General features: G+C 44.4%; 3 protein-coding genes across 3 annotated transcripts; all 3 read left to right on the top strand.

Annotated features, from left to right (window-relative positions):
• The first annotated feature begins 5399 nt into the window (after nt 1-5399).
• On the top strand, nt 5400-13937 carry RDH16 (retinol dehydrogenase 16). Its single transcript, XM_042992564.1, has 5 exons — nt 5400-5877; nt 10789-11047; nt 12344-12507; nt 13057-13293; nt 13667-13937. The coding sequence occupies exons 1-4, from the start codon at nt 5565-5567 to the stop codon at nt 13272-13274; spliced, it is 954 nt and encodes a 317-aa protein (XP_042848498.1). The 5' UTR covers nt 5400-5564; the 3' UTR covers nt 13275-13293; nt 13667-13937.
• LOC122240373 (retinol dehydrogenase 16-like) lies at nt 6351-7068 on the top strand. The gene is made up of 2 exons (XM_042992565.1): nt 6351-6525; nt 6656-7068. Exons 1-2 carry the CDS (start codon nt 6455-6457, stop codon nt 6825-6827), a joined length of 243 nt encoding a protein of 80 aa, XP_042848499.1. The 5' UTR covers nt 6351-6454; the 3' UTR covers nt 6828-7068.
• Nucleotides 13938-17246: 3309 nt separating the features above from the next.
• SDR9C7 (short chain dehydrogenase/reductase family 9C member 7) lies at nt 17247-24210 on the top strand. Its single transcript, XM_007081522.3, has 4 exons — nt 17247-17547; nt 20779-21037; nt 21709-21872; nt 23401-24210. The coding sequence occupies exons 1-4, from the start codon at nt 17247-17249 to the stop codon at nt 23616-23618; spliced, it is 942 nt and encodes a 313-aa protein (XP_007081584.2). The 3' UTR covers nt 23619-24210.
• Nucleotides 24211-60948: the final 36738 nt, after the last annotated feature.

Below are 60948 nucleotides of genomic sequence, written 5' to 3'. Positions count from 1 at the left end.
GCCCCACATTGGGTGTAATTAATTATTTAAAGTAATTAATACTTTCATTCATTGGTTAATTAATACTTCAATTAATTAATTAAGGATATTCCCATTGTTGTGCAACTATCTCCACAAGAGATATTTTTAATATCTTTAAGAGATATTTTTTAATTTTGCAATTTTCTTTTTTTTTTAATTTTTTTTATGTTTATTTATTTCTGAGACAGAGAGAGACAGAGCATGAGAGGGGAGGGGCAGAGAGAGAGGGAGACCCAGAATCAGAAGCAGGCTCCAGGCTCCAAGCTGTCAGCACAGAGCCTGACGCGGGGCTCGAACTCACAAACTGTGAGATCATGACCTGAGCCGAAGTCGGTCACTCAACCGACTGAGCCACCCAGGCGCCCCTAATTTTGCAATTTTCTTAAAGCCTTCTATAGAAAAACTCTTTCTCTATTCATAACACTTCTGACACCAAATATGTAGGGGTTTTTCTCCAATACCAATTAGTTTTCCAACTCCCGGACACCCTATAACCGTGGGTGTCCTAAAATTTATCAATTCTGGCACCAACCTGAAGTTTGTGTCAGACTCCACACGTTTAAGGGCTCAGTCCCACAGGATTGTTCTCACTTTAGATGCCAGTCACAAACATGACTCTGTCCAACATGGTTACAAAGTCCCCATAATCCCCCCACCTCTGTGTCAATAATTTGCTGGCATGGCTCACAAAACTCAGGGAAACATTTACTTTGTTTACTGGTTTATTATAAAGGATACAAATGCACAGCCAGATAAGGAGTATATAGTGTGAGGTCGGGAAGGGTCCTGAGCTTTGTTCCCATGGAGTTGGGTATACTGGCCTCCTGGCATGTGGATATGTTCACCGACCCAGAAGCTCTCTGAACCTCACAGTTTCGGAATTTTTATGCCTGCTTCAACATAAAGGCATGATCTATTATAAATTGTAACTCTAGTCTCTGACTTCTTCCCAGAGGACAGGAGGTGAGGTTGGGCGTTCCAAGCATCTAGGCAAGGCTTGGTCTTTCTGGGAGTCAGTCCCCATCCTGAAACTGGGAAATTCCAAGGGATTTAAGAGCTCAGGAATTAGGGGCAGAAACCAAATATACATTTCTTATCATATCACACTTCTACTCACACATCAGACCGTCCCTAGACCAAGAAATCTGTCATGATGAGCTATGACAATGTAAAATGTGGTTTACTTTGCTTTTTCAGACAGTTCTATTTTCTCTCTCTTTTGGATCTCAGTTTCTATCCTATGGATATCATTTTTGAATAGAGAGCCTTCTGAAAATTCTCACTTCCTTCTCCATACCTTTGACCCCTGCAGGTGGAGGCTCTACTAGAGCAAGCACCCTCCAGGAAGACCTAGTTCTCATCTCTGTTCTTTCTCTCTACACATTCTGACTCATGGCCATTTCCATTCCTCTCAAGACTGCAATCGAGTGGCTCATGTCTCCTGGGTCTCCGAATCTTTGACCCCAGGATCTTTTCCCTCCCGTATGGAGACATCACCCTCCACCTGCTCCCCGGCCCCCCTTCCCCCACATCACTGAATGTGTATGTGCAACAGGAGGAAATGATGGGGTGCCTTCTGGCAGAGGCACAGAGGGAAAGCTGCTCCCTCAGGAAGAAATAAGTGACAGCTCTGCAGTTTTCATGTGGCTGTTTTTCTTTGGAGGGAGGAGGTGTGCAGCTGGAGAGAGAGAGATTGGAAGGAAGGGAAAGACAGAGGGGGCAGGACCCAGGCTTCTTGCCAACCTGAGCAGGAGGGGAGCAGCACACAGCTTTGCTCCAAGTAACAGGAACAGCAGCAGCAAAACAATTCCTGGAAATTTGCTCTTTCTCCTTCCTACCACCTCCCCAACTTTTTTTTCCAAAAAATGTAGACAAGATATTGTAATCAACAATCAGAAAGGAAGGAAGGTACCAGGGAGGAGTTATTGGAGGCACAGATAAAAGCAGGCAGCTTCCCAGGGTCAGGTGGGGGCCAAGGGCTTGTGCCTGGACCCTGGAAGGAGGGCTGGGCAGGCCGTCTGGCCTGTGTGGCCGAGGACCCTACTTTGTGTGTTGAGGTCGGATGGATTGCGGACTGGTTTAGGCTGAGGAGTTTGGCAACGACTGTACTTCCGCTCCCAGCCTAGCTGCCAGCAGGTCACTGAGTACAGAAGCCAAGCCCAGCCACAGAGGTCATTTGGCCCTCCTGCCGCAGCTTCCCCCTGCCAGGGAGGCAGCCTTATCTGCCCAATAGCACCAGCCTGGTCCCCGGGCGTCCCAAAGAAGGATGTGGTCCAGCGACCCTGTCCTTGGCTCTGCTCAGCTCTTTCCTGCTTACTCGCTCTTCGCTGAGGCACAGTGGAGCTAACGCTACTTCGGGGACCAGACCTGACTTTGACACCATGTTCTGTTACTTAGTAGCTGTGTGACTTTGCACAAGTCACTTTACCCTTCTGAGTCTTAGTTTCCTTATATGTAAAGTGAGGTGACTGATGCTTCCTTCAGGGGTTATTGTATGGGACATACGAGATACGTAAAGTGCTTGGCATAAGCATGTTCCTTTCCCACTATTTGGGGATGAGGAAGGAGAGATCCCTTCTTGGGGAATTGGGTTGAGATACCACTGCCCAGTCCCACCACTATGAGCCGTTTTTCTCTCAGTTGGATCGACACCAGCTTCCTCTTTCATTTAGTTGTCTCATGTTCTGTTTCTCACGTGAAAGGTCAAGAATATTCCCAATGCCACTATGAATTACCACAAAAGCGATATAGCAATAAGTTAGCATTTGTGATTGACAGGTACTGTTTGATCCTCATTAAGTTGTTACACTGTCATAAGCAAGGCTTCTATCATGTCGTGAGGCACGGAGAGGTTAAACAACTGGCCTGTGTCACACTGTAAATCCTTATTATAGGGATTCTTGACCTAGATTCCTGGCACCTAATGGCTTTAGGTGGTCTGTGAACTGCCTGAAAAGCATATTCAAAATCCTGTCTGTTGTGTTAAGTCATTTTTATGGGGCTTAGAGTCTTCCTTAGATTCTCAAAAGGATCCACAATGTCCAAAAGGTTAAAACTGACCGCCCTCGAAGCGCCTCTTGTGGATAAAAAAGTTTTAGAAGCACAGCATACACTTGGGTGGAGGTGACCCAGCCTTTGGAATTCTGGGAAATTTCTTGAGTGAGAGCAAAGTCCCCTTTGTGGAGGTGGAGAGAAGCATGGGATGACCTGGGAGGGGTTGAGAAATGGGAGGTGAAATGTCTTTGCTGTCACAAGATGAAGGACAACTGTTTCCTCCCTATGATTTCCCAAGAGAATGTATGTGGAGGTGTGCAAGGTTAGTGCCAGGAAGAGGAGGCTCTGAGGGATCGACAGACACTGGAAGGTCCCCAGGGAAACTGGCACCACCCAGCAGCCTCCCAGCATGCCTTCACTCTTCCCCACCCTGTAATTTCCTATCCATCTCCTGGCTTTTGTCCCTCCCTCGGAACTCTCCCCCCCCCCCCCCCCCCCCCGCCCCACTTCCTGACCCCTAGCACCTCCCCCAGGTTCTCTGTAGATGTGCTGACACTCCTTGTTAATCCCAGATTTAGTCAGTTTCTCCTAACTTTTGTTGAGCGCGTAACCTGGGCTGGACGGCAATGCCCCTTGACTTCTCCAGCGTTTCCGGAGGCCTTGACTTCCTAAGGTTCCCTCTTGACCACGACATAGATTCTTAGACTCCCCGAGAGTTGAAATGGAAAGGACTCACAAGATCATCCTGAACCTCCTCCCTCATTAAGAGGGGAGGAAGGGAGGCTTTGGGGAATCTCACGGCAGGACAGTGTGAGAAATGCAGGTGAAAATGGAGAGGGAAGTGGGATGCTGGAGGGTCATCTACTTTCGCATGTGTTCATCTTGTAAGACGCCACGTGCTGCCGGGTACTAGAAGACTGGTGAGACTCAGTCCCTGCCCCCCAGGGGCTGCAGCCTTCAATGCTCTAGTGTTCAGCACACGGGCGACCCATACTGCTTCAATCAGATGAAATCATTGCTTCAGGCTTTACCTGGAGTTTCTGGATTTCTACCATTTCTCTACCCCTCCCCCCCAAACAATGCTTATCCAGCCATTCTGTGGCCTCTTGGGGAGAGATGTTCAAGAGGAATGGTGTTTGGGACCACATCCAGATTGTCTTTCCAGAGTGTCCGGGAGCTGTGCACCGGTTAGGTCTCTGATTTCTGCCAGTGCTTCCTGAAGGACACAACCACAGAAACTTATTGAAGGGCTCTGCCTAGGGCCACAACTCAATGGTCCTGCCACAATGGCAGGAGAGCCTCAAGGGCGAAGAGGTCCAGTGTAAGCCGGCCTCAATATCCCTTGAACTATTGCATGACCCCCTCCCTCCCAGGCTTCTTTTCTGGGGAAGGAGCTTGGTACATTTCAGTGGATGTAAGCAGGGACTAGAGCCCAATCCTGTCAGAGGCCACCGGGGTTCCCTGAGAAAGCCGCCCCATCGCCAGCTGTGTCCACTCTTCTTTTATGATGTGATGTCATCTGCCTCATCCTGAAGCCCCTCCATGGACAGCTATTCCGTCCAGTCTCCTGTCCTATCTTGAGTCTGCTGAGGGGGCAGCTCCCGCCTCCTCCCCACCATCATTGGGATACAACTGAATGGATACTTTTGTAGTTATGGGGCTTACAGCCCTCCCTGCTTGTGTGAGGTTTTAGGTCCCTGTGCAAGCCAGTCTTTTCTGCCTTCTGAGTCTGTGTCTGAAATTCTGGATGTGGGAGGGGCAGAGGGCAATGCAGGCAGGCACCCGGGGCCTGCTGAAAGGGTAGGAGCTGTGAGCCCCGCTTTGCTGAAGTGCTTCCTTTCAACGCTCCCAGCGACTGGGAACAGTCTCTCTCCTGCATGTGCCCACCTTCATTCCCTTCTCCCCCATCTTTGCCTCCGATATCAGACACCCCTTTAGTCTTCTGAACACCTTTCTGCCCCTTCCCTACTAAAGGGAGGGGACCTTATACTCTCTGCCTTCTCCTTCTAACCCCTCGAGAGGCTGACAGTGACTTAGATTCCTGAGGAATGAATTCTGTGTCCTGAGCCAGATGATGAAACCCAGGCCCAGAGAGCATGTTGAATGCAAATGTGTCTTGAATCAAAGTGTAGCTTCCCATTAAGAACCCTCCTGAGCTTGGGAATGTCAAGGCCCAGCATGCTGGCAGAACAATGAAACAGCTCTAAACCTGGGACCCAGTGCAGAGTAGCCCATGTCACCCCATGTGTAGTCACATGGACACAGAGAGCAGAGGGCAGGGAAAGGGTGAGGGAGCCCTGCTGACAGCAAGCTATCTTTCTGGGCAGGATTTGGGATTTTCAAGGACATATGTCAGCACTTACAAAAGTAGCCCAAAGAGCAGACAGGTTGAGGATAGGAAAAAATGTTCCGGAAAGACAATGATCAGGAGGGAAATTAAAGACTTCATGCCAGAGAGCCTGGAGGCCAGACTGCCTATACAGCCATCCTGACTGAGGAGGCCAGACCCTTTTCTGATCATAGCCTGCCTGCCTGTTCCCTGCAAAGCCATGTGGCTGTACCTGGCGGCCCTTGTGGGCCTGTACTACCTCCTGCGCTGGTACCGGGAGAGGCAGGTGGTGAGCGACCTCCGAGACAAGTACGTCTTCATCACGGGCTGTGACTCGGGCTTCGGGAACCTGCTGGCCAGGCAGCTGGACCTGCGAGGCTTGAGGGTGCTGGCCGCGTGTCTGACGGAGAAGGGGGCAGAGCAGCTGAGAGACCAGACGTCAGACAGGCTGGAGACGGTGATCCTGGACGTCACCAAGACAGAGAGCATCTCTGCGGCCACCGAGTGGGTGAAGGAGCGTGTGGGAGACAGAGGTACTGCCCAGATTCCTGTTTGTGCCTTTGTTGCTTCTCTCTGTGCAAGGGAGACCTCTCTTCTGCCAACTGGGAAGATTCCCAGGATGTTTTCCAGAACTTGAAGTCATACTAGCTTTCTTCGCCTCACCCAGCTTATCAAAAGAGGGTCTTCCTTCTCCACTGCCCCCCACCTTGAGACCTTGGAGCTCTGGAGTTTTGGGGAGAGTGTGCCCTGATGAAGATGTGCCCTCCCCGAATTCCTCCTCTCTCAGCAGAGGTTCTGGATTTCTTTTCTTTTTTTTTTTTTTTAAGAATTTTTTAAATGTTTATTCATTCTTTGAGAGACAGAGCGTGAGTGGGGGAGGGGCAGAGAGACAGGGAGACACAGAATTCGAAGCAGGCTCCAGGCTCTGAACTGACAGCGTAGAGCCCGACGCGGTCTCAAACTCACAAACCGTGAGATCATGACCTGAGCCGAAGTCGGACGCCCGACCAACTGAGTCACCCAGGCGCCCCGGTTCTGGATTTCTTGATGCTGAGTGACTAGGAAGACTCACTTTCTGGAGGAGGAGTTGAGACAGGGGACCCAGCCTGAATGCTTGCTTTGGTGACTGGGGGCATTGCTGGAGCCGGGTCCTGTTCTCAGCACTTTAACAACACCTCATGGTATTCTATGAAATTGTTTCCTGCATTTTATTCATCATATTCAATATAAACGATGTCTTGGCAAACTTTTTTGTTGTGTTTTGTCCCAGAGATTGTGACGTCCTTGCCCCTCTGCCTGTCTGTCTTGCAGGAGGGAGCTCTCCTACTTTGGGGTGAAGGTGGCTGTGATTGAGCCTGGTTTCTTCAACACTGGAGTAACCAACTCTGAGAAGATTTCTAGGGCCATCCAGGAAGCATGGGATCAGGCCAGCCCAGAGGTCAAGGAGATCTATGGGGAGAAGTTCCTGGCATCTGGTGAGTGAGCTGCGGACTGGGGGGAAGGGAGACAAACCCTTGTGGGGCAGCCTGAGCCCATCCCAGCTCCTCCTACACACTGGGTCAGGCCTCCAGGCCCTGACTCAGCCCACACAGTGGGGACATTTAACTCCATCCCCATGGTCCCGTGTGGCCACCTGCCGACCTCAGGAAGAGCCAGGCTTGTTAGACCTAGGGGCCACGCTTTCCTCTAACGCCCTCATTATTTGGGGAGGAAACTGAAGCCAGAGAGGGAAGAATGTATGGATTCCTGACAGGCTGGCATTAGCCAGCTGGTTTTCAGGTGCTTACATTTCTAGTGTTTGTAGAGACCTCAGTTTCTGCGGAGCACATATTCCCAGGAATAGAGCCAGAGGGGGCGTAGTGTGGAGAGTGTTCCTGTGGGAAGGAGTGGGGACACACTCCGATGACATCCCTGCGCCAGATCCTCACAGTGAAGGCACGGATGTGTCTCTGCATTTTTGCGTTCCCACCCCAGATAGTGGAAGCTGCCTACCTGTAGGCCTGGAAACAAGTTGCACAATTAGTACCTACTCCTTGTCCTTTCCAGCTCCCTTTTCCATCACCTATGGCTCCCCTCTTCAGAAGATACACACCCGGTGGCGAAGAGGGAATGGGTGGGAGGGACGCGCCCACGGGAAGGCGGTCTCGCTGAGTTTCGGCAGGGCACCACCAGGGGGCGCGCGCCGCCGCTCCAGCGCGCGCTCGGTTACAGGTGCTGTCTGGGGAATCTGGCAGAGTTGCCCTTCTTGGGGGCGTGCGTGGGGATCTCAGCGTCTGGACGTCCTGTGCAGGATCTCAGCGCAGAGATCCGCAGCAGCGAGTCTTCATTCCCCTGGCGCCTCTGCGGGGTTTCTCGTTCTGGGCCCCACAGCTCCCAGGTAAGTGAGTGGCACCCCAGCCTCTTTCTCTTACTATCCTCTCTGAACTTCCTGTGATTTCAGACAAATGAACTCTGAAGCTCCTGGCACCGCTGACAGGCGGTCACGTTGTTTTGAGGATTTACAAGAGTGAAGCAGCAGGTGCTGAGGGCTGGGAGGTGTCTCTGCCGCGTGGCCCCCTGAAAGTTGATGGTTGAAGGAATCTGTGGTTACTGAGAAAAAAATCTCCAATTCCTTTCAAGTAAAGAAACACGGCCTTATCCCTTAATGGGGTTTGGACATACGTGTCTCTTTGGGTCGCTGAGAGTTTCCAGGGCTCCTTCCTTCCTCCTTGCCTTCTTCTCCACTGCCCTTGAGGAAGCCCTTGTTAGGAGGGTCCTGGCAGTGACCCCCAGGAAGCAGAAACAGGTGAGGCTCTGCAGGACCAGGCCTTGCCAGGCTGCCACTGCTTCCGCCTTAAGAGATAAATGCTTTCAGGACTACAGTCACCTCTCTGCACATAACAGTTTCAACTAAAGACTTAATCTGTACCCCTTTCTGTCCTTTTCACCTGCTGGGGGATACTTTTGCAGTTATGGGGCTTACAGCCCTCACTGCTTGCGTGAGGTTTTAGGTCCCCATGCAAGCCAGTCTTTTCTGCCTTCTGAGTCTGTATCTGAAATTCTGGATGTGGGAGGGGCAGAGGGCAATGCAGGCAGGCACCCGGGGCCTGCTGAAAGGGTAGCAGCTGTGAGCCCCGCTTTGCTGAAGTGCTTCCTTTCAACGTTCCCAGCAACTGGGAACAGTCTCTCTCCTGTGTGTGCCCACCTTCATTCCCTTCTCCCCCATCTTTGCCTCTGATATCAGACACCCCTTTAGTCTCCTGAACACCTTTCCACCCCAGAGAAATACTGTATCTGGAGGGAATCTATTCCTTAAACATTTTGCCTTCTCCGATCTCAGTGAGAGTGACAATGACTTAGTCTTCTCAGAAATGAATTCTGAATTCTTATCTGGCTCAGATAAGGAAACCCTGGTTCATAGCATAAGCTGGCAGCCAAGGTCACACCACAGCTGGTTGGTAGCAAACCTGGGTGTTGAAACCACATGCATCTTGATTCGCAGTGTATATATCTTCTTCATAAGAATCTCCAGTAGGTCAGGGAGACCAAAGGTACAGCCTTGAACAGGAACAAAGTAAGAAGACAGTTCTGAACCATGAGATTTAGGACATAGGGGATTCCAGTGTGGGGGGGGGCGGGGGGGTTGGGGGTGTGTGTCTGAGGGAGTAGGTGGGCAGAGGAAAATGGGAGGAGTGGAAGGACCAGGAGAAGGTGACTGAGAAAAGTATCCTCATGTCAAAGGATTCTTTGTGAAATCCAATGGCATCTAGTAGAAACAGCATTAATGTACCGAAGAGCATGCAAGTTGAGGCCGGAATCAAGAGTACTCACTAAAGGCAGTGACCAGGAAGAACTTGAGGACTCCATGTCAGACAGCCTGGCGGCTGGCCCGCTACTCACACCTTGTGTGTTCCTAAGTCATCCTGTCTGAACACCGGCTACACTCTTGTTTCATTTCAGCCTGTGTGTTCCCCACAAAGCCATGTGGCTGTACCTGGCGACCCTCGTGGGCCTGTACTACCTCCTGCACTGGTACCAGGAGAGGCAGGTGGTGAGCAACCTCTGAGACAAGTACGTCTTCATCACGGGCTGTGACTCGGGCTTCGGGAACCTGCTGGCCAGGCAGCTGGACCTGCGAGGCTTGAGGGTGCTGGCCGCGTGTCTGACGGAGAAGGGGGCAGAGCAGCTGAGAGACCAGACGTCAGATAGGCTGGAGACGGTGATCCTGGACGTCACCAAGACAGAGAGCATCTCTGCGGCCACCGAGTGGGTGAAGGAGCGTGTGGGAGACAGAGGTACTGCCCAGATTCCTGTTTGTGCCTCTTTGTTGCTTCTCTCTGTGCAAGGGAGACCTCTCTTCTGCTAACTGGGAAGATTCCCAGGATGTTTTGATTTTCGAAGCCTCAAGCTTTGGAGTTTCCTGAGCAGAAGGCCTGAGTGCCTGAGTCTGAGCCCAGGGTTAAATGAGCCCAGCCTGAGTTTAGGGCCAATAGTCTGAGGAGGTGTTGGGACACTGAGGCTTACTACGGGGCAGCGTGGGGCTGAGCCAGGCTAGACCCAGGCTCCTGATCTCAGCAGATACACATTTTCTTGTTGGTTCCTTCCCACCGGACCCTCTGCAGGGCTTTAAGATCAGCCCCACTTAACTTATGAGGACACTGAGGCTTATGAGGGAGCTGAAGGGACTTTTGGTCAAATGTGGGTGAGGGGTCCTATTCTTCCCCCTCTATTATGCTGCCTGCCCTTTTCGGGAAAGAAGACATCACTGATGTCTTTTTTGTGATTAAAAACGTAAAACATGCTCCTTGTATACAACATAGAAGATGATAAAGATAAAAGGAGATTTTCCAAATGTCAGTTTCCGGAGTCAGTTACATAGTTATGTATCCTATGATCAGCATTTTCATTGTCAAATCCTTTTTTTTTCTTTTTTAAAAATACTTTTTAATGGTTTTGTGTGTGTGTGTGTGTGTGTGTGTGTGTGTGTGTGTGTTTTAGAAAGAGAACGAGAACATGAGCCGGTGGGGGAGGGACAGAGAGAGAACCCCAAGCAGGCTCCACACTGTCAGCACAGAGCCCGATGCGGGGCTCGATCTCACAAATCATGAGATGATGACCTCAGCTGAAATCAAGAGTCAGACGCTTAACTGACTGAGCCATCCGGGTGCACCTGGGCACACTCTTAACGAAGCTGGGCTTATTGCCCCTGGTATGCCAGGCACTGAGGAGCAGCAAGTTGAGAAGGAACATCCCTGCGGTCCAATAGCTCAATGTGCGTGCAAACGCTGATGCCCTGTAGTCACTTCATTCTCACTTCCTCTCTTGCACCCTATTCCTTTATACACGTAGATGTTGTTGATGTGGTAAAAAAAAAAAAAAAAAAAAGTGGATTGGAAGGTGACTTGGAACCACAGTCGTGTCTCACTCAGGCACACGGTGTTGCTCTCTCCCTACCCTGTAACTAGGACTCTGGGGCCTGGTGAATAATGCTGGCATCTCCATTCCCTTGGCACCCAGTGAGTGGCTGACCAAGCAGGACTTCATGAAGATACTCGACGTGAACTTGTTGGGGTTGATAGAGGTGACCCTGAGCCTGCTGCCCCTAGTGAGGAAGGCGAGGGGCCGCGTGGTCAACATCTCCAGCATCATGGGCCGGGTGTCCCTTCTGGGTGGGAGCTACTGCATCTCCAAGTATGGCGTCGAGGCCTTCTCCGACTCCCTCAGGTATTGGACTGGGACAGAGCCCATCCTTTCAGTCTTCCTGCTTCTGTGCTTCTGGGGGAGATTTTCCAGGGGGTTCAATCACTCATAACCTCAAAGGCTCTTCCTTCCAGATGCCTCTGTCTTGCTTCGTGCTAGGAATTCACTGGGAAGCACCTTCCCATGTTCTGGGCATTGGGATGGGCCCCAGGCCTATACAGTTGGTTTCACCTATGGTTGCCCTGGAGGAGGGCCCACGGTTGGGAAATGCTTGAGGCAGAATTGGACCTGAGATCATTTGGCTACAGAGCTCATGTCCATAATTCCTATAATATTCAGCTTCAGGGGGCCCTCGACATGGAGGTCCAGCATTTGACTCAGTTCAACAAGATGCTTCTCGGCATTTCTGTGAGTGCACAACAAATGTGTCTGAGGACGACAAGACGAGGTCCCTGACCTAAAATGTCTGACAGCTGAGAAAGGGACAAGAGAGACACAAATGCTGTGACCATCTATCACGATGGTTGTGACTAACTTAGCTAGCTGTGGTGGTGGTGGTGGCCAGTGGAACAAGGGGAGAGTCTTAGAGAATGGCCTGAGCTGAGGATTGAAGAAATGAACTTGGAAACCTGGCAAAGTAGGGTCAGAAGGCCTCCTGTATGAGGGAACGACTCGAGCCCAAGCCCAGGGTGAGTAATGGCTGACTGCCTATGCTGTGGGGTCCTCTAGGCTAGTGGACAAGGCCTGGTCAGGCAGAGGGGATGCTGGGCAGGTGGGCTCAAGGAGACACGGGGGCCCCGGACAGGCTGCAAACCTTCTTGCTGTTGGCAGCAGGACCCCGTGGAAGGGATTTACTCAGGGGAGCAACGTGGTCGAATCAGCCTCTGGAGAACCCACTGGCCGCAGGGCAGAGGTTGGCTCTGGGTGTCGGGGATCTGAGATGTAGGCAGAGATGTTCCTCAGAGGACAGAAGGCAGACGAGGGAGCAGGGCACAGGAGGTAAAATGGGCAAAGTCTGGAGATGGACTGGATGTGAAGGGAAATAGGAAGAGATGGCATGTAAGTGGTGCTTCACAGCAGAAGAGGTAGGATGTGAGCTAGCCAGCACGTGTGTGGACAGTACTGGAAAACATGTGCATACCTTATGCAGAGACTATACATCATCATTATTTTCTCCCCCTGGATGCTGCTCTTGGAACCTGTCCGAGCTTCTGAGTTTATCCCACCCCAATCCCAAGTTAGGTGTATATCGGGTTTGTTTGTTGTGTTTTGTCCCCGAGCCTTCTGATGTCCTTGCCCCTCTGCCTGTCTGCCTTGCAGGAGGGAGCTCTCCTACTTTGGGGTGAAGGTGGCTGTGATTGAGCCTGGTTTCTTCAACACTGGAGTAACCAACTCTGAGAAGATTTCTAGGGCCATCCAGGAAGCATGGGATCAGGCCAGCCCAGAGGTCAAGGAGATCTATGGGGAGAAGTTCCTGGCATCTGGTGAGTGAGCTGCGGACTGGGGGGAAGGGAGACAAACCCTTGTGGGGCAGCCTGAGCCCATCCCAGCTCCTCCTACACACTGGGTCAGGCCTCCAGGCCCTGACTCAGCCCACACAGTGGGGACATTTAACTCCATCCCCATGGTCCCGTGTGGCCACCTGCCGACCTCAGGAAGAGCCAGGCTTGTTAGACCTAGGGGCCACGCTTTCCTCTAACGCCCTCATTATTTGGGGAGGAAACTGAAGCCAGAGAGGGAAGACATGCATGGATTCCTGACAGGCTGGCATTAGCCAGCTGGTTTTCAGGTGCTTACATTTCTAGTGTTTGTAGAGACCTCAGTTTCTGCGGAGCACATATTCCCAGGAATAGAGCCAGAGGGGGCGTAGTGTGGAGAGTGTTCCTGTGGGAAGGAGTCGGGACACACTCCGATGAAATCCATGGATTCAACCTGGAGATGAGTGGGGAGAGGTGGGATGCTTTTAGAAACTTCTCTCAAGTTGATCCCAAAGCAAGATTAAAACGTGACAATATGTTGTTCCCTTTGGGCAGTCAAGAAATCAGTGAAAAAGTTGAAGTCAACATGTTGCAACAATCTGTACTTGGTGACAAACTGCGTGGAACATGCCCTAACAGCCTGCCACCCCCGCACTCGATTCTCATCTGGCTGGGATGCCAAGCTCCTCTACCTCCCCATGAGTTACATGCCTACCTTACTGGTGGATGCCATGATCTACTGGATGTCTCAAAGACCCATCAAGGCTCTGTAACCCCAGACTGGGGTGCATGGTAGGAGGGAGTTGGGTACTGTGTGAGGGCGGGAATCCCTCAGGGGGAGGGAAATACAGTGGAGGGGGGGGTTCTTGTGTCACCAGGGACACCCATCTCAACTTCCTCCTCGCCTCCTCCCCAGACTTCCCTGGACATTAGCACTCTAGGAATATTAGGAGGAAAGTCACAAGTTTTGTGATTGAGGAACAGGGACCCAATAGCACACAACCATACCTTGTTCCTTGAATGGCCTCTCAAGGCTTGGAGTCTTTTGGCCCTCCTGCCACTTGAGGAATCCATTCTTGGCAGCGTGTTAGCAGCAGGGAGGGGCTCAGCCCCCACCTACTCTGCTTCTGTCCCCATACTCAAGGTGTGCCTTGCTTCTGTCCAGTGTCCCCCTCCTACAGGATGGACATGGCCTGGGGGAGTTAATGCCCCTTTCCACTGAAGATACCTCTGACAGGGATGGAGATGTGGATGGCAACCACCAGCCTGACCCATCAACCTGAGGTGCCAATTCACAGACCCTGGCTGAAAGGACATGTCTGTAATTGGAATCATGACAGAGGACACAGAAACAAACCAGTTGTTGAGTTGTCTTGAAACCTTGAAGTCCATTGATTATTTTTGCCTTAAAATAAAAATTGATAAGTTTACCTAGGTCCAGTGATTGGAACTGTGGCCTTGGGGAGTGGTGGGATATGAATCCATAAGAGAAGGAGTCAGGTACCTTCATGGAGATCATGGGGGTGGGATTTTAAGAGGAGAGTTGGATCACTCTTCTTTCCAAAGAAGTGGGGTGGGAGGCTAATGTTTCTTTTCCAGGATTTTTCAAGTAACACAGTGTCACAGGAAGACCCAAGGATGGATAGACAAAGAGAAGTTGCTGAGGCACTGGCAGACTCCAGTCCCTTTCCTGGAGACATCAGCCTCTCCCCTCAACAGCAACCTCTCCGCAGCCCTCTTTGTCCCCTCATTTAGAGTTATGCCCCCCATCTGCAGCCATCCCCAGGTTCCCCAGCCCATCCCCTTTCTCACATCCTATGGTGGAGGACAGTAAGAGTCACTTCTGGACCCCAGTCTGTTGTTTTCTGCTAACCTTTGTTGAGCACCTACTATATACTGGGCAGGGGTTCCCTTAATTACCCAGCATTTCCCGAGACCACAACTCTCTACATCTCCACTGTTCTGATGATGTTCTGAGTATGAACTGAACAGAGAACGCATTGTACAAAGTGATGTAGATTCCTGGGCTGAGGACAAATTGGTGCTGGGAGCTGCCTCATCAGGTGCCTTAATTTTCTTCCCTCAGTTTCAAACTGAGGCTATGGAGACCTTAGGGGGACCTGATACTGTAGAATATCAGTGTTCTTGGTGAAAACAGAAAGCGAGGTCAGATGTGGCAGTGTCATTCATTCTCACCCTGTAGTAGGGGCTGGGGATGGCCTGGAGGAGCTGAAGGCCCCTCTCTGCTGAGGATACTAGTGAACAGACGTGTGGGCGGAGTTCAACCACCAGTCTGACCTGTCAGCCTCAGGTGCCCACACAGCAGGGAGACCTGTCATCTGAGAGTGGGGCATTTCTAGCCCTAGGGAAAGAACCCTTCTGTGTGGTCCTGCAGCCTTCCACTGCGTGACCTGCTTTTTTGGGTGTTGGGAGTTTGAACCCAGGAGAGCATTTCCTTGACCATCAGTCAGCAGAGAGGCCCATGCGATGGTGGGTCAGGCCCGGTCCTGTGTTGGAGCAGTTCCAAGTCATCCCTTTCTAAATCCATAGACAATCCCTGGATGTCACCTGTCTTCTCAAGGATTGGGATACCCCTGGGGCTCTTCAGCCCTTGAGTGACCTTGTCTGGCTTCCCCTAGCCAAAATTTCCCTGTTCACTTACCCAGAGGGCAGAGTTAGGAGGTGCCTCCCAGACTGAGTGTATGCGTTGTGCCTTGGGCTTGGTATGCCATAGTTGGGGTTTGCCTCCACTGCTTCCTACCTCTGTCCCACACGGGGTTTGGATCAGCACCTCAGGGGTGTGTCCTTGATCTTACCTCTCACTCCTACCACCCTTGTTATAGAATGACCAACCTCTCTGGTCTTTCTTGAGGTGACACCTGCTTTATTTGATTCTGGAGCTTACCAACCTTGGTAGATAGCACACAGCATAGAGATGCATCCTTGTCTCTTCACCCTAGGAAAATTGTGGCCCCATTTCTTTCAGACTCTTTGAACAGGGAAGGTGTGGGTGGCTGGCCGCCAGTCCCTCGGGATGAGTTGGTGACTAGGCTCATCTTGGGGAATGGTGACTCTAGAGGTTTATTCAAGAGCCACCATAGACCCCAACATCCTTCTGTCCCTGAATCTTAGGCTCCTCTGTCTCATCTCCTTATTTCTTCTTCTTTACCAGCTTCCCTCCTAACTTTTGTGAGTTCTTTGCCCCATTTCCTGGAATTTCTCCCTCCCCTCCAAGTCCTGACCTTGAGACTTTTCCAAGTCTCTTATTCCAGCCTTCTTCTTGGAGCCAAGGAGTTGGCCCCAGGCCATTCCTGCAGCTGCCCAGGGAACTCATGACCTGCCCCTATCATCTGGCTGGACCTCATCTCAATGATGTTCATGTCAGAACTCTCTCGTCTCCTGCCTCTGAATTCTCTTGCCACTTGTGGTTCTACCCGTTATCAGCCCCAGTATATTAAAATCCCCCTGACTCCTGGTCTCCCCTACCTCTGTACATCCAATTAGCCACTGTGTCAGTTGACTTCATAATCCCTTCCTTCCAGTATCCCCTCTGGGCTTCTCAGATTACTAGATCCCCTAGTGTGTGCTTAGCCCTTGAGGTAGAAAGAAATGCCAAGGGGGCCCAGCCCTGGGGGAGCTGATGTGTCTTCTGCCATTAACTTTGTCCATTTGTCCGGTCACCAAGTGAGGGTGAGAGCTGGGTCTGCCTGGAATGCAGTGGGGGCTCCTCATTGGTGACCTGAGTATCACCTCCCAAGACCCAGGCCCGGAGCCCCTCCATCTTTCTGCTTTCAGAAACAGCCTCCCAGGCCATCCGTAAGAGACTCTTAAATACAGAGAACAAGTTGAGGGTTGCTGTAGGGCTGGGGGGGGGATGGGCTAGATGGGTGATGGGCATTAAGGAGGGCATTTGTTGAGATGAGCACTGGGTGTTATATGTAAATGATGAATCATTGGGTTCTACTCTGGAAACCAATACTACACTGTTAACTGACTTGAATTAAAAAAAAAAAAAAAAAAAGAAATTAAAAAGAAAAAAAGCAGCCTTCCTGCAGAAGGGTTCTGCTGCCTCTGGCCTCAGTGGAGTCACATCCACCCTGGGGAAAACCTTTTGTTTTTCTTAATCTCTCATAATGGAGATTCACCTAAGGACAGAGAATTGCAAAGAGCCAGTAACTTGAAACTCATTTCTTTTGGGACTTGGGGGGCACAAAGCCAATTCTGTTTGTTTTACATTAATGAATTTGTCTTAATTTTTTTTGCTGAAAATAAAAATTAAGTTTATTTACATGTCTGAACTCATGACAAATGATTTTGATCCCTGGGCCAGAGGTGGGAGATTTCCAGGGATGCTCTCTGGGCTGAGTCCTCCTTTCTCACCTGGCCTGCTCAGACCACCCAGGTGAGCCACCTCTCAGCATCAGCATCACCAACGGGGTCTTTCCTATCCTTGGCAGCTTCACCTATCAGGGCTGGGGGAGAGCGAGAGGCAGCCACCAGTACTGTCTGAGGTCACAAGGCTTCAGGTTGGACTTGAATTTCTTGCATCTAGGCTAATTGGTATGGTGATGCATCCACCTATAGAAATTATAAAGTGGCTCATCCAGGAGCCCTGTGTCTGTTGCCAGTGGAAGAAAGCTCTTCTCAGTGGCTTTCAGCAGACTGCCAGCTGGGGCTCAGAAGACCAGCCTCTCCAGCTGTCTCCTGAGCCCAATACTTCTTGGCCACCAGCATCCTCTTGCCCTATGGCAGCTATCACGGATTTCTCCTTTATGTATCGATGGTTCAAGAACTGCAATCTGGTCCGCAACCTCTCAGACAAGTATGTCTTCATCACAGGCTGTGACTCGGGCTTCGGGAACCTGCTGGCCAGGCAGCTGGTTGATCGGGGCATGCGGGTGCTGGCTGCTTGCTTCACTGAGGAAGGGGCCCAGAAGCTTCAGCAGGATACCTCTTACCGACTGCAGACCACCCTATTGGATGTCACCAAGACTGAGAGTATAAAGGCAGCGGCCCAGTGGGTGAGGGACCAAGTGGGTGAGCAAGGTGGGGCAAATTGCATTCTTTGGCCTTCTTAGTTTATTCTTCTGTCTTTCTCCTCTAGGCATCTGACAGTGATCAGGGACAGTGTTGTTCAGATGTAGTAGGAGAGGTGATGTAGAGAAAGGGGCTGGGGCTTTGGCTCAGTGGGTTTGGAAACTGTTGCTTAGTTTGGTCTGTTCACACAAAAGGGGTGATTTCCCAAGGAAGTTTTTTTCTGCCAGAGACTCAGAGGGATGGGGGAAGGTTGCCAGAGGATGTGGGAGAGGGAAGACTTGTTCTGTATGTCCAAACCTTTAAAGATGGGAGTTGCCTCTCTGGGACTTAGGTAGTCCTAACCATCAGTTCCAACTGAAACGTGAGCACCTTTCTTACTGGGAGTGGGCTAGGGAGAGGGAAGAGGGAACAGGAGGTTGGACTCCCTGAGCAGGGACATTTGCTCTCCTTGTGTCAAACTAGAAGGCAGGGGAGACAGAGATCTGTCCTCTTCCTTCACATCATGGTGGGTATTGGGTTGACCTCAAGGTAAGTGATGACATCAGAGTGACCACTCCTATTGGGAAAGGAGGCCGTGGGCTGGCTGGGCTGGCCCAGGACTACATGCAAACCTGCCCGGGAAGCTTCCTGCATGCAGGGCATGGGCACAGGAGCAGGAGAAACAGGCTGGCTCTCTTGTGGAACAGCAGTCTGGAGGAAGTCCTGGCTCCTAAGGGAACTGGTCTGGGGGCCGGAGAGCCCTGGGGCCCAGGAGGGGCCAAACAGTAACTCTCTGCTTGATTTTTCTCCTTAGCATTTACCACTATCTAATATTCCATATATTTTACTTATTTTTCTTATTCATTGTTTGTTTCCCCTGCTAGAATAAAGGTTCCTGGGATGGGGCGGGGGGCAGGGCTTTTCGCCTCTTTTCTTTTATAGATCCTTAGTACAGAATAGTGTCTGGCATCTAGTACGGTGCTCAATAAATTTTTGTTGAATGAACTAATTAATGAATAATTCAGTGAGAGTCAGTCTCTTTTCTCAATAGGCTGCCTTGCCCTACATTTAGCTGTGAGCCACTTGTGTTAATGAGTCACTGGGTATATTAGTTTCCTGTTGCTGTTCTAACAAATTAACACAAAAATGTAGTGGCTTAAAACAACACAAATTTATTATCTTAAAGTTCTGGAGGTCAGAAGTCCAAAATGGGTCTCACTGAGCTAAAATCAAGGTATCAACAGAGCAGTGTTCATTCTGGAGGCTCTAGGAGAGGATTCATTTCATTGCCTCTCCCAGCTTCTAGAGGTTGCCTGCATTTCTTAGCTCATGACCCTCTTCCTCTATCTTCAAGACCAGCAACGTGGGGCCAAGTCCTTTTCACACTTCTGTCTCTCTGGTTGTCTTTCGTCTCCTTCTTCCACTTAAAAAAATCCTTGTGATTATATTGGGTTTAGCAGGCTGATCCAGGATAATCACCCCATTTTAAGGTCAGTTGATAAGCAATTTGAATTCCATCTGCTATCTTCATTTCTTCTTCCCGTGTAATCCCCCATATTAATAGGTTCCAGGGATTTGTACAGTGACTATTTGGGGAGCCATTTTCTGCCTACCCCATTGGGCACCATTCTTGGTCTAAGAAGTACTAGGAAAGCGGCGGGGCGGGGGGCAGGGGTTTTGGCATACTTTCTTGTGGCCCCTGAGAGTCCCTGGCACAGCCCTAAAGCTATTCACACCGCTCTGATGGTTCTCTAGTTGCTCTTTACAGGAAAAAAAAAAAAAAAAAAAAAAAATGAAGGCTGTCCTGGTTTGCCAGCAGGCAGAGCTGTCTACCAGGATGATCACAGGTAGTGGAGAGTGTGTGTCCCTTTTCCATGGACAGCACCTGGGTTTTATAGTCTTTGGGTCTCAGGAGCCTCATTTCCTCCTCTGTAAGACAAGAGAGCCTCCTCTGGCTGGGGAGGTTTGAGTTCTGCCAGCCAACTGGTCTCTTGGGGTCTCAATTGAGGGAAGGCAGGAAGATACAGTAGGGACATGGCTTGTGTGTGGACCCCAGGCACAGGAGGAGGGTGGACCAAGAGTGGTGTTTACATCCTGACAAGTTATTGGAAGAGAGTACAGTTGTGCTGGGAGTAGTATCTTGGGGCTGCAGGAGTCAAGGTGGGCTGGGAGGATGAGGGGAGGGGAAGGGAAGGCAAGGCACCTGAGCAGTGGGGTTTTTGGAATCTTTGAATGAAAGAGCTGGAAGGTGTCCTTAGGAATCATTTAAGGACTTTTCCAATGTGTTTTTAGAATCAAACCTCCTCCTCCAAGTGGAATTTCACTTGGAAGCTTGACATGTAAAACAAATGAAAATTGAGCCTCCCCTGCATCTCCTGAGCTGGTTCTGGGGTTCAGCCTGGAAGGGTCTCAGGATTGCAAAACCCAGGCTGGAAGCAACTGTCCTGGCCAGTCGATAAAGGACCTGAGGCCCAGAGAGAGGAAGTGACTTGTCCAAGGCTGAAGGTAGAAATAGAACTGGAACTTAAGGATCTTCAGGTGTGGGTTCCTGCGGAGTTGAATGACAATACTTAGCATTATTTCTCTCCATTTGTACCAACTCAACTCAAATTAAATATTTGAAAGAGAGCCTTATTACATTTTTTTTCATGATTGTTTTATTTAAATGTGTTACACATTTATGAATATTATTTATTTCCTCTCTGGTTTGTCAGCTCCTTGAGGGACAAGATCTATCTTGTTCATTTTACATCCCCAGCACCTTCCTCTGTAACTGACAGAGAATAGATATATGAGTAGATAAATGGATGAATGTGTGAATGGATGAACTCATTTTAATAATGTGCGAAATGGAGTCGGTTTCTTACACTTAGGTGGATAGAGAGGGGGAAGCATGATAAGGGCAAGACTTCAACCATTAATTCATTGGTATGAAAAGTATATCTCTCTTCCCAGAGCTAATAGCTTAGGTGCTATTAGCTAAAGCCTGGATTGTAGCTGGTACAGGGCCCCAGCTAGCACAGTGACAGTCTGTGTGAATCATAAAAAGTGCCCCTTTGGGGAAAACTAATTAGTAAAAGGCATATCTTCCTTTGGGCTGTCATAGCTCCCCATCACATGCCACCACCCTGCCTTCTTGTGCCTTGTGCACCTGCTCAACCATCCTCAGAAGCCCTGGGCTGGTGGGTGGTGGACACTGATGATTTTCCAGAGATGCTAATGATTTCTGTGTGGTTCTCTCTCCCTCCATCACGCCCCCAGGCCTCTGGGCCCTGGTGAACAATGCAGGTGTAGGCCTGCCCAGTGGGCCCAATGAATGGCTGACGAAGGAGGACTTTGTGAAGGTGATCAATGTGAACCTGGTGGGACTGATCGAAGTGACCCTCCACATGCTGCCCATGGTCAAAAAAGCCCGGGGCAGGGTCATCAACATGTCCAGCTCTGGTGGTCGTGTGGCTATCATCGGTGGTGGCTACTGCGTCTCCAAGTTTGGTGTCGAGGCCTTCTCTGACAGCATCAGGTGACTGGGCCCTGGTGCCAAACCACTCTGGGTCGGAGTCCTGGGGATTTCACCTCAGGAAGAGAGAGCTGGGGAGGGCAGCATGTGGGCAAGGGAGTTCTGGAGGGAGGGAGCTAACACAGTAGCAGGAAGAGGGCTAGTCTTCAGGGAGCCTTCCCCAAGGACCAGGAGAAGGAATGAGGAGAAGAGGTAGGGTGGTGATAGGAGGCTGTCTTCCTGTATTCCCTTGAGCTGTCTCAAAGTAAGTAAAACTATGTTTGGGCCTATGGGGGTAGAAAGGAGAGTATTTGATGCAGACAGAGAGGCCTGGAGGCAGATATGCTCATGGGAGACTCTCAAAGGAGGATTCAGGCCTTACCCAGACCCCCTCACTCCTTTGCCACGTGGGTGTTGAGTATGAGGCTGAGTGGGTGAACCTGGTAGGAGGCAGGGCTTTGGTCTAGATTTCTCTGTTGACTTCCTTCCTGCTGGGTTTGCCTAATGCAAACTGCTTGGGCAAGGGCTGAGGCCCTGATTTGCATGAAGGCAATGCCTGGCCTGGCACAGGGGTGGAGGGAAGCACCTCCAGGTTTCTGGGGAAATAAGCCCCTGTAGAGGGATCAGAAGTGACTGTGCCTGATGATCCTTTGTCATCGTAGTGCCCCAGACTGAGTCCAACTCTTCTTTCCCAGGCGTGAGCTCCACTACTTTGGGGTGAAAGTCAGCATCATTGAGCCGGGGAACTATCGAACATCCATCCTGGGCAAGGAAGGCATGGTGTCCCGCATGCGAAAGCTGTGGGAGCGGTTGCCTCAGGAGACCCGGGACAGCTACGGGGAGGACTACTTCCACATCTGTGAGTTCTCTGGGAGGGAGACGAGTCTCTGAGAGGAACAGCGAGATCTTGGGGATCACTGACTCGTTTTCATTTCACAGATAATGGGATGGAGGCTCAGAGGGGTTAAGGACCCAAAGTCACACAACTAGTGGCAGGCTGGGATTTGAGAATAGAAGCCAAGGGCACAACTGCTCAGAACAATAGCCTTTGCAGGGAGAGTGGTGGTAGGGGAGATGCTGCCCAGGGACGTTCCCTACTCCTGGCACCTGCCTCCTGACATATTAGGCAGGTGCACAGGTGAAAATGTACTGACATGAGTACAGAGAAGTTAATTAAGAGCACGGCTGCTTCACTATAGTAGTTTTCTCTCTAGGAAACACAAAGGGGGTTCATTGGAGTTGGAGGTGAGGGTACTTAAACCACACTGTCCCACCCTCATCAACTGTTCACCAAGTTCTTGCATGGAGAGGTGAATTCTCTGTCTCCCTAGACCATCCCCAAATCTGGACCAGCTATTTCTCCTTTTGTTTTCAAGTTTTAATCCCTTATTGGGATGCCTGACTCTCAGGCACCATTTCCTTCTGGAGTTCTTGGGGCTCTCATTGAAGTATGAGTCCCAGTGACCCGCCCCCACCCCAGAGTCCTGGGGCAAAGTTGTACATCAGGGCCGGTAAGTGTACCATGAGGTTTGTCTATTTGTGTTGTGAGCCTTGGCAGACTTGGACCACTCAGATGCCTCACACCCATCTTCATACCCATGTACGCAATGCTAACAGAACAGCCCCTCACATTTGTTAGAGACTTACAATGTATCTGCCTGTGCCTTAGATCATTTGAGCCCCATAATGGCCTAATGACCAAGGCAAGGGCAGTGTTACAATTTTTTTTAAGTACTCTCCACACCTAATGTGGAGTTTGAACTTACAACCCCAAGATCAAAAGTCGTGTGTTCCACCAGCTGTGCCAGCCAGTCATCCCAGCGTTACTATTTTTTAATAACATTTTCTTTCTTGCATGACTTTGTAGAAAATATGGTAACTCTGAGACCTGTGTAGGAGAAAAAAACAAAACAAAACAAAACAAAACAAAAAAAGCCTCCAGTGACTAGGAATCCCACAAGCCAGAGAGTAATTTTACTCATTTTCTTCCAATTTTTTTCATGCACTTATATACACTTGCTTTCTTTTCTGTCCTGCTTCACTGTCTACCCTGCTATTATTCATCTTTATTATTTTTTAGAGCAGGTATTATTATTCCCATTTTATAGATGATGGAAGTTTCAGCTCAAAGTCACACAACCAGTAAGTGGCAGAACTGGGCACAGTTTGTCTGATTCCTAGTAGGAATTCAACACACAGTTTTTGAATTCAGGAAGAGAAATAGGATCATTTACAGGGTGTTCATGTAAGGGACAACCTGGAGGGTGTGGTAGATCTGCCTGAAATGTTGGATCTGATGGAAAGGAAGCTTGGATAGAATTCAGAAGAAACCATCTTTTGTGAAGAGCAACTGAGCCTTTGATTTCTGCCCCCTCTTGTACCCTCAGATACTGAGAAGTTAAAAAACATGATGCAGTTGGCAGAGCCAAGGATCAGAGAAGTCACCGACAGCATGGAGCACGCCATTGTTTCCCGGAGCCCCCGTATCCGCTACAACCCTGGCCTGGATGCCAAACTCCTCTACGTGCCATTGGCTAAATTGCCCACTCCTGTGACAGATTTCATCCTCAGCCGGTACCTTCCCAGGCCAGCAGACAGTGTCTGAGCTGGGGAAGTCCAGGTGGTTAGTGGAGTGTGGAGGAGGGAGGGGTATGGCAGAAGGAACTGCAGGGTCACAAGAGGTGGTGTTAGGCAATCGGGGTTCACTTTGCTTGGCTGACACCCACTGCCAGGGAAATATTGGATAACTTCTAGCAGAAGACAAGTGCCTCTTCCCACTCACTGGGGCCCCACAAAAAGCTGCAGGTGCAAAGACCTGAAGCATGGCCCCAAGAACATCTGTCACCCATTAAGGATATGGCTTTTTCTGGACCTGGAAATGTCAAGGGGAGGAAAACAAACTCCTGCGGAATCATGAGACTCTCTCAGTTACCACCACTGCGAAATATTGCAGGATAATCAAGCTCATGGAAGCATCTCAACCACTTTCCTATTGATCTCTCAATATGAATTAGCTACATTCCCACAACCCATTATTTGAAGTATGTACTAGGGCAGACAGGGAGTGCAAGATTATATCAGGTAAAAGTTTATATTTTCTCTCTATATAAATTTATCTGTTCATCGGTGATTGGGATTCACATAAAATAACATTCATTTATTTAATCATCATTGGTTAATTTTTCAAATATTTATTGTATGCCTATAAGATACCAGGCACTATGTAGGTGCCGGAAGGATGTAGAGATGATTAAATCATGGTCTTGGTTTTTTATTGTTTGTTTTGTGGCTTTGTGTTTTAGCACAATATCTAGTAGCAGAGATGGGACAACCAGTGATAGAAGAAACAGAAACCAGAAAATAATTATTTTTTTTATAGAGAGTATGTGACTGTGAATGGGGAAGAGGCAGAGAGAGAGAAAGAGAGAATCACAAGAAGCTCCATGCTCAGCACAGAGCCCAGTGCAGGGCTCTATCCCACTACCCTGGAATCATGACCTGAGCCAAAATCAAGAGTTGGATGCTCAACCCACCACCCAGGCGCCCCCAGAAAATCAAATTTTTAGAACTATGAGGAACCTGAGAGGTCATCTAATTCAGTAGTTCCCAAACTGTACATTGTAATCACCTGGTTAATTAAAAATACAGACTCCTGGCCTCAATGTTAGAAAATCTGATTTAGTAGCTTGGGATGGGGCCCAGAAATCTGTGTTTGTAACAAGGTAATGATTCCAATGTCTTTGGCACTTGGGAACCACAGCCGGCTCCACAGCAGTATTGAACACTCAAAAGAAGTGACCTGTCCAAGGCCTCCCAGCATGGTGGCCAAGACAAAACTCAGGTGTTCAGATTCCCAAAGTAGAGTTATAGTTTTGAAGAATACATTTTGACATTAGTTACATTGTCAAATAAGCCATGAAACTAAATTAAAAAAACAAACAAACACCTTGAACTTCAAAGCATTTGTGCAGTTCTATTGAAAAGATTTCTTTGATCTTGAGGCAGGGTCATGTAATAAAGGTCAAATGTGAATTTTTAAAATTAAAATGTCTCTTTTAATTAATTATTTATTTTTTTAATGTTTATTTATTTTTGAGACAGAGACAGAGCACAGTCGGGGAGGGGCAGAGAAAGAGGGACACAGAATCTGAAGCAGGCTCCAGGCTCTGAGCTGTCAGCACAGAACCGGATGCGGGGCTCGAACTCACAAATGGTGAGATCATGGCCTGAGCCAGTCAGATGCTTAACTGACTGAGCCACCAAGCACCCCTAAAATTAAAATGTCTTTAATTTGTGCCTCTTCAACATCTGACTGAACTTGAAAATAACAAAATGAAAACTTAATTATCTCTGCAAAGACCCCTTTTCTAGGTGCCCCTTCCTGAAGTTTTAAATTGGCTTTTCTTTCCTTATTCACTTATTCAGCCTCTTAATCAAATTATCTTCACATGTTTTTGTTTTGTTTTGATATTTTTCTTTTTTTAATGTTTATTTATTTATTTTTGAGAGAGAGCACAAGCAGGGGAGGGACAGAGAGAGAGAGGGAGACAGAGAATCCCAAGCAGGTTTCATGCTGTCAGTGCAGAGCCTGATGCAGGGCTCAAACTCACCTCGAGATCTTGATCTGAGCCAAAATAAAAAGTTGGATGCTTAACCAACTGAGCCACCCAGATGCCCCACGTTTTGATTGGATTTTAAGTAGGGAAGTAATGTGATCTGATTTAAATTTTGAAAGGGGGCTCTGTGGAGACTTAAATGAGGGGGCAGTGGTGGAAGAAACGGGACTATTGCATAATCCAAGCAAGAAATAATGGTACCATAGGTTAAAGTGGTACTAGAGGGGATGATGAGAATGGAGAAAATCAGTATATAATTTGGAGGAAGAATTACTGAAGGATTTTAATCAGTTATTCTGTCAAAAAGAATTTATCGTGTTCCTACTGTGTTCCAGCATAGTTCTAGATGCTGGAGTTAGAGTGGTGGACGAGACCAAGTCCTTCCTCCAAGCAGTTTATATTTTGATGGGTTGGAGGAATTGGGCAACAGACAAAAAAAAATTTTTTTTTAAATGAATGAGAATTTTATATGGTAATAAATGCCATTAAGAAGAGAAAATGTAGTGGAGCTCCTGGGTGACTCAGTCGGTTAAGGGTCCAACTTTTGATTTCAGCTCAAGTCATGATCTCGAGGTTCATGAGTTCAAGTCCCACATCGGGCTCCACATTGGCAGTGTGGAACCTGCTTGGGATTCTCTCTCTCTCTCTCTCTCTCTCTCGCCCTCCCCAGCTCATTCTCTCTCAAAGTAAATAAATAAAAGAAGAAGAAGAAGAAGAAGAAGAAGAAGAAGAAGAAAAAAAAAAAAAAAAAAGAAGAGGGTCCCCTGGGTAGCTCAGTCTGTTGAGAGTCCAGCTTCGGCTCAGGTGATGATCTCAGGACTTGTGAGTTCGAGCCCTGTATTGGGCTCTCTGCTGTCAGTGTGGAGCCCACTTCAGATCCTCTGTCTCCCTCTCTCTCTGCCCTTCTCCTGTTAGTGCTGTCTCTCTCTCTCTCTCTCTCTCTCTCTCAAAAATAAATAAACATTAAAAAAAAAAAAAGAAGAGAAAATGTAGTAATATAATGCATGACCAGGGAGGCTGCTTACCATTTTTTTAAACCAATGTTATTGAAGCAAAATTTATATTAAACAAAATGCACCCCTTTAACTATAAAGGTTGATGAGTTTTGACTTAGGAATATACCTGTGCAACCACCACCAGTCAAGATATAGGATGTTTCTCTTATCCAGAAAAATCTCCCTGGTGCCTCTTTGGGGTTAACCCATCCTCCTTTCTGCCCTGGCTCCAGACAACCACTGGTGTGCTTTGTGTCCTTATAGATTTGTTTTGAGGTTACTTATTTTTAAAGAAGATCACTTTTACTGCCTTTGGGGAATTAGTTGGAATGAACCTGGTTGGAGGGATAGAAGAGGAGCAAGACTAGAGATGATGAGAGAAATGTACCAATAAGATAATAGAAATAGAAATAATTAGCCTTTCTTGGACAGGACTCTGTCCCAAGGACTAAGTGTTTTAAGTGCTTAGTGTTTTAATTTTCATTCAATCTCCATAACAAGCACTATGAGGTTACCTCTATTGTATAGAGGAGGAAGCTTCAGAGAAGTTAGTGATTTGCTCACGATTACACAGCTAGTGAGTGGTGGTTGGGATCCAAGCACCTGTGGTTCCCCACACACTGCAATGGCGCACGCTTACCCAGTGCTTACTATATGCCAGGCACTGTTCTAAACACTTTAACCTGTACAAGAACCTTTATGGGTTCCAGTTTTAATGAGAGGAAACTAGAGGCCCGAAGAGAATAATCACATACTCTATGAGCAACTGGCAGAGCAAGTCCTTCCAGTTCTAAAATCCTATTCTTTGAATGTGTCATTGCTTATTTCAACTCAGGGTACATCTCTGTATGCAATTTGCAGCAGGGTTTTCTAGCTAGCAGCTCTGATGAGGCTTGCTTCTTTTTCCATGAACCTTCTGAAACCTCTCCTAACCAGCCTGGCTTGGGCCTGTCTTCTGGCTCTTTCCCTGTGAAGGTGGAGGAGCCTCTGCCCTCCATGACCTCCTCTTCTATAGGACATGCCTGAGGCTCAGCAAGCTCTCTGATCTTCAATGAACCCCAACCCAAAAGCGAGGGGAGGTGGGAGGAGAGAACACAATCCAAAATATTATGGGGCTGGCTGGTCCCTGAACTATTGCCTGGCCAGATCATTTGAGACATTCTTGAACAACAAAAGTATAAACACTGCATCTGGATCAGAACAAATGGACACAGAGAATTTTAATGCCAAACTTGGAACAACAAACGAAATGTTGCTTTAGGAATTTCTGGCAGAGGAGCAGGAAGTATAAGGATTTTTAAAATTGTGTATGTGTGTGTTTTAATAGTCAGGGCTTCAAGTTTCAACTAGGACATGAAAATAAACTGCAAGTAAACAATTTCAAGGGCAGAATTGAGACTCCACTTAGAAGTCTTGTGTAATCCACTGTCTTGTGTAATTTCAAGAGGGCTTTGAAATAAGGAGGGGAATGCCAACTCTTCTAAATTTGCCAGGAAAGGAGAGGTCTGAATTTCTCCTCGTGAAGAATGAGGAGTACCCCCCCCCCCCATTTGGCTCCACCACCTTCTGCTCCTGTACCAAGAGAGGCAGGCGATGAGTTAGCCACCTCCAAGACAACTGTGACTTAATTGTGATGTGTGGCTCGGGCTTCAGGAACCTGCTGGCCAGACAGCATGACCTGCGAGGCTTGAGGGTGTGGGCTGCGTGTCAGGAGAAGAGGATCCAGCAGCTGAGAGGCCAGACGTCAGAGAGGCTGGAGGCAGTCGTCCTAGATGTCACTAAGAGAGCAACACTGAAGCCACCCAGTGGGTGAAGGAGTATGTGGGGACAGAGGAATGATATAATTTCTCTTCCTCTAGATGTCCTCTTATTCCAAGTACTAGTCCCATGAGAAGATGACACTAGCTTACTAAATAAGAGAGAGACACTAACAAGTTATAAAATTTGCTCTTAATTATCTACTCTGACAGAAAAGAATAGTGATCTGGATCTAAGACAGCAGGTAATTCTACTTAGTCACACTCTATGGTATGTAACCATGAGCCTATAAACATGCTTCGTATAAGTACAAACTATTTAATAATAAGTTACCTTTGTACAGAACTCCATAATTTTACAAAATTCTTTTACATACCCCATGTCCTATTTAAAAGAATTTGCTTTTGCCCCAGATCACTTGAACATTTTTGAATGGGTCTTGCTCATCCACATTCAAGGTCTTTGCTCATAGCTCCTACACACTCTGGTGCAATGGAGTGTGGGAATTGGAATCCAGATACCTGTAAAAAAAAATCTGGCTCCACTCTGTATGACCTTAGGTAACTAATTCCTCAGTGATTCAATGTCTTTCCCAATAAAGTAGGAATAATAATGCCTCCTCCAAGGAGCTGTGGTAAAGCATCCATGAGGTAATGTATATGAAAAACTTTGAAAAGGAGAGATGGAGTCAGATAATGGAGACGGGGAGTCACAGGCCAAGCTAGAGAACTAGCAGTCTGTCTTCTGTGCAATGGGGAGCCATAGCAGTTTATGGGAAAAGGTGGTTCTTTTTCTGATCTTTCCTAAATGTCCTTTGTCCCTTCTGAATCCACCTAATTTCTTGGACTTTGGACCTCTGTCTCCTTGAATTATCTGGCAGAGTCTTACTGAGAACTAGAAAAAGAAGGAAGCCATTGACAAGTAGCTGTAGAAGTAAGCACCTGGGAAAACGAGGAGGGGGATAAGTTTCCAAAAGACAGAGGAGTAGGGCCTAAGGTGCCTCTTTATGGGGGGTTTTCATGACCTCTGGGCTCAGACCTGGAACCAGGAGACTGAAAGAGCAGAATGGCTTCAGTGGTTCCTGGGATTTCTCATATTGTCTTCTGTTCTCCTTTTCATGAAGAAAGAGAAGTTTGCCAGTCTCAACCATCCTTCCTAGGTATATACTGGTCTCTTTGTTGCTCAGCAGGACAATGCTCCAGATATCAAGGCTGGATAGAGATCTCTCTGTGATTCTCTCTCTTTCTCTCTCTCTTCCCCTTCCCTCCCCTCCTGCCTCCCTCCCTCCCATTCTTCTTTACTTCTGAATGATTAATATATACATTTGGAAATAACTGCCCTCACTCGATAGCCTCTGGATTGTATACAACAGATTATATTCTCATTTATAGGATATAATTTCAGCTGCATGTCACAGACATCAAAATTAACAGTGGATTACACATGACAGATATTTCTTTCTTCCTCATGGAAAAACCTGGCATGGTATGATATCTCCTCTGTATTGACTTCTCAGGGGCTCAGACCTTTTTAGTCTTTCTGCTCTGCTATCCTACAGTCCAAGATGGCTCTAGCCAGCTGGAATGGGGAAAAGAAGGACAAGCCTCTATCCTTTAAGGACATAGCATGGATGTTTTGCACGCCTTGCTGTACTCATGCACATTGGCCAGAACTTAGCCACATTGTCAAACCTCACTGCAAGGCAGGCTGAAACTGTGGTTCTCATTCTGAGTAACTGTGCATTCAGCTAAAAATTCAATTATTATGGACAAAGGGGAAAATGTGTATTGTGGGACAGCTGGCAGTCTCTGCTACACAGGATAAGTCAATTCTTTTGGGGGATCTTCAGCAACAACTTCTTTCCTTATAGTCTTCGGTATTTGATGGGTTTCATAATTACGCTTCTGAATCTATGGGTCAAATGGTTGGGATTTTTCTAGGAAGACTCTAGGAATTCTCCTTTTCTAAGGTACCCCAGACCTCTCTTAACATCAGAGAACTGAGAAAAGTTTGGAGACATTTCTTAGAATCAATCATCTTTAGTTTTAGGGTTGCTTCCTTTGGAGGGTAGAGATCCTTACCTTTGCTTTAAAATAGTTTTGTTGGGGTGCCTGGGTAGCTCAGTCGGTTAAGTCCGACTTCAGCTCAGGTCATGATCTCGCAGTCTATGAATTCAAACCCTGTATCTGGCTCTGCACTGACAGCTCAGAGCCTGGAGACTGCTTTGGATTCTGTGTCTCCCCCTCTCTCTGTGTCCCTCCCCTGCTTGTGCTTTCTCTCTCTTGCAAAAGTAAATAAACATTAAGAAAAAAAAATTAAATTGTTTTGCTGAGGGGCACCTGGGTGGCTCATTTGGGTAAACATCTGACTCTTGATTTCGGTTCAGGTCACAATCCCATGGTTTGTGGATTCAGCTGGTGGGTTGGAGCCCTGCATTGGGCTCTGCATGGACTGCACGGAGCCTGCTTGGGATTCTCTTCTCCCTCTCTCTCTCTGCCCCTCCCCTGCTTGTGTGCTCTCTCTCTCTCAAAATAAATACATAAACTTTAAAAAATAAATGGTTTTGTTGAGGTATAATTTACAGAATTCACTTAATTGAATTTAATGTAAGTGTAAAGTTCAATAGTTTTTTTTTTTTTTACTAATTTATACAGTTTGTGCAACCATCACACAACCCCTCAATAAAAAATTTTTTCTTGGTCCAAAATGTTCTTCTGTGCCTGTTTGAAGTCAATTCCCACTTCCACTGATATGCTTTCTGTCTCTGTAGATTTACTTTTCCTAGAAATTCCATATAAATAGAATCATACAAAATGTAGTCTTTTGTGTCTTGCTTTTTTTTTTTTTTTTTAGTGTAATGTTTGGAGCTTATCCATGTTGCTGCATATCTCAATAGTTCATTCTTTTTTATTGCTGAATTGTATTCTATAATATGGATATACCACATTTTATCCATGGTGGACATTTGGAGTGTCCCCAGTTTGGAACTAATATAAATACTAGTACTGTAAAATTCAAATAGCCTTTATGTGAACACATGTTTTTCATGTCTCTGGAGTAGATACCTGGGAGTGGATCTGCTGGTTAATCATATAATGTGTTTAACTTTTTAAGAAACTGACAAACTGTTTTCCAAAGAGACTATATCATTGTACATTCCCACCAGCAATGTATGAAAGTTATGTTTTCTCCATACCCTCACCAACACTGAGCATTGTCAGTCTTTTGGATTATAGCCATACCAGTATGCATGCAGTGGTATCCCTTTATGGTTTTAATTTGCATTTCCCTGATGATTACTGATACTGAGCACTTGAAAAGCTATAAAACTCCCTCTAAGCACAGCTGTAGCTGCATGCTATAAATATTGTTTTCATTTTCATTCAACTCAAGATCTTTTCTAATTTCCCATGTAATTTGTTCCTTTGACCTAAACGTTATTTAGATGTGTATAGTTTGGTTTTTTTAAGTTTATTTATTTATTTTGACACAGAGAGAGAGAGAGAGCGCGCAGGGGAGGGGCAGAGAAAGGGAGGGAGAATCCCAAGCAGGTTCCCTGCTCAGTGTGGAGCTCAATGCAGGGCTCGATTTCACAAACTGTGAGATCATGAACTGACCCAAAATCAAGAGTCAGACACTTACCCAACTGAGACACTCAGGCACCTCTAGATGTATCTAGTTAAATTTCCAAATATTTGGGGGGCTTTCAAATTTTTTCTTGTTGTTTAATTTAATTTAATTCCTCTGGTTATAGAACAACCTTTGTATGACTTCATTCTTTTAAATTTTACTGACATTTGTTTCATGGCCTAGCATATCATTTATTCTAGAAAATGTTTCATGTGTGCTTGAAAAGAAAGTATATTCTGTTTGTTGAGTAGAATGTTCTATAGTTATCAGGTCAAGCTGGTTGATAATGTTCAAGTCTCCTTATCTTACTAATTTTCTCTCTGTTTTACCAATACTCAAGAGAGGAACCTTTAAATCTCCAATGATAATCCTTGAGTTGTCTATTTTTCCTTTAAGTTCTGTTCATTTTGCTTCCTGTTTTGGGGGGGGTTCAGTTGTTACGTGCACATATGTTATAAATTTTATACCTTCTGGATAAAATGATATTATATAATGTCTCTATTTGTCTCTAGTAATATTTCTATTCTTAAAGTTGATTACTATTCAAGCTCTCTTAGAATTACTATTTGTATGGTATGTCTTTTTTTATCTTTTTACTTTCAAATCTGTTTGTGTCTTTGGGTCTAAAATATACCTCTTATAGGGGCACCTAGCTAGCTCAGTTGGTAGAGCATGCAGTTCTTGATCTCAGGGTCATGAGCTCAAGCCCCACATTGGCCATAGAGCTTACTTAAAATAATAAAAATAATAAATAAATAAATAAATAAATAATATGTCTCTTATAGACTGTGTATACTTGGGTCTTGTTTTTGTATACAGTTCCAAAATTGCTACTTTTGGTTGGAAATTTGTTTTTTTATTTAATTTTTTAATGTTTATTTATTTTTGAGAGAGAGAGAGAGTGTATATGTGTGCAAGTGGGGGAGGGGCAGAGAGAGAGGGAGACCGAAGATCAGAAGCAGGCTTGGTGCTGAGAACCTGTTGTGGGGCTTGAACTCACGAGTCACGAGATCATGACCTGAGCCGAAGTCAGATGCTTAACCCACTGAGCCACCCAGGTGCCCCTACCTTTGATTGGAAAGTTTAATTCACTTACAGTAATGTAATTATTAATGTCATTGGATTTATATCTGTCACTTTGCTATTTATTTTCTTTAGGTCTTATGTCATTTTTCCCCTCTTCCTCAGTTACAGCCATCTTTTACGCTAAAAAAAGTTTTTAGTATACCATTTTGATTCCACTCTTAATTTTTAAAGGCTTAAAAAATGTTGTTGTTGTTTTTAAAGAATAAGAGCAGTGGTCCTCCACTATGGGCAATATTCCTCCATTCCTGCTAAAGGATATCTGAAAATGTCTGGAGACATTTTTTGTTATCACAGCCTGGCAGTGCATTCAGAGTTCAGTCAGTTCTCAGATTAGCCTGGGCTTTGGCTTTCAACTTGGCTCCCACAATTCTCCCCATGTGTGTGAGTAGTGCTCCAGTCAGCTGCCTATGTATGGAGAGCTTATTCCAGCCCTTCAATGGCTCTTTTATTTCCAAGACCTCCCTGCTAAATTTCTGGTTGGTCTGCCGCTTGCCCCAACCGGGGCCATAACCTAAGGTTAGAAGAGCTGTGAGTCTTCCCTGTTTATGTCCTATCAAGTTCCGCTGCTTTTACTGATAATGCTGTGGTGTGTTTCTGTCTTCTGCCTGAAATCAAGCCTGCCCCTTCTGGAAGCAGAGATGCTAATTTTCCAGGCAGCTCTGCCATTCTTGCCTGTTGAGCTCCAGTGAGGATGGGGAAATGACCCCAGGCAAGATCACAGATTCTTGAGGATCTCCCCTGAAGAGCTAATAGTTTTTCATGAATAAATGATTCTCAATTTATTGTATACCCTTGGTTAATTTCCAGAGACCTTAGCCATCATTTCTGACAGTTTTGTCCAATTTGAACCTTGTTTTTGGAGGAAAGGATTTGCTGACCTCTTCATTCCGTAGCTGGTAGTCCCCCCACTACTTTGGAGTTTGGAGTTTGGAGTTTGCATCATAAAACTTTATGGCAACTTTAGGGCAGCCACTTTCACCCTTGAAAGGGTAAACAGCAGTCTTGGGGGGATCTGAGTCTATGTTTCTCTGGAAAGCAGACAAAATTAAAGCTAGAAGTTTTTTGAAAACTGTATCCCCTCTCCTCCCAGTAGTCAAGCAAATATTTTTGATCTTTGGTTCAAAACGACGGACTCTGAGCCCCAACCAGAGCTCTGATCCTTGTGGCACAAGTCCCTCAACTGGCTGGTTTAATCCTCAGAGAACTAGTGTTAAGTCTTACACTGCGGTAGCTGCTCTCCTGAACATGCTAGTTTCCCCCATTCGCCCATATTCCCCACTGTATTGCACGCGTGCGTGCACATCCACACCCACCACCCCCACACACCTGAGTGTGCGTATAGAGGTGTATACTGGCAGTTTGCTTTCCAGAGCAGTCCAGCTCTGGCTTCAGTGTGACCAATAACCTATATCTGAGGTGTCCCACTGCAGGCCCTGGATGAGGCTGCTAAAGACATTCTATTCCAAGTGCCAAAAATCCAGGGCCATACCTTATCCACTCATTCGACTGATTTGTGTTCAAGCACCTACTGGAGCCCAGTTCAGTGCTAGGGGCTGAGAGAAGCTGGGTCACTATGGGGCCCTACGGGGCCACGGTGAACATGACACAGTTCCCACCCTGGAGGAACTCTCAGTACCAAGGAGGAGACATAAATAAATAAGCACTTATAATAAAATGTAATGAGTTTAACGTCAGGAGAGGTATAGACTGTTAAGGGGAACTCATATAAGATAGGAACACTTAGTCTAGACTTAGGGAATCAGAAAAGGCTCCTTGGAAGCAGTGATGTCTGAACCAAGACTAAAGAATGAGTCAGAGTTAGGCAGGCACCTAGTTGACACTGTATTCTTCACAAATGTTCAACTGAGGCAAGTTTTAACTCAACCTTCTACCCACTCATCTTACTTCTAGATCACCTTTTACTTACCTCCTTGCCTCACTCTATCTATATAATTTGTTTTGTGATCTTCCAGGAAGGCCAGCTTATTTTAATATTCAAGCCAGATGGATTTAAAAGAAGTATGCAAGCATTAAAACAATCTTTGACCTGATGATTGAGAAAAAAAAGTCCCAAATTTCCTGGCAGCTTCTGAGCATGTTACGTAAAGCTGATTGAGCATCTCAAGAAGAGATTCATGCCCTTGACAGGGGTTGGACTAGATCACCCTGAAATTCTAGTTTTGTTCTACCCTTGATTGACTGGGTGATGTTGAGCAAGTTCCTTGACATCTCTAGGCTCCCTTGGGTTTTTTAATTAGTACAAAAAGAGTGGTAAGTCTGTACCCAGTTGCCTTCCACCTCTAATATGAAGTGAATCAAGTTATTTTGTAAAGTTAAATAGAAATGATCTAGAATGGGTGGTGTCATGAAAAGCAAGCTGAGGTCCCTACTAAAAGGAGAAAGTGTCTACCTACAGTGCCAGACTTAGAGTTCAGGAATGGAACTAGACTGCTTGCAATCTACCCCAGCTCTCGGGCTTACCCTACACTTTTCTCAGAGGTCTCTTTTCTGCATGTTGCCGAAGAAGGCTTCCACTGCGTCCCTGAAGATTGTACCTATTTATAAATGTTATTCACTAAAGCAAGTCAATCTGTCTGTAGGGACAAACAGCAAGGGGCACATAATTGACTGTTTCATATCCCCACATTTACTACTCTACCAAGTTATGTTACAACACTCTCTCTAACTAGTTTTCCTGGAAGAACCCCCACGTCTAACTGAAACTAGGAAAAACCTGTAGTAAAGTGAGGTAGACCCACTCTATGGTCCACCACAGGGGTCCAGAAGCTATATGGAAGTTTAAGCTAAATGCATTGGTGGTCACTAATTCCAATATAATGTCAGGTCCTGACAAATCTCTCAACAGATATGATTCAGAAAATTGGCTGAATATGAAGGTCTTAAGTAAGCTTGAAGACTCAATCCAACATTTCCAGTTTCTAATTTCCAGTTTTAGAATAAATGGCTTCCCTTTTAACACTCCTGCTGGGAGTGGAAAATGGTAGACAACTTTTTCATTCAGTGTAAGCTCAGAAGTCTGATACAACCCAGGGAGTAGGGGAGGGGTAGCCCGAGGATGTGAGACATCCAGAGTCAATAGTGTGTGTTTGGGGGTGGGAGGAACAGATGGACAATGTCGGGTTGGTTTTCATACCATTTGGGGCAAATTAAATGTGAATGATAAAGACACAAGGGAAATGTTTACTACAGACTCACTCTAGCCTGCCAGTTGTGGGGGGGTGTCTTTTTGACTCCCCAATAGAAAAGGATATCCTAAAGTCAGTGTCCAGTCACTAGCTCTTTCAAAGTAAAACCTATTGTCCTAGGTTTGAAAACCTATTGTCCTAGGTTTGAAAGCCTTCAACAATATAGGAGAAAAATAAAATAATACTAGCAGCCAACATTTGTTGAGCCCTTCCTATGTGCCAACTGCTGGGCTAAGCATTTGCATACATATGTTTACATACGTTATCACCTTTAGACTTGCGAAGTATTATTTCTCCTGTTCTGTAGAGGAGGAAACAGACTCAGAGGGGTTACATAACTTGTTCAGAGTCACAGAGACAATAGCCCTGATCTGAGCCAGATTTCTCTGGATGGCATTCTGCACTTTGATCATGAGCAAATACAGGGGTCACTGTCCTGAATGGGCTGGACCACCCCACTGCCCAAGCTGCCACTTGTGCCTTTCATGAGGGCTCATGATACCTCGTCTTCTCAGATTGTCATGTTCCACAAGTCACCATGGGTACGATGAGGATAATGATATCTTACCATTCAGAGTCATTTTGAAGATGAAGAGAGATCATGTTAGCAAAGAGTTTTCCTCACAGCAGAGCGTCATGATAAGCTTGGGCAAAATGGTAGTTTTAATTTTAATTTTTTTAAGTTTATTTACATATTTTGAGAGAGAGCAGGGGAGGGGCAGAGAGGGAGAGAGAGAATCCCAAGCAGGTTCCCCGCTGTCAGCACAGAGCCCAATGTGGGGCTGGAACCCACAAACCATGAAATCATGACCGGAGCTGAAACCAAGAGTCGGTCCTGAACCACCCAGGCACCCCTAAAATGGTCATTTTAAACACAATCAAACCTATTACTGATTCCTTGTGGCCTCCACTACCTATATTTATTCCTATCTCTGCTTTTTTTTTCTCTACATCAATTCTTCATGAAAGTTAAGACCCTATAATTTGGAGTAGGCTTTTAAAAATCCAATTGTCGGGGTGCCTGAGTGGATCAGTCGGTTAGGGGTCTGACTTCAGCTCGGGTCATGGTCTTGGGGTTAGTGAGTTCGAGCCCTGCATTGGGCTCTGTGCTGACAGCTCAGAGCCTGGAGCATGCTTCGGATTCTGTGTCTTCCTCTCTCTCTGCCCCTCCCCTACTATGCTCTGTCTCAGTCTCAAAAATAAACATTAAGAAAAATTAAAAATCCAATTGTCTAGGGGTGCCTGGCTGGCTCAGTCAGTGGAGCACATGGCTCTTGATCTTAGGGTTGTGAGTTCGAGCTCCATGTTTGGCATAGAGTATATTATTTATATTTATATTTATATTTATATTTATACCTCCAATTGTCTAACCACGGCACTCCTCTCATTCCCATTAAACTGAAATGGTTTGCAAATGCACAAATATGATAGGATCTTCGTTGCCCCTGTATTGTTCATTTGTTTTTAGAAAGTTGTCGATGGGAACCTGGGGAGACTAAGAGTTCTATTTCCATAAGACAGATCTGTAGGACAGGTTAGAATCAACCTCACCTTTCAGTCTCTATTCTGGAGACTGAAACCTCTCCTAGGCAACATTTCTAGAAGGGGAAAGCATGTCCTGGATTGTCTTCCACACCCAAGCAATTCCCACTAGTCATTTGAGGGTCCCTTTAAGCATCATCTCCTCCGGAAAGCCTTCCCTAAATCCCTCCCACGTGAGGTGACTGTTTTCTCAACTCCCACAGCCTGCATGCTTGTCAGCCTTTATTGATACCCACTGAAGCTCTTCCTCCGAGACTCCGTGCTCCTTGAAGTCAGGGACATTGTTTTCATTTCTGTACCCCATCCATAGCACCTGTGCCTTGCTCATAGGAAGTTTGCAATTATGTTTGAGGGATAAATGTTACATTTAACTTGCTTTCTGAAGGAAGAGTACATTTGTCGGGTATATTTTCCCCTTACAGCAATGCTTATGTTGTTCTTGAGCAGATCTCAAAGTGAGTGCTCAATTACACATTTACCTGGCTATAGATCCTGAGGGCTCATCTGTTTTTCCCTTTTTACCTTAAGGTTTGTTCGTAACTTGAAACAAATGAACAAACAAGCAGAACACACACACAGTAACATACCCACATATACTTTTATTGTTTTTCCGTATTATATAAGCAATATATGCTCAATGTAAGACATTATAAACATGAATAACAAAAAAGGAGGAGGGGCACCTGCATGGCTCCGCCGGTTGAACATACGACTTCGGCTCAGGTCATAATCTTGCGGTTCACAGGTTCAAGCCCCGCATTGAGCTCTGTGCCGACAGCTAAGAGCCTGGAGCCTGCTTCAGATTCTGTGTCTCCCTCTGTCTCTGCCCCTCCCCTGCTCGTACTCTATCTTTTTCTCTCTCAAAAATAAATAAACATTAAAAAAATATTTTTAAAAAGGAGGAAATAATAAATATAATTCTATGACTCAGAGATAACCACTATTAATATTTTTTTGAACACACATGCAGACTTTTCTTTATGTATGCATATGCTTTTTAAATGTGTCATAGTGTTCATATGATACCTTTTTCTCTTAATATGTATTTAAGTACTAAATATGTTTTATATCACTTTTATATCATGTAGTTTTTATTGTGTTAATATGCCACCTTTTATTTATTCTTGGCTGGCTGAATTCTCTCCAATTTTTAGCAATTATCCATAGCACTGCAAGGTGGTTAAATAAGTTGTTATTTTACTATTACCTTAAGATAAATTTTTGAGAATAAAAATGCTGGTCCAATGAGCATACATAATTTGTGTGGGTTTTTAAATTTTTTTATGAGCTACCAAATTGCCCTTAGGCCTCAGTGCCTAAGTACCCAGGTACCTGAGTTCTTGTTAACCTTGGACACTCACATTAAAAATAAAAGAAAGCAAACAAGACACTTGGTCATTGCGAAGTCATTCCTGTTTTACTTGGCATTTCTTTAATCACTAGAGAGGTTAAATTTCTTTTCCTATGTGTATTGATGCTTTCCTGTTTTGTAAAGTGAGTATTCTCATCTCTTGTTTTTCTATTGAGTAAATTGAATGCCTTGTTTCACATGGGATTTAGATCAGTCCCCAAGATCCCTTGGACTCAACCCATTTTGTACTGATAGGTGTTAAATGAGGTTTTGCCTGTGTGCATATGAGATGTGTGTCCTTGAACAAGGCTTTCATGAGGACAAAAGACTTTTCTGGGGCTACTTTTGATGCAGGCAGCCTGGGTCCGAGGACCCAGAGGGAGTCCCACAGGACCAGCCAAGAGGGTCCTTGACTTCTCCCAGGCTAGAAATCCAATGGTGAGCTGGAGAAGTGAAAGTGGAGTTTATTGAATAGCATGAGTGACAGACAGAGAATAGCAGACAAGTATCTAGGAGACTCAGAAAGGAAAGGAGAATGAGTGTTGTCTCCGTTGGGGGTTTAGGGTTTATATTGAAAAGGGGTCTAGGATATGTGTGTTCCTTTAGGAATCCAGGGTGGAGTCCAATCAAAGGTGAGTGACAGATGAACAGTAAGTGTTATCCCATAAACTACTGAAGGTAGGAGGTGTTGCTACCAGCATCAGCCAAGGTTTGTCCAAAGCTAATGCCCTGGAACATGTTTGGGATCCAGCTCTTCTTGGATGTTATCAGGTGTTTGGGGTCTAGGACAAAATTCTTCCTTCCCTCTTGAGGTGGGAACATAGCTTCTTTGGCTTTTTCAGAAGCAAAGTATAGAATACAAGTAAATGGGACCTAACAGAAAAACAGCAGAGACAAAGCCTTTCTATTTTTTTATTTTTTAAATATAATTCATGGTCAGATTGGCTTACATACAACACCCAGTGCTCATCCCAGAAAGTGCCCTCCTCAATACCCATCACCCACTTTCCCCTCTCCCCACCCCACCCCCGTCCACCTTCAGTTTGTTCTCTGTATTTAAGAGTCTCTTAATGGTTTGTTTCCCTCCCTCCCTGTTTGTATCTATTTTCCCCACTCCCTTCCCCCATGGTCTTCTGTTAAGTTTCTCAAGATCCACATATGAGTGAAATCATATGGTATCTGTCCTTCTCTGACTGACTTATTTCACTCAGCATAATACCTTCCAGTTCCATCCATGTTGCTGCAAATGGCATGACTTCATTCTTTCTCATTGCCAAGTAGTATTCCACTGTATATGTAAACCACATCTTTATCCATTCATCAGTCGATGGACATTTAGGCTCTCTCCATGATTTGGCTATTGTTGAAAGTTCTGCTATATACATTGGGGTACACGTGCCCCTACACATTAGCACTCCTGTATCCCTTGGCTAAATTCCTAGCAGTGCTATTGCTGGGTCATAGGGTAGTTCTATTTTTAATTTTTTGAGGAACCTCCACACTGTTTTCCAGAATGGCTGCACCAGTCTGCATTCCCACCAACAGTGCAAGAGGGTTCCCGTTTCTCCACATCCTCGCCAGTATCTGTAGTTTCCTGATTTGTTCATCTTAGCCACCCTGACCAGTGTTAGGTGGTATCTCAGTGTGGCTTTGATTTGTATTTCCCTGATGATGAGTGATGTCGAGCATCTTTTCATGTGTCTGTTGGCCATTTGGATATCTTCCTTGGAAAAGTGTCTATTCATGTCTTCTGCCCATTTCTTCACTGGATTATTTGTTTTTTTAGGTGTTGAATTTAGTAAGTTCTTTATAAATTTTGGATACTAATCCTTTATCCGCTGTGTCATTTTGCAAATATCTTTTCCCATTCCATCAGTTGCCTTTTAGTTCTGTTGATTGTTTCCTTTGCAGTGCAGAAGCTTTTTATCTTGATGAGGTCCCAATAGTTCATTTTTGTTTTTAATTCCCTTGGAATTAATTTGGAGCTGTGTCGAGTAAGAAATTGCTGTGGCTGAGGTCAAAGAAGTTGTTGCCTGCCTTCTCTTCTAGCGTTTTGATGGTTTCTTGTCTCACATTGAGGTCTTTCATCCATTTTGAGTTTATTTCTATGTATGGTGTAAGAAAGTGGTCTAGTTTCATTCTTCTGCATGTTACTGTCCAGTTCTCCCAGCACCATTTGCTAAAAAGACTGTCTTTTTTCCATTGGATGCTCCTTCCTGGAGACAAAGCCTTTCTAAAATGGAGTCCTGGGGCTCCTGGGTGGCTCAATCAGTTAAGCATCCTACTTTGGTTCAGGTCATGATCTCACAGTTCAGGGGTTCGAGCCCCACGCAGGGTTCTCTGCTGTCAGCACAGATCCTACTTCGGATCCTCTGTTCCATTTTCTCTCTGCCCTTCCCCTGCTTATGCTCTTATGTGCGTGTTCTCTCTCTTTCTCAAAAATAAATAAATGTTAAAATAATAATAATAATAACAATAACAATAATAATAATAAAATGGAGTCCCTTCATCTTCCCTACATCTCTTTGGTTATTAAAATTAGTGTCTGATTTAGTGTAATTAAAAACATTTTTCTTTAATAGTTTGTTCAATTTATAGACCTCATTTTATCTATATAATTTAGAGGTTTCATCAGTTTTTAAGGGAGAGTTTGATTAATATTTGATTCTGCTATTTAAACTCCCTTGAGAAATTTAAACTGCATTCAAAAATTTAACATATTTAATTTTCTTTTTTAAAGTACATTGACTGTTACTGATAAACCTTAAATAAGCCCTATAAATCAAATAGCAACATATAAATATGGCAAAGTCAAATCATCTTAATTTTCTCGCAGGTTTTATGTATTTAAAATACTAAATAGCTATAGAGTAGTACCAGAGTATTTTAGTTCAAAATAGTAATAATTCAGAGTTTGGTTTACTTGACCATCTCTATACTTAATTCTAAATCTCTTAAAAACCATGAAGGAGGAAATTATTTCCTCCCAAGTAATTTGAAATTGCTTTTTTGGGTAGCTGGGAATGCATTTAGATATGAGACTTTGGTTGGGATAAGAGTATTTATAGATGTAGACATTATCAAATGACAAAACTAACAAGTTTGATGTCCTTTATTCAAAGGAAGACAATCCGTGGATTGAGAGAGTATAGTCCCTCATAAACAGTGAAGCACTCTTCCCAAGAGATTTTGGGCAAGAGTGAGTTTTGTAGAGCATTAAAAGTCCCAACACCGGGGCGCCTGGGTGGCTCAGTCAGTTGAGCATCCGACTTCGGCTCAGGTCACGATCTCGCAGTCCGTGAGTTCGAGCCCTGCGTCGGGCTCTGGGCTGATGGCTCAGAGCCTGGAGCCTGCTTCCGATTCTGTGTCTCCCTCTCTCTCTGCCCCTCCCCCGTTCATGCTCTGTCTCTCTCTGTCTCAAAAAAAAAAAAAAAAAAAAAGTTAAAAAAAAAATTAAAAAAAAAAAGTCCCAACACCAAAAGAGGGCATGGTTGGTTGAGGTTGCATATCTGATTTGGTTTAGAAAGATCAAGGAACAAGGAAATAATAATAAGAGTCCAGAGTTGGCTTGGCATTTGGTGAGGCTTGGCATTTGGTGATTGGCTGACTGGATACATTGCATTTCTGGTAAAGCAGAGCATTTATCAGAACATGAAAGTTGGGTTTGTTAACATGGCACCCTGGGCAGGAGCGGGTCCATCTTGGGCCTAGAATTTCATTTCAATATGTAAGATGAGTTTTCTCATTATGATGGAGGCCAAGTACTACTAGAAGTCTCTCTCAATATTTTTATGCCAGATAAGGGGATTTCATACAATCTCCTGACACCATATTTGAGTGTATGACCCCTAATTTTCACATCTTATTTAACCCCACCCATGTTTCACCAATTTATTGGATCCAGTAGATCATTTCCAATTATATTCTAATTATAATTATAATCCAATTATATTCTAATCTTTTCATATCTTCCCTATCTATAGTACTACAAATCTTAGATATTCAAATGCATCTGTTTGGATTCTGTTAAATTCACCTTTGTGTTACTCAAGGGCAACAATCTGTCATTCTTGTAACAACAGAACAACAAATTACTTTTTTTTTTTTTTTGTAAGGCAGATAAAACAAGATAAGTACAAAGGCTTACAGTGAGTTTAGTAGATAATTGCTGGCAATTACACAGGTTTATCTCAACCACAGAGTCCTCCCTTCTTCTTTTCCTCTCTCTTTGGCAAATGACCATAATCACATATTATCACTTCACTTATATTTTTTATTTTATTTTTTTATGAGAGAGAGAGAGAGCAAGCAGGGGAGGGACAGAGGGAGAGGGAGACACAGAATCGGAAGCAGGATCCGACTCGGGGCTTGTCCCACAACCCTGGGATCAACCCTGGGACCTGAGCTGAAATCCAGAGTTGGAAGCTTCACCAACTGAGCCAGCCGGATGCCCCTATCACTTCACTTATAAATGTTGAATCTCTGGAGCCCCGGGGTGGCTCAGTCAGTGAAGCGTCTGACTTCAGCTCGGGTCATGATCTCATGGTTTGTGAGTTCGAGCCCTAGTTGGGCTCTGTGCTGACAGCTCAGAGCCAGGAGCCTGCTTCAGATCCTCTCTCTCTCTCTGCCCCACTCCAGCTTGTGTTCTGTCTCTCTCTGTCTCAAAAAAATGAGTAAACGTTAAAAAAACATTTTTTAAAATAAATATTGAATCCCCTGTTGATGCATAAGGAATCTATTAGCTTTAAGTGGGGAGATTTCTCAGAAGGTTAGAAATAATGTCATTCTCTGGATGTGGATGTGTCATATTAGATGTAACCCTACCCAAGTGATGGTTTGCTAATGTCGCTCTAAATTGTCATGACAATTTCCTGAGTTTCAGTGTGGCAAGACAAGTCACAAAGAAAGCCTGGTGTGATATGTGCACATTGCATGCATGCACTTGAGACACTGCAACAGGTGTGAGTATGGTAGGGCTCTAACAGGGGTGATGGTTTACATGGAGCATGGGAGAAAATAGCCAAAGAGGAAAGCCATGCCAGATGGTCTGTTGTCCCGTCCCGGAGACAGGCTGTTCTGGACCTGAGGGGTCCAGAGCCCCTGAGGGGCTGCTGAGCCCCAGAACCCCATATTCCTAGAGTGGAGAGAAGGCAGTTCACTCATGGTACTAACTCGTTGGCAATATTCTTTAAAAGCAACTAATTCCTGGTGCACCTGGGTGAGTGTCCGACTCTTTATTTTGGCTCAGGTCATGATCCCAGGGTTGTGGGATCCTTGATCCCTTGATCCCAGGGATCAAGTCCCACATCGGACTCCATGCTGAGCATGGAAACTGCTTAAACATGTTTTTTTAACATTTATTTATTTTTGAGGGAGAGAGGGCATGAGCGGTGAAGGGGCTGCAAAAGGGAGACAGAAGATCTGAAACAGGCTCTGTGCTGTGAATGCAGAGCCCGATGCAGGGCTTGAACTCACAAACCAACTGTGAGATCATGACCTGAGCCAAAATCAGGAGTCAGCCACTTAACTAACTTAGCCACACAGGCATCCCAGCAAGGAGACTGCTTAGGATTCTCTCTTTTCCCCTCTGCCCCTCTCTCCAACTTGCGTGCTCTTTCTCTAAAATAAAATAAAATAAAATAAAATAAAATAAGATAAGATAAATAAAATAAAAAAGCATATCATTCCTTGGCTCTACATCTGTCTTCACTAAACAACATCTTGATCTAAGATCCAGGGGTTCTTGATCTCACCCAGAATAAGTTTGTGTCCTGTGAAAATGCCCTAGATAGGTTTTACACCCAGAAGTAGCTTCCCCTGTAAATTGGGTTCTTGGTTTTTAAATTAACCTCTTCCCAGAGTTTGATCGTCTTGGATAATGGCTGGAATTAGATGTAAGGACTTGCAAAACTAAAATACAGAATTGGCTGAAGGATTCTTTATCATAAGGGCCCACTACAGTCCTCCCCTTACAAGACCCCCCGTAGATGCCTCAAATTGTGGATAGTGACAAACCTTTATATACTGTCTTTTCCTATGTATACATACCTATGATAAAGTTCAACTTATAAATTAGGCACAGTAAGAGATTAACAATTATAACTAATAATATAATAGAACAATTATACCAATATACTGCAATAAAAGCTATGTCAATGTGTCATTTGACATATGTCAATGTCTCTCTCAAAGTATCTTATTGTGCTGTACTCACCCTTCTTGTTATGATGTGAGATGATAAAATGCCTATGTGATGAGATGAAGTGAAGAGAATGACATAGGCATTGTGACAAAGTGCTAGGCTACCTTGACCTTCTGGTGATACTCAGAAGGAGGACAGAGATTGATCAGGGGTAACTGAGACTACAGAAAAAAAAACCATGGATAAGGGTGGGGGGACTACTATAATGGTGTTCCATCTGAGGCAAGTGGCCAGTTGACCTCCTTGCTGACTTGTCTTGAGCTATACTTTGGCTATGAATTCAGTGAATATAGAATTCAGACTTAGTAGGTTCTGGGGGTGCCTGGGTAGCTCAGTCGGTTAAGTGTCTGACTCTTGATCTCAGGTCAGGTTATGGGATGGAGCCCTGCGTTGAAGCCTGCTTGGGATTCTCTCTTTCCTCTCTCTCTGCCCCTCCCCCTATGCCCGTACACACATTCTCAAATGAAATAAACATTAAACAAAAGAATTAGTAGGTTCTGATATTTCTGTGGAATAAAACTAATTTTGGTGGAAGTAGAAAGAAAAATTCAGATAGGGAGGAAGCTGTGTGGTTGTGTGGCCAGCAGAAACACCATCACACTGGGAACCGGTGAGTCTTGTTGAGGCTTGGGCAGTAATTGGTTTCTATTAACAGCAGAGACAAAAGGAAGAACAGTAGCACTTAAAATCACATGTTATTCCTGAAAGAACATGCTCTCTGAGGGCAGCCATTGTCATTGCGAAGCACAGGAAGCCTGGAGCCAGCATTTCCAGAACTGAATGCCAGCATTTCTAGAACTGAATGCTGGCTCCACCACGTACCAACTATGTAAGCTTAGACATGGAACTTAACTTTTCTGTGCTTTGGTTTTATTAACTGAGAAGATTTAATGATTTGACGTACACAAGGCTTAAAGCTGTGCCTGACATTTGCTAAGATACATTATCATCTGATACTAATTGTGGAGTAGCTTCCTTCTCATGAATTAGATGGGAAAGACAACCAACCAGCAGCTCATTAAGAAGCTGGCATAAAATATGGGAGAAATGATAAATGGTTACCTCTTTTTTAAAAATTTTTTAAGTTTATTTATTTTTGACAGAGACAGAATGTGAGCATGAGCTGGGGAGGGGCAGAGAGAGAGGGAGACACAGAATCCAAAGCAGGGTTCAGGCTCCAAGCTGTCAGCACAGAGCCTGACGCGGGGCTCGAACTCACAAACTGTAAGATCATGACCTGGGCTGAAGTAGGACATTAACCAACTGAGCCACCCAGGTGCCCCAATGGTTACCTAACTCTTAAGTCTGTAATCTTTTGTGAGTAGTAAAGGGTATCAACTTTTTTTTTTTTAGTCCATTCAGACAGGTTTTTTTTTTTTTTCTATTCATCAGTAAATCCTTACATAGTACCTGTTAGGTGCAGGACACTGGTCTAGGTATGTTACAAATACTAACTCATTTAATCTTGACAACTCTTAGCTGTTATTAACATGCCCATTCTACAGATGAGGAACCTAATGAGAGGAGAGCCAGGCTTTCTGCTGCAGCAGTCAGGCTCCAGAGATGTGTGCTGCACCGCCGTGTGAGGCCACCCATCTCCCCACTTCAGACGGGACTGCAGAGCAAGTGGCCTAAACAGGCTGGAGCCCAACACCAACAAACAGCGCAGTGCCAGCTCAGCTGCTTGCCTTCTTTAATTTTTTCCTTCATCAGACTGCTATAAGACAAATTATGGCTTCCTAACTTAATTGGGTTTAATAGTTCTATTATTTGGAGGTCACACTTTTTCGGTTCTCCGAGTGTTTCTTTTTTAATAGCATCCTCTTTTTGTTTCACGTACGCAGTATTTTCTCTTATCCCTCTGAAGATATTGAGAGTGTTTTGTGTCCCTCTTGCATCATTTTCTGCTTGCTGCAGGTGACTTTATTCCGTTGGCTCATTTTGCTCTCTATCTTCCATACTCGATGTTTTCTTTTAATGTCTGTTAATCCTTAGCTAGTTGCTCACATTTAAGAGGAGGGAAGTAAAGAACTGCAAATTGGTAGCACTTATCATTTATGATCTTCACTGTTTTGTTGTCACTGGACTATTTCAGTGGATCCCTGATATCAGTGTCCTAGAACTTCTGTTTCTCCTGGATTTGAGAGATTTCCCAGAGAGGCTTTTTCAGTCTCCCACCCAGTGGGCATATGTCTTGTGCCACCATTCAAGTTGTCAAATATAGAAAGGAGGGGCGCCTGGGTGGCTCAGTTGGTTAAGCATCCAACTTTGGCTCAGATCATGATCTTGCAGTCTGTGAGTTTGATCCCCACATCAGGCACTGTTCTGAGAACTCAGAGCCTAGAGCCTGCTTCGGATTCTGTGTCTCCCTCTCTCTCTGCCCCTCCCCAACTCATGCTTTGTCTCTCTATCTCAAAAATAAAATAAACATTAAAAAAATATATATATATATACATATATATACATATATACATATATATGTATATATACATATATATACATATATATATACATATATATACATATATATACATATATACATATATATACATATATACATATATATACATATATATACATATATATATACATATATATACATATATATATACATATATATATACATATATATATACATATATGTATATATACATATAAGACTGAGCTCAGGGTTTTAGCACTCAGTATGTACGTTTTCACTTCAACTCATTTCCAGAACAATATCTATGCCCTTAACCCTACAAAATGCAGCCCCCACTCTCATGTAGGTATCATTGTTTTTACCCCCTCTTCCCAGGTATGAGAGGGACAGTTGCTATACATATTTGGGAGGGAGTCTGATGGTCTGTTTCTTATATAGGTTTTCAAACAATCCTTCTTTTCTCAGGCCCTCCTTTACCCCCACTTCTGGAGATGTCTAGGGCCCCAGTTCTTGAGCTTTTGGGGAGTTCTTCAATTAAATTGAGTTGCTTATTAAGTTCCCCGCTTCTGGCTTGTTATTCAGTATTTTCAATTCTGATAAATCATTTACCACTGTCCATTTGCTTTCTTCTAAAATGTCATTGCTATATGTCTTCTCTTCTTCTTTGTGAGTTTATTATCTCATTTTAAAAGGTATTTTACAAATAAAATAAAATAAAATAAAAGGTATTTTACTATCATTTTAGTGGATTTTCAGTAGAGAATAGATACTAATTGATGCGCTAAAGCTGCCATTATTTATTGTTCTTCTTACTACCCAATTTAAAAAGTCACAACGTGTAGACAAACAAGTTCTGGGAAACTGCTTTTTTTAAATTTTAATGTTTTATTTATTTTTGAAAGAGAGAGACAGAGTATGAGTGTGGGGCGGGCAGACAGAGAGGGAGACACAGAATCCAAAGCAGGCTCCAGGCTCTGAACTGTCAGCACAGAGCCCGATGCGGGGCTCGAACTGGTGAACCATGAGATCATGACCTGAGCAGAAGTCAGATGCTCAACCACTGAGCCGCCCAGGGGCCCCAGGAAACTGCTTTTGAAGGTGTTCATGACACCTACCGTGAACACGCTGAAAAGCAGGGAGAGGCTGCTTATCACACAGTCCAGAACCTTGCTATTCAAAATATGTTGTGTAGACCAGCACCATTGGCATTAGCTGGGAATTTATTTTAAAATGCAAAGTCCCAGATTCCATATCAGACTTCCTAAATCAAAATCCACATTTCAACAAGATCCCCAGTTAATTCATAGCCAGATGAAAAGTTGAGAAGCACTGGTCCATAACAATAGCTCTTACCATTCCATTCAGCAGTATTAAGTTATGTTTGAAAATCAACTGGCCAGGATCTTTCAACATAAATTTATACAACTACCCTTAGGGATATGACTTAAGGGAAGCAATGGTTAGTCACACAAATTGAATGAGGGTGCAGAACAGGTCTAGGGACTTCAAGCTCTGACCATAATTATGCCAATTAGCAGGGGAAAGACTGTCTAGGTTACTCAAAAGAATGCCAAATACAGACGTAGTTCACTTTAGTGGAAAAAGTATAAAGTGATGTATGTCTTATCCATCTTATTGGGAATCAAATTTTAAAAAGAAAGAATAGGTTCTTATTATAAGAGATGGTAACTAAGTGATATTGACAAAGATTGGAACAGTCAATTCACCCTTGCTTTTGCCGATATTTGACTTCTAGGAGTTAGAGGGAAGCACCTGCTGCCTTGAAAATAAACCATCTATTCTCTCAAATCCGGGTCCCTTCCAGACCCAAGAGTGTAAGCCTCAGAAAAGAAGCTCACAAGATGGAATTTGATCATTCGGTGCAAGGAGGGTGAGGAAGTTTGCTCCAGGAAATCTCCTAAGGCTGGATGCATGCAGCTATGAGCTCTATGCCACTTAGGAATAAGGGATTATAGCTACAAATTGAGTGCACTGACCTTCAATGAGCAAGGCTGGCACCAGTGAGCCAAAGGCTAGTAAGATTAACCCATTATCTGGGATAAGGAAGTTTGTCAGGCTTGCAGGACAAGTTAATGCCATGGGGACAGAATCCATAAGAGTCAACTGGCTGAGGTGAATTACTGCAAACCATGGCTGCAGTAGAGAGTAAAGTATTTGCATAGATTTGGTCTGTAAAATGCAAGCAGGGAGAGTGTGTGAATAGAAGTATTACTGTAAAACCACATAGGGGCATTGTCAGTGCCCAATCCTGCTACATCAGCTGGATGAGATCACATCAACAGAAAGAGAACTGTGTCATTTGCAGAAGAGTGCTGAGGCTGGGTTTGTGTGGAATGTTAAGTCAAAAAACTGATGCCAGGGTGCAGCTGAGTAGATGAGGCAGAGGAGAGCAGCCAAAGCCCGAGTTCAAGGAATGTCAGAGGGGTGTTGGACCAGGTGTGAGGAGATGAGGAGAGTGGCACAGAACAAATACCAGGAATGGTTTCATTTGATTCCTGTATAGGCTGCAGTAGCTACTTCAAAGAGAGGGGGTCAGATGGGGATTTCCACTGGACAAGTTCCAGAGAAGAAGGGAATGCTTTCTTAGGATAGGATCTCTAGTTGGGGCACCTGGATGGCTCAGCCGATTAAGCATCCAACTTGAGCTCAGGTCACGATCTCATGGTTCGTGGGTTCAAGCCCCATGTTGGGCTCTGTGCTGACAGCTCGGAGCCTGGGGCCTGCTTCAGATTCTGTGTCTCCCTCTCTCTCTGCCCCTCCCCCCCTCAAAAATAAATAATCATTAAAAATTTTTTTTAGTAAGTGATCTCTATTTGGGAAAACAGCAGTTTGGTCAACATAGCATTATATGAATGGAATAATCACTGTGAACTCACACCTGAAGCTTACTGAAGCTATTTTTCAGAGACAAACCTGTTCAAAATAGAATCTCTTTCTCTCTTGGAAAATGAATAATGAGTTGAGTCCTCACTCTAATGAGGCATATGATAGGGGTGAAGGGGAACTTTCTTCCAGAGAAGGATACTGTACTTATCACCCAGGGATGGATACGGTGTCAGAATTCGGTAAAGGTGAGAGAATGAGAATGTCTCCATTTGTACAAAGGAAAGTTGCATCTTACCACCCAAGGCATAAAGTTGTTTTGATCTTTTATAGAAGTTCAATATACATAGAAGGATTGAGTGGATGCTGAGTAGCCAAAGGGATGGAACGTGCTGGTTATGACCTATTTTCTCTAAGCTTCTATCCTTCTGTGCCCTGTTTTATGCTGCCTGAAATTCTGCAAACCATGTTTCTTTCTTTTTTTTATTTTTAATTTTTAAAGTTTATTTATTCATCCTGAGAGAGAGAGAAAGCACAAGTGGGGAAGGGGCAGAGAGAAAGAGAGAGAAAGACAGAATCCAAAGCAGGCTCCTCACTGCCAGTGCAAAGCCTGATGCGGGGCTCAATCTCATGAATCATGAGATCATGACCTGAGCCGAAACCAAGAGTCGGACGCTCAACCGACTGAGCCACCCAACAAACCGTATTCCTCTTCTGCCAGCTCTCCCTGTTAGGATCTTCTTTTTTTAATCTTTATTTATTTTTGAGAGAGAGAGACAGAGCACAAGCAGGGGAGGGGCGGAGAGAGAGGGAGGCAGAATCCGAAGCAGGCTCCAGGCCCTGAGCTATCAGCACAGAGCCAGACACAGGGCTTGAACTCATGAACCGCGAGATCATGACCTGAGCTGAAACCAAGAGCTGGACACTTAACCGACTGAGCCCCCCTGTTAGGATCTTCTAATAGGGGCTCTATAGGGAGATGGGAAGGCTGGACAGGTGAGGGATTTATTCCTTCCTGTTTGCTTTCTGCTTCTGTCAGTGCCACCCTAGCAACCATTCTTCACCGTGCCATCAACACTTGGTTTCAGCAGCAATACTTGATTGCAGGTGTAGTTCTTTCCTACACTCCACTCCCTAAATGGGCCTCATTATGTCCCTTCAGAGATGCTACTACCAGCCAGCTGGCACCTTCTCCCCACAGATCTGGGTCCTTGTGCTGCAGAGACCTCAGAGCTCCCACTGCGCCGGCACCACCCAGCCAGGGCCCCAGCCAGCTCCCTGGGAGTCTCTCTTTGGAGCGTGAAGCTCTACATGATCCCAACATCCTTCCTTTCTCAGCCCCAGGAGAGGTAGCAGCTTCCTGAAGTTCCACCTCCAGAAAATGTCAGTGTTCCCTTTCATCTTTTCAATCTTTCGGTCACTGGTTAACAATTCTTTATGTTAAATTCTCTCTCTTAAAATAAGTGCGCTGGTTTCTATTTTTCTACCCAGGTCCTAACTGATGCTTACACCCCTGGGCTTTCTGACATAGTCACACATTCTTTTAGGAAGTTAAACCCTTTCCCCAGTTGAACTCACGGCTGTAATTAGGCTGCCCACATACACCAGTGTGTCCGGAGCAATACTGTTTATGCTTGTTGTCCTGGCGTAATTGTTAATAGTGTAATGAAATACATAGTTCCCTTGGAGGGTAGGAGCCACTGTTATTCAGGAAAACGTTTGCTTTCTCTCAGGTATATTGTGGAGCAAGAAAATAAGAGCCCGTGCTATAAAGGTATAGTAATCAAAACAGTATGGTACTGGCATAAAAACAGACACATAGACCGATGGAACAGAATTGAGAGTCTAGAAATAAATTCATGCATATATGGTCAAATATTTGATAAAGGAGCCAATACTCAATGGGGAAAGGATAGTCTCTTCAATAAATGGTGCTGGGAAAACTAGGCATTCGCATGCAAAAGAGTGAAATTGGACTCCTGCCTTATACCATTCGCAAAAATTAACTTGAAATGAATTAAAGACTTGAATGTAATACCTTAAATGTAAGACCTGAAACCTTAAAACTCCTCAACAAAAATATAGGGGAAAAGCTCCTTGACATTGGTCTTGGCCACAGTTTCTTGGATATGACACCAAAAGAAACAACAGCAAAAACAAGACCGTGAAATACCAGCAGGAGAGGGATGAGGGTTCACTGTCAAAGCACCTGGCAGAGAGGTTACACCCAGAGCTGAACCTCCGTGAGGAGTCCAGACATACTGTCTACCAGGCTATAATTGACCAGAGAAACTTCTGGTTGGCTGGGAAACCGGCTTGCAAAGATACCTCTGTACTTTATCATCTCCAGAAATAAGTTCAAAGGTAACAATCAGTTACAGGAAAATATTATGATAATTATTTTGAAATATTTGAAGTTGACACGGAAAAATGCATGGTTCAGACAAGCCTATTTAATAATTGTGTTAAAAGAAAAATGAGTTTTAAGTCCACTATAGAAATTACATAATGAATGGAGAGAGCAAACCATGATAAAATGGAGGGCAGTAAAAATGTCTCTCAAATAGAGCATTAAATGCAAATGGATTAACTCTCATATACAAAATGAAAGAGTTAAAAATAATGTTTTTAAGGAAGAGTTAACCAGGGATGCTTTTAAGAGATCCAGTAATTTGCTGTCAACGAAATTCACAACTTAGAAAGACATTAACAAGAATTAGGAGGTCTAAGATCTAGCGTGTCGTTATAACTCAGGAAAGTCAGGTATTACCATCATAAATGTTTTCTCTTTGAACAGGGTCCTGTGTGCCAACATCTTTAGGGTTTCATCGGTGGTTTCTCCATTATCTACACTGGAATGTTCCTGGACAGAGCTGGGAACCCAACCCTTCAATGTGCTACCTAGAATTGCACAATGGGGTAGCCTTACTCAGCTAACCAAAAACTTGTTCTGTGGGATACTAACTAGAATTTGCAAAATCTCTTCTTAATAAATGTTTATCACATCCTCCTTCAATGTGATTGTGTGCTGTCAGTATGTGGATGTCTTGCTACCAGTGCTGTTTCACTCCCACTGCTCTGGGTGGAATGCTTTGACTGCTGGCCTAGATGCACATGATTACTTGGTCTGTGCCCTTGCTGTTTTCCCAGTGTCTTTGTACTGTCATATAATTTCCCAAGTATATGAGCCAATACGTTTTCTTTTTACGTAAGCCCCTTTGAGTTGGATTTCTGTCACGGGCAAACTAAGGGGCCTGACTAATCCTCCTGGTAAGCCTTGTTCAAGGTCTCAGTGGCTTTTCTTAAAATGGAGAGAGTAAAATTTTAAAGATTAACATATATTGTTTGCTTGGGGAACATATGCATGAATGTAAAATTATTTTTTTAAGTTTAGAATGCTAACACATCAAACCAGTAATAGTAGGCTACTTCTGGAGACAGAATGGGCAGAGAAAATTGGGGACAATGAACAAGAGGACTTTGGTTTTATCTGTAATGCTCCACTTTAAAAGATAAGAATGTATACAGCTGAGGGGCACCTGGGTGGCTCAGTCGGTTAAGAGTCCAACTTCAGCTCGGGTCATGATCGCACAGTTCGTGAGTTCGAGCCCCACGTCAGGCTCTGTGCTGACAGCTCAGAGCCTGGAACCTGCTTCAGATTCTGTGTCTCCCTCACTCTCTGCCGCTCCCCTGTTCATGCTCTGTTTCCCTCTGTCTCAAAAATAAATAAAAACATTTTTTAAAAATTAAAAAAAAAAGAATGTATACAGTTGTCATTTTAAGTTAGTAATAAAATAACAATTGCTTTGAGTTTATTTATTTATTTTGAGAGAGAGAGAGAGAGAGCAGGAGAGGGGCAGAGGGAGAGGGGAGAGAGAGGATCCCAAGCAGGCACTGTGCTGCCCATGTGGAGTCCAATATGGGGCTCGAACTCACAAAACCATGAGATCATAACTTGAGCTGAAATCAAGAGTCAGATGCTTGACTGACTGAGCCGCCTGGGCATTCCTAAAATAACAATTTTTAAAAACAAGGTTCACTTTTCCTCTTCTGTACCAGCCTGCTCCTGAATAATTCAGTCCTAAAGCAAGGTAGGCATGCATGCTGGATGGAGGTAGTGGTATATAGCAGGAGCCATAGAAGCCAGAAAGAAACGTCAGGATCCGAACTAGTTAAAGAGGGAGTCCATAAAGGAAGGCTGCCTGGTGTGAGGTCCTGGAGCCCAGAGAGGGGTGTGAAGGGAATATGCACACAGGAAGGGGCAATGGAGAATTGTCATATACGAGGGTTTTGCTCAAATAAGTAAATCTACTAAGGAAGATGAAAACAAGTGTTCCCACCCAGAAGGGAGTAAGAATTACAGAAAAGGTGAAAACTAGAATGAACTCTGAGATGTTGGACTGTAATTGAAGGTATCTGAGTGAAGTGAAGCTTTTCAGTAGATGATAGATAGATGATAGATAGATAATAGATAGATAGATAGATAATAGGGATTTAAAAAAAAATCAACATTTATTTGCTTTTGAGAGACAGAGACAGAGCATGAGCAGGGGAGGGGTAGAGAAAGAGGGAGACGCAGAATCCGAAGCAGGCTCCAGGCTCCAAACTGTCAGCACAGAGCCCTACACAGGTCTCACACCCACAGTCAGATCGTGACCTGAGCTGAAGTCGGCACTCAACCAACTGAGCCACCCAGGCGCACCGATTATAGAGGTTTTAAAATGAGTGTGTTTGAGGCACGCCTGGGTGGCTCAGTCAGTTGAGCACCCATCTCTTGATTTCGGCTCAGGTGATGATCCCAGGGTTGTGGGACTGAGCCCGTGTCAGCGTGGAGCTTGCTTAGGTTTCTGTCTCTCCCTCTGTCCCTCTCTTCCACTAGCTCTCTCTCTCTAAATTAAAAAGTGAAAAAATTTAATAAAATGAGTATGTTTGTGTGTGTATGTGAATATATGCATATGTTCCCTAACTCTCACTGAGAGGGCCTGGGACCAGCAACATTCCAATAACCACGAAACACCTATAGCACCCAGACCCTGACTCTAAATACCATTCTCCACTACAAGGAAATGAGATATTGATTTCAGGGTTGAGGCAGCCAAAGTACAAGATAAGCCTGGAATACACTTTTGTGCCAGAAAGTAAAGCAATGCTCAAAAAAAAAATGACAAGGACACAACAACTGGACACAGAAGGTGGTTTGAAGTGAGGGCTCACTGGCTGAGCAGGTGAAGAACTGAACATCAAAATAAATACTAAAGTTAATAGAAAAGAACCAGTTGAATAAAACAGGAAACCATGAGTCCATATTGATATTCACTAGTTAATGGGCAATAGAATATTTACACATTTCCACAGTTACCTCCCCACAAAAATATTTATTAATTACCAAGGAAAATAAAGTAACTTTATAGTGGAGAAGTTTCTCAGACACCACCTGAATCAAGTAATGGAAGTGAACTTTGTCAGTAATGGGACAAATTGAAATCATACACTGCCTGAGTGGATACGGTGAGAGGAAAATAGCTTCCCCTGCGTGATATTCCTGCCAATGAAGCCTGGTGTGGATCCAGCCCTGAGGAAAGAGCAAACATACCCAAACTGAAGTGCGTTGCACAGCAGAACTGATCTGTAATCTTCAAAAGTGTTTAGGTCATGAAAATCAAGGAAAGACTGAGAAACTGTTTCAGACTGAAGGAAAGTAAAACAGGGCAAGTAAATACAAAATGTGATTCTGAGCTGGATCTTTGCCTACAAAGAACAATATTGGGACAATTGGCAAAAGTCAAATAGGGTCTAAGATTAGATGGTAGTGAGGTAACGACGTTAATGTCCTGATACTGACGGCTTATATAGAACGGTTATGTAGAATGATCTTGTTGGTAGGAAATACAACTAAAGTATTCAAGGGTGATGTGGCATCATGTTAGCAACTTGCTCTCAAATAATTCAGAAAGAAAACAGTTTTTTATACTGTATTTTCAGCTTTTCTGTATGTTTGAGATATTAAAAAAAAAAACAAAGTACACAACAGAATGTGCCATAAAGCAATATTTATGTTATCCAAGAAATTAGTAATAGAGATTGCTTCTAGGGAAGAGAACTGGAGAACTAGCAGATATTTCTGAGGTAAAAACTTACTTTTCATTGTACATCTCCTTTATTGAATTCTTTTTTTTTTCACTGTGCACGTGTGTTTTCCATTAAGTTTTTTAAATTAAAATTTAAAAATAAATAAATAATAAGTACACAGAGGGGAAATGTGACCAGAAATTCCATTTCTAGGTATGTACTATTTTTTTTTTTTTAAGAAATCTCTACACCCAGAATGGGGCTTGAACTCACAACCCTGAGATCAAGAGTTGCACATTTTACCAAGTGAGCCAGCCAAGCACCCCCTTTTTAAAATACAATTTAGTTTTTTTTCATTTCTAGGTATGTACTAGAAAATCATTTGCACGTATATACAATGAGGTTTATAGAAGGAGGCTCATTGTAGTATTGTTTATAATAATAGAAAATGGGAAACAAAATTTCATTGCCCCCCCCCCAATGGCATGTCAATTTAATGGAATACTATGCAGAAGTTAAAAAGGACAGAGTGAATCTACATGTATTAATATGGGTAGATTGATAAGCTATATTGCTGGATAAAAGTGGCATGATGTAGAATATGAACCAAAAGATACCCTTTATGTAAAAAAAAAATCAACTGTACATATTCTGAGTGTATGTGTGTTTGTGAGTGTATGTAAATGAAAAGCAAAAGTTTGATAGCAATGGTGTTTATCTGACAAAGGGGTGGCCAAGGGGCCATGCTTTAGCCCTGTTATTTATGGCCAAATTGTTTTACAGAAGTATCAAGTCAATCTATTACCCCAACAATGTATTCCTGCAAATTGGGCAAAGAAGGACATAGACCTACCTGGTAGGAGGAGGAGAAGAAATTAGTGGAAAGAGTATATAGCAATCTATATAATAAAGACCTTGGGGTGGAGAGTGGGCATGGGGAAAGAGAGAATAGAGGAGGGTATTTGAATTAGGGGATCAGAAGATAGAGGAGGTATTAATGAGAGAATAGAAAATTGATCAGTCAGGGTCACTGAGGAGCTGAAAAGGTGGGCTTCATGGCCAGGATGGCAGAAGAGAGATCCCATTATTCCCATCTTCTGTGGAGAAGCCAATAAGCATGAGGAGCTGCTGACAAGTAGGTGGGATATGAGGAGGGAAACTGAGAGATCCAGACCAATGACTCTGATTTCTCAGTGAATTAGAAGGCAGAATTGTCTCCTTAAAGGGAAGAAAATGGGTGGTGGGAGTTGAGAGAAAGGGGAAGAATGAGCATGTGAAACGGGTGTTTGGGAATATGACAGGAGCCTGAGTAGAGACCTAGAGTAGCATTGGACAGCTGAGGTCCCAACTGTCAACTTTAAGTGATATTGACTCCCACATATAATATTCCTCTGTCAGAGCTCGGGAGTGGAGACTATAGCAGAGAAGAGGGTCAATGAGAATGAGGTTTTCCTTGGCAAGTGGCTCCAGGATGTCAAAGATATTTGCTGGAGGATTTGGGTTAGGGCTTCAACTGGTCAGGGAAGAGCTAGAAGAAAACTAAGGGCACATTCTGGTTAATAATTTTAATTAAAAGCCAATGAACCAGAGATAAACTAGTGTAACTAAACACAACAGGCATTGTATATTAGTGTAATTCTTTAAAAAAATATTTTGAGAACACTCATCAAGATCCTTCATGTTTTACCATTTGCATTAGCCTTTTTACTTTCTGTAATCCAAACCTTAAAAATATACAAATTACAAAATACACAATGGCACAAAAATGTTCATTGAGCCATTATGTATATAGTGAAATGTTGCTAATTACCTAAATGGTCCACAGTAGGTTAAAAAGTATATTGACTTATTAATAGATTATTACACAGTTATTAAATTCATGACATGAAAAACTAGAGATTTAAATGGGAAATTGCTTATGTGAACTGAAAAACAGCAAAATATAAAACTATATATACAGTATGAGTTCAACTATATAAACATAAGCATTATAAAGAAATCTGGAAGGAATATACCAAAATTTAAATCATAATTATCTAGAGGCACCTGGCTGGCTCAGTCTGGAGAGCATGCAACTCTTGATATAAGGGTTGTGAGTTCAAGCCCCATGGTAGGTGTAGAGATTACATTTAAATAAACAAACAAACAAACAAACCCAAAATTTAAAAATATATATATTTATAAAAATAAAAAATAAAAATGGGGTACCTGGGTGGCTCAGTCAGTTAAGTGACCCACTCTTGATTTTGGCTCAAGTCATGATCTCGTGGTCTGTGAGATTGGGTTCATGCTGACAGTGTGTAGCCTGCTTGAGCTTCTCTCTCTTCTCTCTCTGCCCCTCTCCCCACTCACTCTCTCTCTCAAAGTAAATAAACTTTAAAAATAAATAAATTAAATAAAATAAAAAATAAATCATAATTATCTCTTGCCTATAGGACTGTAGATTATTTTTCTTCATGACTATTCTGTACTTGCTGTATTTTGTACTTTTTAATTTATTTATTATTTATTTTGAGAGAGGGAGAGCATGTGCCAGTGGGGGAGGGGCAAAGAGAGAGGAAGAGAGAGAATCCCAAGCAGGCTCCATGCTGCCAGCACAGAGCCCTACATGGGGCTGGATATCATGAATGGTGAGATCATGACCTGAGCTGAAATCAAGAATCTGATGCTCAACCCACTGAACCACCCAGGCACTCCTGTATTTTGTATTTTTTGTAATGCATATACCAAACGTCATACATAAATTATAATTAATACAAAATACGCTTTATTTTAAAATCAAGCAATTTGGGGGCACCTGAGTGGCTCAGTTGGTTAAGCGCTGACAGCATGGGGCTTTATTAGGATTCTCCCTTCCTCTGTCTCTGCCCTTCCCCCACTCACCCTCTCTCTTTCTCTCAAAACAAATAACTAAACACTTAAAAAATAAAATAAAGCAATTTCACTTTTAAAAAAAGAACATACAGTCAGTTCTGTTGTAACACTTGTTTTGAAAATGTGAATTTATTCCAATGAGATGAATATGTTCTAGGATAATTAGGACAAAATCCAAATTTCCCATTTGCTAATAATGCACAATGTCCTGTGCCAGAAACACTAGGTGGACACAGAGAACTGCATCCAGCTGAACCCAGCTGTGTAGGAATACATGCACACAAACAACAATCATGAACACCTTTCCAATAATCAAACCTAAAGCACTATCTAACTATGAAGACGCTAATGAGAAAATCACCAAATCCTGCAGATGTGGCTCCTTTGAGTGGCTGGTTTAGTGGGTTCAGACACCACTACAACTTCCATTCAACTGTCTGTGCAGACGAGAAAGCCACAAAAGGATTTCCAGCAGTGATACAGAGGTTAATGGAGCAATTCTACACATTGGATCAAAAGGTCAATTTCTGTGAAACAGCTATTTATTATAAATGCATGCCTCAAAGGACCTACATTTCAAAGTCAGAAAATTATGCCCAAGGATTTAAGGCCAGAAAAGATGGCTTAACTGTCTTGTTCAGCCTCAATGCCCAGTAAAGGGCAATGAGCCACAGTCCTCCACATCTGGTGTTAGAACTTTCCATCATATTTCACATGATCCTCCTTCCATCATTTACAATAACTCACAAGCTACAATCCTTCTACAGGCAAACTTCAGGTCTTTCTCAAGGTGAGATGCCATATTTATTGCAGTATCTATATATTTCTTAACCATTCAACTATGTTATAGTTTTCATTAGGCTCCTCTTTTTAAGAAACGTGTTTTGAAAAAAGAGTTTCAGCGTTGTCCCTAAACCCAATTCCCAATAAACCCTGTGGATTGCACCATGTACTTGTGCATAGTACAGTGATTTTTAGGGAGCTATATGGAGTTACTGCAGAACTGAATGTCCCTGGACAGGAAGACACACACTTATCATTCTGCCAAAAGGAACTCACAAAGTTAATGTAGTCCCATTCAGAATTCAAATTTTATTTATTTGGGATCTTGACAAATTGATAATAAAGTTAATCTACAAGGCTTTCTTAGCTTTGTCACAATTGACATTTGGGGCCAGATAATTCTTTGTTGTAGGAGGCTGTTCTGTACATAATGGGATTTTTAGAAGCACCTGTGGCCTCTACCCACCAAATACCACTAGCCAGCCCGTCTCCATTGTGACAACCAAAAATGCCTCTGGACAGTGCCAAATGTCCCTTGGTGGGCAAAATTACCTCCT

Source organism: Panthera tigris, chromosome B4, assembly GCF_018350195.1.
Source record: "Panthera tigris isolate Pti1 chromosome B4, P.tigris_Pti1_mat1.1, whole genome shotgun sequence".
Taxonomy (NCBI): domain Eukaryota; kingdom Metazoa; phylum Chordata; class Mammalia; order Carnivora; family Felidae; genus Panthera; species Panthera tigris.
Note: the sequence above shows the minus strand (reverse complement) of the source record. Positions and strands in the feature narration are given on the sequence as shown.

What these genes read in the sequence shown, in the direction of transcription:
- RDH16 (XM_042992564.1), top strand. Translation starts at nt 5,565, where the DNA reads ATGTGGCTGTACCTGGCGGCCCTTGTGGGCCTGTACTACCTCCTGCGC. An exon ending in GGAGCGTGTGGGAGACAGAG is followed by an intron (nt 5,878 to 10,788) that starts GTACTGCCCAGA and finishes CCCTGTAACTAG; the next exon opens with GACTCTGGGGCCTGGTGAAT. An exon ending in GCCTTCTCCGACTCCCTCAG is followed by an intron (nt 11,048 to 12,343) that starts GTATTGGACTGG and finishes TCTGCCTTGCAG; the next exon opens with GAGGGAGCTCTCCTACTTTG.
- LOC122240373 (XM_042992565.1), top strand. Translation starts at nt 6,455, where the DNA reads ATGCTTGCTTTGGTGACTGGGGGCATTGCTGGAGCCGGGTCCTGTTCT. An exon ending in CACTTTAACAACACCTCATG is followed by an intron (nt 6,526 to 6,655) that starts GTATTCTATGAA and finishes TCTGTCTTGCAG; the next exon opens with GAGGGAGCTCTCCTACTTTG.
- SDR9C7 (XM_007081522.3), top strand. Translation starts at nt 17,247, where the DNA reads ATGGCAGCTATCACGGATTTCTCCTTTATGTATCGATGGTTCAAGAAC. An exon ending in GGACCAAGTGGGTGAGCAAG is followed by an intron (nt 17,548 to 20,778) that starts GTGGGGCAAATT and finishes TCACGCCCCCAG; the next exon opens with GCCTCTGGGCCCTGGTGAAC. An exon ending in GGAGGACTACTTCCACATCT is followed by an intron (nt 21,873 to 23,400) that starts GTGAGTTCTCTG and finishes TTGTACCCTCAG; the next exon opens with ATACTGAGAAGTTAAAAAAC.